General features: G+C 37.2%; 1 protein-coding gene across 1 annotated transcript; it reads left to right on the forward strand.

Moving 5' to 3' along the window:
- Nucleotides 1–19,265: 19,265 nt before the first annotated feature.
- LOC103118192 (oxidation resistance protein 1) lies at nucleotides 19,266–59,228 on the forward strand. The gene is made up of 9 exons (XM_060184668.1): nucleotides 19,266–19,633; nucleotides 32,993–33,073; nucleotides 38,695–38,804; nucleotides 39,717–39,830; nucleotides 43,548–43,700; nucleotides 46,988–47,172; nucleotides 50,328–51,082; nucleotides 54,876–55,044; nucleotides 58,887–59,228. The coding sequence occupies exons 1-9, from the start codon at nucleotides 19,435–19,437 to the stop codon at nucleotides 59,065–59,067; spliced, it is 1,947 nt and encodes a 648-aa protein (XP_060040651.1). The 5' UTR covers nucleotides 19,266–19,434; the 3' UTR covers nucleotides 59,068–59,228.
- The last annotated feature ends 12,861 nt before the right edge of the window (nucleotides 59,229–72,089 follow it).

Consider the following 72,089-nt stretch of genomic DNA (forward strand, 5'->3'; position numbering starts at 1 on the left):
GTTCTAGGGAACTGGGCAGTGGCACACCCAGTTAAGCATATATAGTACCAAGAGCAAGGATCCTCGAAAGGATTAGAGTTAAAGCTTCCTCTCCTCACCTGCAGGGGGACTCCTGCTTCATAAGTGATGAAGCAGACTGCAGGTATCTATTTTTCTCTCTATCTCGACCTCCTCTTTCAATTTCTCTCTGCCCTATCCAATAAAATGGGGAAAAAATGGCTGCCAGGAGCAGTGGATTCTTAGTGCCAACACCAAGCTCCAGCGATAACCCTGGAGGCAAAAAAAAGAAAAGAAAAGAAAAAATAAAGAAAGATTCTAATGAGTCTACTTCTCTGGTCATCAGGGAGAGTAAAAAATAAGCATAAATTATCTAAAAGTCTATACTGGGATTTTAAAAATAGACTAAAATGTAATAATAAACACTTCACCTCAAATTATGCCAACTGCAAATTATTCTTACAGTTCATGAACTACACTGAACTCTTGCCATTACTCCAGTTGTAATGCATCCCAAATCTGATCTTGGGCACCTTGAAAGTTGTGTTAGACATATATCAGTGATAGTCTATGGCCATTCCACCATGAACTTGCCTGATCCCAAAAGCTAAGTAAGGTCAGGCATGGGAGCTTGAGAGAGGTGTCTGTAATGAATAATGTCAGTGAATGTACTTTTATCTGGAAATATACAATGTAAATAGCTAAAGAAAAATCGCTACCCCCACATACACATACACAATCCCACCACACACACACACACACACACACACACACACATACAACCAAGGAGTGGAAGTAGGAACTGAGTTTCCAAAGTATACCATCATATACAGGCCTGACTAGCTACCCTTAGGCCTATGGAATACAGAATTGGCATAGATAGCAGTAATTGATTTCTTGTTGGTACAGGATAACAGTTACACCAATATTCAGTAGGTGTGTTGAACACTAACTTGAAAGTTGCTGGGAATAATATCTGCCATAAGGATACTTAGGATTACATCACCTCCCTTTGGAATATTTTCTCTGGTCATTTGCTATACAAGGTGAGACCTCTCTGAAATATAATGGCTAAAAGAATACACAAGGTCAGCAATCAAGGGAGATGTGTCTGGCCAACTGACCTGAAGATCATTGGAGGAGGAGAAAATATTTTTTAGGTCATCTTAAATACTGGTTCAACAGCGAAAAACAGGGAAAGTCCACACTTGAGTGCTAAGAGATCTATCTACAGATAGGAGAAATGGGAAGATGTGAAAGTGATTGAAGTCTTTTATTCTGGAATCTACACACAATACACACACACACACACACACACACACACACACACAAAATTGATTTTCTAAAGCCTTAAACTGTTTTTAAATACTTCTTGAGAGTATTTAATCTCATTATATGAGGATTAATTATAGCACATGATAAAACATGAACTTATGAAGGCAACTTATCTTCAGAAAGAGTCGCACTTTTGCATTTAGTCATTAAACCTCTCTTGTTTGTTTTATACACCAAAATAATTTTGTGGCCTTAACTTCTTTTTCTTAATTTTTTATTCATGATTTAATAATAATTAACAAGATTGTAATTTAACAGGAGTTCAGTCTATAGAGTTCCCACCACCAGAGTTCCATGTCCCATCCCTTCCATTGGAAGCTTCCCTATTTTTTATCCCTCTGGGAGTATGGACCAAAATTTTGTATGGGGTGCAGAAGGTGGGAGGTCTGGCTTCTGTAATTGCTTCTCTGCTGGATATGGGTGTTGGCAGGCCATACCCCCATCCTGTTTCTGTGTTTCCCTAGTGGGATAGGGTTCTGGAGAGGTGAGGTTCCAGGACATATTGTTGAGGTTGTCATTTGCCCAAGGAAGTTGGAATGACATCATAGTAGCATCTGCAACGTGGCTGAAAGGCAGTAAGATATAAAGCAGGACAAAATGTTTAATAAGCAGGAACCCAAATGGAGAAAATAGAACAGATGAGATTAGGGGTCTTCATGTGGGTAGAAACTAGGAAGTCTATTTTAGTTATGTTCCACAAGGTCCATGAATTTAGTAATTTTTGCCTGAGCCTGACATCTAACTTGCAGGTAGACTAAAAATATTGTGGGAAGATGATGTCTGAGTTGAGAATAGGGCTAGAAATCTGAATTAGGGTAGAAACCTTAACTTTTATGTAGTTTTAAATTGAATTACAAAAGGTAGAACATTTTATGGGTATGAGTCTAGATTCATAATATTTAGTGAACATAAAATGTATATCCAGACTGTTAGTGTTATTCACTTAATTCATTCAACAATAGTTCATTGAATGGCTATCATGTACATAAGCATTGTATGAGTATAATGTGCCTTTATGAACTAAGCCATGTCGTAAAAGTCATAATCCATCTAGTAAGAAATATTTGATCTTAGAGGCTGAATGGTGCACCTAGTTGAGTGCACATCTTACAATGGGCCAAGGTTCAAACCATCGATCCTCACATGCAGGAGGAAAGCTTTGCAAGTGGTGAAGCAGTGCTGTTAAGTGTCTCTCTTTCTCACACCCTCTTTATCTCCCCCCCCAACTTCTTGATTTCTGACTGTATCTACCCAATAAATAAAGATAATTTAAAAATTTGTGAAATGTTTGATCTTAAAAAGAGTATATCCAATAAGTATCAACACAATTTTACTTGAGAGCATATTGCTGGTAATTCTTAATTGCTAGCTGAAAAATAAATCTCTTAGTCTTCTGTTCTGAAAAAAAATTTTTTTATCTTTATCTACTGGATAGAGACAGCCAGAAATTGAGAGGAAGGGGAGATAGGGAAGAGACAGAGAAACACCAGCAGCCCTGCTTCACCACTTGTGAAACTTTCCCCCTGCAGGTAGATATGGAGGCTTTATCTTGGGTCCTTGCACATTGTAATATGTGCACTCAAGTGGGTGTGCTAACACCTGGCCCCCATCTATTACTATGTTCAACTTTCAATCAATGATGCAACCTAAATTCAACCATATGTCTGGAAATAAGACAAGTTATCAAATGAAGTGTTCTGCTATCTGATAACACTTAAGTTGCCCTCATTGGCTATTCCTTATTCTGCATTGATTCTGATTTGATGTTACTCAACTTCATATATATAAAACAGCTAAGAAAATAAATAAGAGGGACATTTTTATGTACAACTCCTTTTTTTAACTAAAATTTGGTGCATTTTTGTTAGACATATTTATGTAGACATACAACCCATAACTATTCTAAATTAACTACTAGCATCACATGGAAATACTGTTTCCAGAACCCTACAAATAGTGAAATTATGGTAATGTCACTATTCTTTGGCAATCAAAGAATACAAAGAGTTACAGGTAACTCTTCAGAAGGTAATTGATTTTATTTTTTATTTGCCTCCAGGGTTATCGCTGGGGTTTGGTGCCTGCACTAGGAATCCACTGCTCCTGCTCCTGGAGGCTATTTTTCCTATTTTGCTGTTGCACAAGCAGAGAGTAATTGAGAAGGAAGGGGAAGACAGAGGGAAGAGAAAGATAGACACCTCTAGACCTGCTTCACCACTTGTGAATCAACCCCCCCCCCACAGGTGGGGAGCCAAGGGCTCGAACAGGGACCATCACGCTAGTCCTTGCACTTAGCGCCGTGTACACTTAACCCGCTGCGCTACCACACAGCCCCAAAAGATTTACTTTCTGACTGAATCTCAGCCTTTAAATTAAAACGTGCCTTTACCACTGGTCACATGAAGAAGACTATATAATGTATATAGGACTAAATAAATGGATAACAAGCCCTAATATTTTAAAATATTTTCTTAAGACTATTGATTCTGGATGGTTTAACATTATATAATTTGTTTATGTAAATATAAATTTCTATGATGATTAACAACATGAAATTCTTAGAAGGACTTGGATGATAATATAAGAATGAAAAAAATTATTTACAGGCTCTTACACTAATATGTTGAAAGAAAATTTAAAATATAAAAAGAAAGTTCTTCAGTAAGTGATGAAAGTGACTATCATTTTTACTAGCTGAGTAGTTTTCACATGCATATATATACATATATATGTATCACAATTATATTTTTTTAAATAAATTCTTTTAAAAATATTTATTTATTATATATAGAGACAGAAATTGAGGAGGGAGAGTTAAAGAGTGAGAGATACAGAGAGACACTTGCAGCCCTGCTTCACCACCCCATGCAGGTGGGGACCAGAGGCTTGAACCCAGATCCTTGCACACTATAATATGTGGGTTTAACAAGATTTACCACCTCCTGGCCCTTGATGCCACAATTTTCTTAGCCACTCATCTGTTGTTGGATATGTTGATTACTTATAAGTCTCGATTAATAAAAACTATGCTGTTATGAACATAGGTGTACACAGAGATCTCTTTGGATGTGTGTGTTTAGTTCCTTAGGATATATCCCCAGGAGAGGAATTGAAGGGTCATAGGGTAGGTCCACTTCTAGCCTTCTGAAAGTTCTCCAGATTGACATGTGCCGTTCTTAATATTTTCCCTATAAGATAGACATTGTTTCTATCATTTATCAAAAACTAAAGGGTGGGGAAGAAAGTGTGATGAATTAAAAAATTATTTTTTAAGGAAAGATAAAATTCATTTTCACAAATTTACAAGTGTTGCTGGTGTGGGATTTATTCTACTAAGCAATCATATTTGGGAATCAAATGCAAGTTCCCCTTCCTTACTCAGAAATCAGCATTATTTCAGTAATGTGGGTTTCGGTGTATTTTCTTAAATCAAGTGACACAGTCTTGTTTCAGCCAAATGATTTTGATTTGGCAGTGGGGACAAAGGAACCCTTCTGCATTGCTGATGGGAATGTAAATTGGTCCAGCCTCTGTGGAGAGCAGTTTGGAGAACTCTCACTGGGTTAGACATGGACCTTCCATATGACCCAGTAATTCCTCTCCTTGGGCTATACCCTAAGGACTCCATAATACCCAACCAAAAAGAAATGTGTACACCTATGTTCATAGCAGCACAATTCATAATAGCTAAAACCTGGAAGCAACCCAGGTGCCCAACAACAGATGAATGGCTGAGAAAGCTCTCATGGGAAGCTTGTTCAGTGTCCTTGAGTTCTCTTTTGCACTGGTCTCACTGATAATTTAAATGAGTTTAGTAACACATAAGTTTATATCTTATTCACATCTAAAGTTTGTTTTCCCATGCCATGAATGGCTCTTCTCTAAGCATAAGTTCAAACACCCGGGTTGCCTTTATCTCATGCATTTGCCATCTTTTGTCATTGACACCAAGGAGTCACTGCTCCGAGTTGACATTTTTTTAAATCTAGAATGAGAGAAACAGACAGACAGAGAGAAAGAGAGACAAAGACAGAGATCACAGCACTGAAGCTTTACCCAATATGATGGAGGGAAGGCTCAAGGTCTGAGGTCTTTAAATAAATGGCTTCTCAGGTTCCCAAGCTCATTTGCCTTCTGGCTGTGAAGAGGAAAGACCGCAGAGTGACTCCAATAAGATCTTCTCATAGGAAGGTTATTCTGTACCCTGTGGTTCTTTTCACCCAGGTCTCACTAAAAGTTTAAAGAGAAGGGAGCTAACCTCTGGCACACCTAGTTGAGGGCATATGTTATAATGTACAAGGAACTGGGTTCAAATCCCTAGTCCCCAAATGAAGGGGGAAAGCTTCACAAGCCATAAAGTAGTGCTGCTGGTATTTTTCTTTCTCTCTTCTTTTCTATCTCTCCCTTACTTGGCAATTTCTCTCTGTCTTTACCAAATTAAATGTATATAATATCTTTCAAGAAAATTTAGGAGATATCACATCTGACAGCATCATCATTATTATCATATATATATTTCAACTAAAGGACCATTATAGTCCCTATGACACCTTTATTATAATCATCAAACAAGTTAATGCTCTAATAACTAAGGTTGACCACACTAGGTCTATTTCCTCCCTCACTTGAGGCTAAACTCCATAACCTAATACCAGTTTGGATATAACAAGTCACACTCAATGCTTTCATTGTATTTATATACTTTCTTTAAGATTGGGAGCTACTCTCCTCCCTAATCCAAATTCCTATTCCTATTCTCAACTCTGACACCATCTTCCCAGACAATATTTTCAGTCTGTCTGCATGTTAGCTATCAAGCTCAAGTGCAAACTAAGTCATGAGCCTCTAGGAAGCATACCTAAAATAGACTTCCTAGTTTCTTTTCATCCCAGGATCCCTAATCTCATCTTCTCTAATCCTACTTTTTGGTCCCTGTTTATTGCACAATTTGTCCTGCTTTATATCTTACTGCCTTTCAACCACCAAGTTGCAGATGCTACTGTGATTCCATTCTAACTTCTCTGGGCAAACAACCTCACTAGTGTGTCCTGGAACCACACCTATTCAGAGCCCTACCCCACTAGGAAGAGATAGAAACAGACTGGGGATATGGATGCACCTGCCAACACCCATGTCCAGCATAGAAACAATTACAGAAGCTGGAACTCCACTTTCTGCACCCCATAAAAATTTTGGGGGATGCAGAGGTCACACAGGCTCCTAAGCTAATTATGGGCCCCAGATCACATCAAATCGATGGGGTTTACAGTCAACAATATTTATACCCCTTTCCCATATTTGGGAGCTACTCTCTTCCCTGATCCAGCTTTCTGCTCCTTTTCCCAGCCATGACATCATCTCCCCAGACAATAACTTGGATCCACCTGCATATCAGATTTCAGGCTCAGGCAAAAAACAAACAAACAAACAAAAACAACACTAGTATAGCTACAGGCCCTTCGAAATATAACCAAAATATGCCTACTAGCTATCTACAAAATGGAGGACCCCTCCAAAAATTCATCTGCACTATTCCAGCCTTTAGGTCCATGATTGTTCAACAATTTGGTTGGCTTTGTATGTCAATTCTCTTTTCAGCCACCAGACTTCAGATGCTAGCAGGATGCAACCAGACTTCCCAGGACAGACAACCCCACCAATGTGCCTTGGAGTTCTGCTTCCCCAGAGGCCTTCCCCACTGGGGAAAGAGAGAGACAGGCTGGGAGTATGGATCGACCTGTCAATGCCCATGTTCAGTGGGGAAGCAATTACAGAAGCCAGACCTTCAACCTTCTGCATCCCACAATGATCTTTGGTCCATACTCCCAGAGGGCTAAAGAATAGGAAAGCTATTGGGAGGGAATGGGATGCAGAGATCTGGTGGTGGGAATTGTATGGAGTTGTACCACTCTTATCCTGTGGTTTTTGTCAGTGTATCCTTTTTATTAATAAAATTTTTAAAAAAAATTTGGTCCATACTTCCAGAGGGGTAGAAATGTTAGGGGGAAATGGCCAGAGAGCTCTGAGTTCCAATTACATCAGGACCCAGAGAGAGAAGTGGAAAAAAGAGGGGTATTTATAAGTAGTGATAAGTATAAGTGTGACTTAGAAAGGAAGAGAAGCAAGACCATAGGAAAAATGGGCAAATATATATAAATGTAGATATATAGCCATAGAAATAATAGCCAGGCCACCTCTGTGGCTTTGGTAAACCTACTGGAGTTTCCAATGGAAGGAATAGGGACACAGAACTCTAGTGGTGGGCATGGTGCAGAATTTCAACCCTGTTATCACATCATTTTGTAAATCAATATCAAAATACTAATTTTAAAAACAGAGAGAAAAATAAACTAATATGATTCAGTAGCTTTAAAAATAAATAAGTAATTTTAGAAGAAATTTAAAGAGAGACCAATTTTTGGCTGACCCAGTAGAGAGAAACATTGAGTGATACTGCACATGAAAGCATCAAGAGTAGCTTCCAGTATAATATCAACAATCTATATCATAAGGCAGCAGATTTTTTTTCCAAAGAATCAATGTGTAAATATTTAGATTTGGGTCATAATGTCTCTGTCACAATCACTGCTACTGTAACCTAAAAACAGCAATAGATAATACATAAATGAACATGATATTGTGTTAAAGTAAAACTGAGTTTATTTTTTAAAAAGACAAGCGGTAGGCCAGCTTTTATCTATAGGGCCTACTTTGCTACACCTTGATCTAGTATAGGCTGAAATCAGAAGGCAATAAAAACTAAATTTGTTCACTGAAGTCCAAACAATGGATCTAATACTGTACATAGGTTTTGACCTCTGATCACAGTAAGAGTCACAAGGTAGGCATTGTTTGAGCTTATTTTGAGATAAGAAATTGGGGTTGAGAAGTGGCACACCCAGTTAAGCACATATAGTCCTAAGCACAAGGATCTGCTCAAGGATCCAGGTTCAAGACCCAGCTCCACACCTGTAGGGAGGCCACTTCGCAAGTGGTGAAGCAGGTCTGCAAGTATTTTATCTTTCTGTCTCCCTCTTTCTCTACCTCTCCTTTCTCGATTTCTCTTTCTATCTTATTCAATAAAATGGGGGAAAAAATGGCCACCAGGAGAAGTGGATTCATTGTGGTGACTCAGAGCCCCAGCAATAACCCTTGAGGCAAAATAATAAAATAAAATAAGATAGAGATAAGTTAAAAAATAAAGTGTAAAAAGGAATAAGTAGTTTAACCTAGCTTTCACATCTAGAAAACTCTTCAGGAAACATCTTTCCACTTCAACAAATGTTTAGGTGAAGTGAAAAGAGTAACAATTACTTGCTGTAATGAAAGACAGAAGGCTTCCTGTGGCAGCAGTTCCAGTGGGAAAACCTTAGTCTTTTAGTTTTGTTTTTATACAAGTTTATGGCCTTGGGAAACTCCCTTAACTTCTCTGACCCTTGGCTGACAAGATGAGACAGATGAGAGGCTCAGCTATTAGATAAACACCAAGGCTTCTTTTAGGTTTAATGGGACTATTATTAATATGTTAAGGACAAGGAGTCAGGTGGTGGCGCAGCAGGATAAGTACATGTGGCACAGAGCACAAGGACCAACTTAAGGATCCTGGTTCGAACCCCCGGCTCCCCACCTGTAGGGGAGTTGCTCCACAAGTGGTGAAGCAGGTCTGCAGATGTCTGTCTTTTTTTACCCTTCTCTGTCTTCCCCTACTCTCTCTCCATTTCTCTCTGTCCTATCCAACAACAACATCAATAACCACAACAATGTTAAACAACAAGGGCAACAAAAGGGAAAATAAATTTTAAAAAATTTTTAAAAGATGTTAAGGACATAATGTAAAAGAGGAAATAATCACTTATTATTTATTGTTCCAAATGCAATTCATTTCAACTTTTTCCTAATATAGTATCACATACAACCAATATATACAATATAAAAATGGTATCCCACGGGAATATATATGTTTTACAAGTCCAAATTTATGCCACTTTCAGATTATTAAAGATGTGTATTGAGGGGGATTAAGCTGACAGGAATTAAACAATTTTTTTAAGTTTAATTGGACCATCATCATAGCCTTTCTTTTCTTTTTTATTTTATTTTTATTTATATGAAGGAAACACTGACAAAAACCGCAGGACTAGAGGGGTACAACTCCACACAATTCCCACCACCAGAACTCTGTATCCCATCCCCTCCCCTGATAGCTTTCCTATTCTTTATCCCTCTGGGAATATGGACCCAGGGTCATTATAGGATGCTGAAGGTGGAAGGTCTGGCTTCTGTAATTGCTTCCCTGCTGAAGATGGGCATTGTCACGTCAATCCATACTCCCAGCCTGTCTCCCTCTTTCCCTAATGGGGCAGGGCTCTGGGGAAGCAGGGTTTTAGGAAACACTGATAGGGTCAGTCGTCTGTCCAGGGAAGTCTGGTTGGCATCATGCTAGAATCTAGAACCTGGTGGTTGAAAAAAGAGTTTAACATATAAAGCCAAACAAAATGCTGACTAATCATGAATCTAAAGGCTGGAAAAGTTCATATGAAGAGTTGGGGAGGGGGTCTCTGTTTTGTAGATAGTTAATAGTCCTATTTTAGTTATATTGAAAGAGCCCATGATTATACTAGTTTTTTTTTTTTTTTTTCCTGAGCCTGAAATCGGATATGCAGGTGGATCCAAGTTATTGTTTGGGGAGATGATGTCATGGCTGGAAAAAGGACCAGAAAGCTGGATCTGGGAAGAGAGTAGCTCCCAAATATGGGAAAGCTGTATAAATATTGTTGACTGTAAACCCCATCGATTTGATCTGATCTGGAGCCAATATTCAGCTTAGGAGCCTATGTGACCTCTGCATCCCTATAGATTTGAGCTTACATTCTGGTCATAAGTAGGAACGGTCCAAGCTGCTCCAATTTCAGGAGCCATCTTCCTCATGTGGTGCATAGAGTATGTTGTACATCATCCCTTTGGAGGATGGAACATTCTCTATTGTTGTTGATCCAAGTTGAGGGCAAGGTCCTATGAGGGCCCACAAAAGGGTCTACTGTGTTGTTCCTGATAGAGATGACCACTAACAATGGAGAGAGGGATTTATTCGAGATATTGGCCCATCATGTCTGTTTGGGAATCTCAAGACTCTCTGACTAGGGCCCCAGCTGATGGGGTGGCCTGTTAGTGACTAAAGAGTCATCATTTAAGTATGCCAATCTCTTGCCCTTATTCAGCTTTTGTAGTCCTTACTTTGATAGGGTTAGCTTTGGAGTGACTGAGGGAAGTGTAATAGGAAGTAGGTGAGGAGGGTATCTAAGTCTTAGTAGACACTATTTCATTCTGAACTTTATGTTGTCTTTTTAGGTCTTTCTACTTGCTTGTTGAATATACTGACTCACTGCAGACTATTATGTACTTTTGCTTTCAGGTATATATTTTGCACTAATTTATGGATACATGTGAACATATGCCCTATCTCATGGGGCCTGATCTATATCTAGGTTTTGGAACTTTGTTAGGAAGTGAACCACCTGAAATGGAATTAGAGAACCCTGTGAGAAAGGAAAGGTCTCATCGGAGTACTGAGGCTGAAGGGTTGACATTCCATGCCTGAAGTCTCTGGACACAGCCTGAAGTGAAGCATGCTGAGGTGGTACTCCTTGCATTGATTAGGTTGGGATCTGCAGATACACTATCATTTGGCATGAATTAAGAGAAGCATGCAGGAAAGTGAGCCCCACCCTAGGGGTTCCAGGAATGGATGAAATATAAGCTCTATAGAGGAAGCTGAAAGTTCCTGCTGTCTTAGGATTTAAGAAGGTAATAGATAGTTATTGCTGCAATCAAATTATTTGGCAATTGGATTAACTTTGAAAATCCCTTTGTTACAATTTGCTGTATCATATACAACATTACCATAATTTATGTCATTTACCATTATTTGTATATAGCTGTGTCTTATAGAGTAATGCCACTGGTTGCTTCAGTTCTCCATGTTCTAAGCTTTTTTAAAAAATTTAATTTAATTTATAAAAGGGAAACACTGACAAAACCATAGGATAAGAGGGGTACAACTCCACACAATTCCCACCAACAGAACTCTGTATCCCATCCCCTCCCTTGATAGCTTTCCTATTCTTAAACCCTCTGGGATTATGGACCCAAGGACATTATGGGATGCAGAAGGTGGAAGGTCTGGCTTCTGTAATTGCTTCCCTGCTGAACATGGGCATTGACAGGTTGATCCATACTCCCACCCTGCCTCTCTTTCCCTAGTGTGGAAGGGCTCTGGGGAAGCAGAACTCCAGGACACATTGGTGGGGTTGTCTGTCTAGGGAAGTCTGGATGGCATCATGCTAGCATCTGGAACCTGGTGGCAGAAAAGACAGTTAACATATAAATCCAAACAAGTTGTTGACTGATCATAAACATAAAGGCTGGAAAAATTCATATGAAGAGTTCACGGGTCTCCGTTTTGGAGACAGTTAGTAGGCATATTATAGTTATCTTCCAAAGTGCCTGTGGCTATACTAGGTTTTTTTTTTTTTTCCCCTGAGCCTGAAATCTAATATGCAGGTGGATCTAAGTTATTGTCTGGGGCGATACTGACATGGCTGGAAAAAAAGACCATAAAGCTGCATCAGGGAAGAGAGTAGCTCCCAAATATGGGAAAGCTGTATATATATTGTTGACTGCAAACCCCATCAATTTGATGTGGTCTGGGGCCCATATTTAGCTTAGGAGCCTAAGCTGTTAAGAGAGTAAGTCTCAGCCTATGGTCTGTGCATTACAATGTTTGAAATTTTTAAAATTTAAAATTTTTTAAAATGTTTAAAATTTTTCCCCTCTCATATTAATTAAATAGTGATTTATATGAGTACAAGTTAATAGGAATGCACATAAACAAACTTCCCACCACGAAAAGACTGTATCCCACCCCACCCTCCCCCCACCCCCCAGTGAAGCCAAACATACACCTTCACCCTCCACCCAGAGATTTTTAATTTGGTGCCCTACTCCAAACTCAGTCAAATCCTGCTTTGAGTTTCGCTTTTTGTTCTTCTTTCTCAGCTTCTGTTGATGAGTGGGATTATCCCATTCTTATCTTTATCTTTCTGACTTAACTCACTTAACAGAATTCCTTCTATCTCCATCCAAGATGGATCAGAGAAGTTGGGTTCATTATTCTTCATAGCTGCATAATATTCCATTGTGTATATATACCACAGCTTTCTCAGCCACTCATCTGTTGTTGGGCACCTAAGTTGCTTCCAGGTTTTAGCTATTATGAATTGTGCTGCTATGAACATAGGTGTACACATTTCTTTTTGGTTGGGTATTATGGAGTCCTTAGGGTATAGCCCAAGGAGAGGAATTACTGGGTCATATGGAAGGTCCATGTCTAACCTAGTGAGAGTTCTCCAGACTGGCTCCACAGAGGTTGGACCAATTTACATTCCCATCAGCAGTGCAGAAGGGTTCCTTTGTCCCCACAGCCTCTCCAGCATTTGTTGCTGCTGTCCTTTTTGATGTACGCCATTCTCACAGGAGTGAGGTGGTATCTCAATGTTGTCTTTATTTGCATTTCTCTGACAGTCAGCGACCTGGAGCAATTTTTCATGTGTTTGTTAGCCTTTTGGATCTCTTCTGTAGTGAATGCTCTGTTCATATCCTCTGCCCATTTTTGGATTGGGTCATTTGATTTTTTGTTGCTAAGTTTGCTGAGCTCTTTGTACATTTTGGTGATTAGTCTCTTGTCTGATGTATGGCATGTGAAGACCTTCTCTCATTCTGTGAGGGGTCTCTGTTTGTGTGATAGTTTCTTCGGCTGTGCAGAAGCTTTTCAATTTGATGTTGTCCCATTGATTTGTTTTTGTTTTAGTTCCTTGCAATTGAGTTTGAATCATCAAAGACGTCCTTGAGGTTTAGGTGGGCAAGTGTTCCACCAATGTTTTCCTCTAAGTATTTGATTGTTTCTGGTCTAACATCCAGGTCCTTGATCCATTTGGAGTTGACTTTTGTTTCTGGTGAGATAAGATTGTTCAGTTTCATTCTTCTGCATGTTTCAATCCAGTTTTCAAATGAGAGTGATAAGAGATAAATGATTCTTTTAGCATAAGCACCTCAACATTTTACTTGCTTTCTTTTTATTTCTTGACTTTTGGTTACATAATGTCAATAAAATTCTCATTCGCATACAGTTAAGATGACAAAATAGTAATAGTCTTGCAGTCTCAGAATATGCTTTAGGATATAAAAATGTCTGGAGAAGCTCAAAAACCAAAATGCATTAGTTTTACTACCAAAAAAAATCACAGTCTGCATATTAATTTGACATATATAATAAAATATAAATTAACCATTTGTGCAGAGCCCTTGGACTAGTCAAGGTAGGCTTAAATTTATGCTATTAGGCCACACAAACACCCCAGACCTTAGTGAATTGCTAAGTGTTTATTTCTTTGCTCACAGTTACCTATCCAATTCAGGTTAAGGCTGAGGAACAGGATCCTGACTCAAATAGTTGCTGAGAATCAGGTTGTTAAAAGTCTTTCCCATTCTCCTAGCTGTACCATCTGGAGCTAGAAGTCCTTTGCTGGCTACATAGCAGGGGCAGAAGCTCTTTTAAACAGACCGGTTTTTACACAGATGAGTGTGAAGCACACTTATTTACTCAGTGCTTGCCAAAAATGGATCTCATGACCCTATTTCAGTCCATAACATGTGATTCACATAATCTAAATATGATGAAGCATTCTGAAGAACTGCAAAGCAGTAGATCTAATAAGACTTCTACAAATCAGTAGGGCTTCTATTAATTAATTGAAAAGTACAGGTTTGGGGTCAGGTGGTAGTAACCCTGATTAAGTGCATTCATTACAGTGTGCTAGGACCCAGGTTAGAGCCCCTGGTCCCCATCTACAGGGGTAAAGCTCTACAAGTGGTGAAGCAAACCTGCAGATGTTTCTGTCTCTTTCCCTCTCTCTGTCTCCTTCTCCTCTGTCAATTTCTCTGTCTCTATCCAATAATGAAAAATTTAAAAAAATAATTAAAAAAAGAGAAAAGTACAGGTTCTTTGAATGCTACCTTACAAAACAGAACCAAAATCTCTTACAGAAAAGAACAAAGATCTCTGGTGTAGTTTAAACATTATATTAAAAAAATGTTTTGCAGCTGATTCTCCTTCCCAACTAAGAAGTTTCCTTATTGGGTGTAATGAAGCTGTTCAAAAATTAGTTCTTAGTGATGGAATTATGACTGTAAGTAAACAGATACTGAGGTGTGTATATTTATTTTTCATTTAGATAGAGAAGGAGAGACTCCACAGTGGGGAAGCTGACCCTAGTGCCATGGCACACACATGTGGCCATGCCCATGGTAAGGCATATGCCATGTTCAAATGATCTGTCTGGCCTTGAATTATATGCATCTATATGGTGAATTAAGTTTTACACATCATATGCTAGTAAAACTATTTAGTAAAGGCAAAATGTTGATGGAGGAAGCAAGTATTATATATAAAGAGGCATTTACATTATTCTATTTATTTATTTAATTGGATGGAGACAGAGTGGAATTGAGAGGAAGGGGGAGAGACACTCACAGCACTGCTTCACCACTTGTGAAACTTCCCACCCTGCAGGTGGGGACCAGGGGCTTGAATTTGAGTCCTTGCACATTGTAAAGTGTGAACTCAACCAAGTGTACCACCTCTTGCACTGAGAAGCATTATTCAAGTAGGATAGAGACTCAGATGAATGGTATAGGTAAGATAAAGGGCAAGAAACCTGGGTGGAAAGAGAGAAAAGTTGCTCTCAAGTGGAATTAAGCTGGCAAGTTAGACACAGCACAAACCAGACTAAGATCAACAGTCAATTTGGAGGAAAGGCCTGTACAAGACTTCCTTCCTTCAGAGGCCAAATATGGAGATGACTTTGTACACTCAAGAGAAAAAGGGAAGAAAGTGAGAGTATTCCTAGCTGGTGGCCAATAAGGTTTTCTATGGCATGAAGAAGACAAAAGTAGCCTGTTTGATGAAACTTCCTAACTTTAAGAGAACAGTGGTGACAATTTAGGCAACAAATGTGAATAATATAAAAGAAATCTGACTATGTGTGTGAAAAGAATTTGAAGATATCACAGCTGAGTTTAAGTGAATAAAAAAGTAAATCATCAAAGTTATATATTTTTCTTTAAAAGTTTTGACTTATTATGAAATCGAAGAAGAAAAAAGAAGGAAAAAAGGATGGGTTAACAGACTATAAACCTGTATGTTAATTGACATACGTTCCTGCTAATATTGGATATAAACTTGCAGATTTAGTCAGGTATAAACAACTCAAACTAAATGTCAAAAAGGAATGAGCATCAAAGAAAACTAATTTCAACCTGTATGATCAGAATTACCTTTAGGTCACTGAAAATTTGATTGCAAAGTCTATTGTATGTTTTAGAGATTTTAAACGTAGATCTAATATAAGTATGGCAATACTTATCAAATGGAATTCTCAGGGGGAAAATAAAACAGTAGTCACATTCTGTAGACAGTATAAGGACGAAGTCTAGAGCAGTATTTTCCTAAACTACATTTTAAACATATGAATGATTGATGGATGATGAATATTCCTGAGTCTTTTATCATAAACAACACATTACACATTGGGAGTACATTCCCTAATTCTGTATGTTTAACCAGGTATAAAATTTGTCCAACTTAAGTAATACTGAGCTGAAAAATGGTAAGTAAAGATGGGGTAAAAAAGTCAATTTAAAAAGGAGCAAGTTTTTTTTTTTTTTTATGAATTTGTCAATAAGCTTAAATTCCTAAAAGATTTTTTCCTCATGGTGGTGGTTATTATTATTATCATTATTATTGCTTTTCAACTTGCTAAGTTATTCAAACTTTTTCTGTAAGTTGGAAATTCTAATAAAGATGTTTTTTTTATTGTTTATGAAAACTAAGAATTATAAAAATAATGACCAAATCTCACAGAAAGCCAAGTCCAGCAGTAAATGAGCCTAAAATCTTTGCTCCTTCTTTGCCTGAAGGAAGATAAGGTTCTACATTAAAATCCTTAATTACTTTCTAGGATAGGACCCCACTTAAGAAATGTCAAATACAGGGGTCAGGCAATAGTGTGTCTGGTTAAGTATCCACATTATAGTGCACAGAGACCCAGGTTCAAGCCCTTAGTCCCCACCTGCAGGGGGAAAGCTTCATAACTGGTGGTACAGGGCTGTAGTTGTTTCTCTGTCTCTCTCCCTCTTTATCTCTCCTCCCCTCTCAATTTCTCTCTGTCTCTATCCAATAATAAATAAACAAATAATATTTTAAAAAAGAAATGTTAAACACAATTACTGGTTTGTAATGTTGTAGGGAACTTTAAAGTGGAACTGTAGAAACTTTTTTGAGGGGGTTAATGCTTTATAGTACAATCATTGACATATGCATATAATTTCATCATGTAATAGGCCCCCAAAGTTTTCTTCTTATCCTCCCTCCCTACAGTCCTTTGCTTTGGTGTAGCACACCATGCCCAGTTCATGTTTCATTTGTGCTCTTCCTCCCCATCCTTACTTTAGTAAATCCTGCTAATAAGCGAGATCACTTTATATTCATCATTTTTTATTGGCTTATCACACTCAACATGATGTCCTTGAGTTTCATCCAAAAGGATGCAAAGGAGACAACCCCATCATTTTTAACAGTTGAGTAGTATTCCATCACACACACACATCACAATTACTGTGCTGCTGTGAACATAGGTATACATAGATATCTTCTGACTGGAGTTTGTTTCTTTTTGGTAAATCCCCAAGAAAGGAATTGCAAGGTCTTAGGGTAGATCCATTCCTAGTGTCCCAATAAGTCTGCAAATTGCTTTCCACAACAACGGTTGGATTATTTTGCATTCTCACCAGCAGAGAAGTGTCCCTTTCTTTCCACATCCTCGCCCACGTTTGTCATTTCTGTCCTTTCTGATGTATGACATTCTCACAGGTATAAAATGGTATCTCATTATTGTCTTCATTTGTGTTTCTCTGATGATCAGTGACTCTGAGCACCTCCTCATATGTCTGTTGGCCCTCTAGATTTCTTCCTCGGGGAAATGCTGTCCATGCCCTGTCCCATTTTCTAATTGGGGTGTGTGTGTGTGTGTGTGTGTGTGTGTGTGTGTGTGTGTGTGTGTGTGTGTGTGTGTTAGCTTAGTGAACTACTTACTCTTCATGTATTCTAGTTATTACTCTTTTGTCTGATATGTGTTGTGTAAAGATCTTCTCCATGCTGTTGGGTGTCTTTCTGTTAGATTAGTGGTACCCTTTGCTGTGCAGAAGCTTTTCAGTTTGATGTAGTCCTATTGTTAGATTTTCACTTGTGTTTTCCTTGCTGCTGGATTTGAACCCTTGAAGGCTTTTTTGAAACATAGGTCATGAAGTGTCCTGCCAATGTTTTCTTGTATTTGATAGTTTCTGGCCTATGTCCATGTCCTTGATCCATGTGGAGGTGACTGTTGTGCAAGATGATAAGTGATGGTTCACTTTCATCTGCTTGCATGTTTCAATTAAATGTTCCCAAGACCATTTGTTAAAGCCTTCTTCTTTTGCCAATGGTTTGGGTACCCTTGTCAAAACTTAGCTGGCTGTAAGTTGGGGATTGATTTCTGGATCTCCAATTTTATTCCACTGGTTTGAGTTCAATTTTGGTTCCAGTATCAGTTAGTTTTGACTACAGTAGCTCTGTAGTATAGCTTGAGGTCAGGTAGTGTAATGTGTGCTCTTACAATGTTTCCTGTATAAGTCCCGTGCTAACCGATTATGCCACTGAAGCTCCTTACAATACTTCCTAGAAGCATGTTAGCTGGGCTGTTTTTTTTTTTCATTTTAATTTTATTAGTGACATATTGATTTACAAAATCATAAGATTATAGCGATATGATTCTGCACTGTTCCCACCATCAGAGTTCTGCGTTCCCATTCCCTCCTTTGGAAATTGCAGAGGTTCTCCCAAGGTTGCAGATGTGTGGTAACTATTATTTCTACAACTAGCTGTCTATATTTGTATATATTTGCCCACCTTTTCCCATGGTCCTGTCTACTCTTACTTTCCAAGTCATACCTAAGCCTATTACTACTTCTGAATGCCTTCCTTCTCTTGTCTCTCTGGGTCCTGATGGAATTGGAATTCAGATCCCTCTGGTCATCTCCCAATCATTTCTCCCCTCCTGGGAGTATGGACCCAAATTCTTTATAGGGTGCAGAAGGTGGGAGTTCTGGCTTCTGTACTTGCTTCTCCACTGGACATGGATATAGGCAGATCGATCCATAATCCTCTCCTGTTTTTATCTTTCCCTAGTGGGATAGGGGTCTAGAGAAGGGAGGCTCAGGACACATTGGGGAGGTCTTCTGTCTCCGCTGGATTCTTATGCTGTGAGCGCAAGTTGGAGGAGCTTCCTCTCCTGCGCCGCGCCACGCCACGCCTCCCCCCAATTACAAAATGCAAAAACTCTCACGTGGGCTATGCCCCTCCCCGTCACACGCAAAACTCAGAAAAAAACTTTGAGAAAGTTTTGGTGCATCTGTCTCCTGCACCAAGAAAGCTAAGGAAGCGCCTCCAGCGGACTCCTCTAAACTTTTGGCCCGGGTCTCGCCCAATGTCCCCTTCCCCACACCACCCAGCAATCCAGCAAGTCCTGATGGGTCCCGGGGGTGGGAGGGGGTCAGGCGGCGGGGCAGGCAGGCTCCATTAGCCTCAGGAGAGTGGGGGTGAAGGCTTTAGGATCGGTCCAGCTGGCTTGCAAACGGCCAAATTTTTGAGCAACTTTTTGTCCTCAAGTGTTTCAACTTCTAATGCTAAACTCTGTTTGGCTAAGTTGTATTATACACCCAGGAAAGTTTCAAAAAGTTTTCGAGCTTGCTGTGCCCCCCCATGCGTAGTTCCCTGATGGTCCGTCCCGGAGCCGCGCACCGGGCGCCCCCTCCCTAAACCCCGTCCCCGCCTCGGGGGAGCGCGCCGAGTCTCCGCCCTCGGCCCCCAGACCCCAGGTCCCCTTGCCCCAGTCCAGGCCGGTGGCCACGGAAACCGCTGGCCTCCTCCGCCTCTGTCCCGCCCGCGGCGGCATGGACTACCTGACCACGTTCACCGGGAAGAGCGGGCGCCTTCTGAGGGGCACGGCCAACCGCCTGTGGGGGCTCGGGGGTGGCGGAGAAGCCCGGCAGGTGCGCTTCCTGGATTACCTGCGGGAGCCGGGCCAAGGGGACCCGGGCTGCGGGGCTCCGTCCCGCCAGTTCCCAATGCCGTCCAGCCCGGAGGGACCCGGTGAGACCTGCCTTCTTCGCCCCCCGCCGAGGACTGGGGTGGGGAACTCTGGGGGGAGGCCCGGGGTGCAGGTGCGCTGGTGTTAGGTGCGCAGGGGGCAGGTGTGCGGGGATGGGGGGTGGGGCGTTGCTCGGGAGCCCCGAAACTTTCACTGTGCCTTCTCTTCTTGCTTGGCCCTTCCTGCTTCTCTCACTTCCAGTCCACTCCCTTAACTCTCTCTCCCTCTCTGTTTTAGATTTTTTGTTTTTTAGATAGAGAGATCGAGACAGAGATAGAGGGAAAGAAACAGTAGACACCTGTCTACTCTTCCTTTCCAAGTCATACCTAAATCTGTTGCTACTTCTGAATGCAAGATCGAGAGAGGAGACAAAGAGAGAAAGAGACAGAGAGACACTTGCAGCCTTGCTTTACCTTACCACTTATGAAGCTTTCTCCTCTGCAGGTGGGGAGCTGAGACTAGAACCCGGGACCTTGAGCACTGTAGTGTGTGGCACCACCACCTCCCCCCCCCCCCATCTGATCTACTACCTTCTCCAGGGTCTGGCCTCTTCACTGTCCATTCCTACTGGGTGGGGAGCAGTAATTCCATGAGGACACTGTTGGTGGTTGCTGCTTTTTGAGGTGTTTTCAAGCAGGACCCTTGGGTGGAATCAATTTGTTGTGAGGCCTTTTGTCACTTTCCCAAGTTAAATAAGGCTTTGGAAAGGCAAATCTTCACCCCCTTGAACCTGTCAATACAATCAATCTCTCTCTCCTCCCCCTCTCTCCCCCCCTCTCCCTCTCTCTCTCTCTCTCTCTTGCTCTCTCTCTCTCTCTGAGTGTGTGTGTGTGTGTGTGTGTGTGTGTGAGAGAGAGAGAGAGAGAGAGGCTTTGAAAGGCTGCATGTCCTGAGACCTCAGAAGCTTGCTCAATTACTGATAACCATCGTTAGCCTTCTTTTATCAGAGCAGCCCCTGGATTAAAAAGAAAAGAAAAGAAAAGAAAAGAAAAGAAAAGACAACTATAATAGCACATACTAAAATCTGAACGATTTGTTTTAGTTGAGATTGTTGAGAAGATAATTTTATAGCAACTTCTCCATTGTCCTGGGGTTTGTGTTAATAAACGGCAGTTACTTAAAATTTGGTTTTTGTTGTCACAGTGCATATTTTGGTGTTAAGAACAAATACATTTCAGCAATAGAAAGTTTATTAGAAAATAGGGAAAGACATCCAAAATAAGGTTTACTCATAATTCTGTATATTGCCATTAACTCTAAAGCAGTGAAACAAGGAGTCTGTCCATTGATCATTTGTATGTGGGCATGTTATCAAGTTTTTGGAGAAATTTGACCTTTAAAATTAGTTTTAGTATGATTCCTTTGAATGACTTTATGTAAAGTGTCCTGAGAATTTGTTTATGGAATCAGAAAAAGAAAAGAAAAAGAAGGAGAGAAGGGAAGGGAAGGAAGAAAGAGAAAACATTTTTTTTTGTCTCTGAAAGATACCAGCAAAATCCTCTTAAAGGTGGAACCAGGAATGAGACCTGAAGTTTTCAAAGTGTGTAAATAAAGGATTTTTGTTTGTTTTGAGTCTTAAGTTGTCTAGTTGAACAGAGTGTAATGCTCTATAATCACAGAAATATGCAGTGTGACTTAACCAGGAAGAAATATGACTGATATTTAATAAATAGGTCCAGAGATATATATGTTTCATTCACTCAGAAACATTGAGCACATGTCCGCACCCTACAGTGTCTTTGAGACTTGTCACTTCAGAATACTATACAAATTCTTCTACTATGCTTCTATGGAAGCATTCTTTAATGTTCATGCTACCCTCCAATCTCTGACTCAGGCCTTGTGATGTCACAGTGTTATCACAGTCAGATGAGCAGGTACAGTGTAGCATTGACTTGCTGAGAGAAGTTGTGTAAGTTACTTAATGTCTTTGGATCCATACTTTATTATTTGTAAATATGTTAATTGGGTGATCACATGAGCGTGGTAAATCTAGACACAAACATTTTGGGGTAAAGCTTTCTCTTATGCCTACACAAACCTGAAGCCATTTCAGGAAATAAAAGTGTCCTAGCAATAGTTTGATCACTGTTTTTGTCATTTTTTATTTGTCAATATTTTTGATAGCTAGTTTTGTCATTTGCATGAGTAAAGCTTCCTAAATTGAATCCTTTCAGAGACAATGGATCTCTTAAAATAATACAAGTTAAAATAAACAGATAGTTCTTAATTATTGGGTTATATAGGAAATCATAATGCATCTTTGCATAGAAAAAAACAGAAAATACTATTGTCCTTTATATATATACATATATATGTGTGTGTATACATATATGTGTGTGTGTGTGTGTGTGTGTGTGTGTGTGTGTATACACACATATTCCCTTTTGCTGGACAATGTCTTGGCCAATTGTATACAGTGCTTCTTCTAAAGATTGGCAAAGAGAATAATGTTGATGTCCCATCAGAAGAGATTAAGAAATGGGAGAGTAGATCTTAACTTTGTTTTGTATAGTTAGTTGAATAGCTAGAGTGATTAAGGAAGTGAAGTAGGGGTAAGAGAAGAAGCTATCTAGGCCAAAGTGATGTTTGCTTAGAGAATTTATGATGCCATCTGTAGGCCATTCTACTATATTATCCAGCCTATTAGGTCTGAGTCGACTCACAGAGGACTATTAATATTAAGCACTTGTATTTTTAAGTCTATAATTGTCCCTAACTTATGAAGGCATGAACTCATGTACACAGTGCCGTAGCCCTAGCCTGTATCTACGATCTGTAACTTTGTTGGAAAAGGTGCCAGCTGAAATGGAACTACGTAGTCCCATGTGTTAGGGAAGATCTCACCAAGCTAAAGAAATTGGGAGGTTGACATCTCAGGTTTGGTGACTCTGGAGACAATCAGAAGCAATTTGATTAGCCGCATGATTTGGCATAGTAGCACTGGTAGCATTGATTTAATAGAGACTGACAGAATCGGTATAACAGGGTAAGAAACCTCAAGGCATACAAGTAAAGTCCCAGAGGTTTCAGGACAAAGAGAAGTAAGAGTGGGGAAATGTTAGGGGAAGATGACTAGAGGGCTCTGAACCCCATTTCCACCAGACCCTGAACATTTGTCACTAGGAATCATTGTTTTTATACCATCCCTGAAAGGGGATAGACTCTGGAAAACACCCAGAGGAAGTTAGACACTGTTTTGTTTATCTGAGAGGGAAGAGGAAAAGGGAAGGACACTCAGAAATAGTAATAGGTGTAGGTGTGACTTGGAAAGGAAGTGAAGGCAGGGCTGTAGAAGTGAATAAAAATGACAGAAGAAGGGACAGAGAGAGAGAGAGGAAGGAAGAGAGAAATCTAGATATATAATCAATCTGTGACATTAGGATAACTATTGCAGTTTCCAAGAGGGGGTTGGGGATATAGAACTTTGCTCGTGGTAATGGTATGAAATTATACCCATGTATCCTATAATTTTGTAAATCATTAATAAAAGAAAAAAGAAAGAAAATACACCGTGACTTTTCAACTGCTCAGCCTTCTTTTAACAATGAGAACTATATTCTTTGCTGCCCCCTTGATGAATTTGGCTATAGATTTGTTCACTGCATTTGGTATTTTAATGATTATCTGCAGTCTATTTGAAGGCTTTATTCTCCCCTTTCTGCTTGTGACTTTATTTTTATAATAGTTGCCTTAAGTTTCCTATTCTCTGGTACCCTTCAGTTTTTGAAAATCTCATGTCTGCGGTAGCAGTCTGTCTTGAACAGATATTTTACTTTTACGTTAATTTCAAGGATGTGTTTTGTTGTTAGTGATAATGCCTCTTCACTGTTTCACCTTTCCATTTATGTTGATAAAATGTCTGTTTCTAAGTGGTGAAGGGTGGATCAGATAAAATTTTTTGGTCAAATGTTTTCTGATTTTATTCTTTCTACGGACGAACCACTTATGGGACTATTAGTGTGATTACTGAGTCCTTTACTCCTCTACTATTTTTTTGTTTGTTTGCTTGTTCACTGAGTCCAACATTATTGTTCCCTCAGGAAGACCATAATTGGGGTTTGTTTATTTTTATTGGATAGAGACATCAATTAAGAGGGAGATGGAAAGGAAGAGAGGGAGGGAGGGAGGGTGAGAGAGAGAGAGAGAGAGAGAGAGAGAGAGAGAGACAAGGAGAGGGAGAGGGAGAGAGACAGAGACCTGCAGCTCTGCTTCACCACCACTCATGAAGTTTTTCCCTTGGAGGTGGGAAACAGGGACTTGAACCCATACCCTTTTGCACTGTAGTGTGTGTGCTTAACCAGCTGTGTCACTGCCTGGCTCCTGGGATTTAATTTTTAATGAGAGAGAGATACAGAGAGGAAGACAGAGAAAGACAAAAGTCCTGCTCAGCTCTGGTTTCTAGTGATGCTGGGGATTGAACCTGGGACCTCAGAGCTTCTGTCATGAAAGTCTTTTGCATTACCATTAATTATGCTGTTTTCCCTGAACTGTGATTTTATTAAAAAAAAAAAAGTTTGGAGGTCAGCAAAATAGTACAATTGGATAGTATATCTGCTGTATTATGTGTTTTACCCTGACCCTACTACACTGGAAGAAAGCTTTGCTGTTGTATTTTTCACTCTTGCCGGCTCTCTGACTCTGTCTCTGTCTTATCTGAAAAAGTTGCCTTGGAGAAGTAAAACGCTGGTGAATACACATATAAGAAACAGTTTTGTTCCTATGCATAGCTTTTGATTGGAGGCATGACCATAAACCTAGAGTAAATTGCATTGTGAAGTGCTTACTTTATGACATCATATCCTAGTCAATAATTATAAATAAATAGATTTAGCACATTTGTAGCACTGATATGGATGATAACTTCTTTTTTTTTTTTTTTGAGTTATGGCACTGTTAGACAAGAAATGAAATGTGAGAAGAATGGAGAATTCTATCATAGATGGTATCTAAGTTAAAAAGTAAAATTATAACAAGTCAACTCTTTAAAGGATAGACTGGTTTGCCATGGAACTTTTTTTAAGAGTTAAAGAGACTCAAATGAGTTTAAAAATGCAGAACCATTGAATGTGTTAGATATGTTTTAGTTTGGAAATTGCAGTTGCAGAAAATTTGGAAAATAGTAGTTTACCTTGAACCTAGGAAATACCCAGTGACTCTAACAGACTTGGAGTACCGATTGTTGCAGTAACTTAAAAGGAAAAAAAAAAAAAAGAAAGAAAGAAAAAAGAAAAAAAGCACCTCATAGTGGTCCCTGATGGAGGATGCTAAGCCTTGCTGTCTACCGGACTTAATTTTATTTCCTAAGTAGGAACATGGAGGTAGGGGAGAAGGATCTCTTGATTAATCTTCTGTGATGCTAACTCTCCAGTACTTTGTGGTCATAATGTTACTTATTTTTTTTAAATAATTTTCTTATTATATTTATTTATTGGCTAGAGACAGCCAGAAATTGAGAGGGGACGAGAGATGGAGAGAAAGAGAGACAGACAGACAGACAGAGAGATGCTTGTAGCTTTACTCTACCACTTGTGAAGCTTTCCCCCTGCAGGTGGGAAACGGGGACGCGAAGGCCCTCATGCACTGTAATGTGTGTGTTCAACCAGGTTTACCACCACCCAGACCCATCATAATATAATTTCTTGATTCCTGTGATTGTCAAACTTGGGGTAGATCTGTTCATTTTCGAATTGCTTTTCTCATAGAATGACTGAACTGTTTGTATTGCTGTGCACATTAAGGTTAGCCGAGAGCAGTGAGTCCCAAGGGAGGACAATAAAAATACTAATGCTGTGGTCTAGAGACCACACTTGCAAAGCAGTTCTTTCATTCTTGGTCAGGTCTTAGCCATGGTAAGGATAGAAACAAATATTGTGATGAAATTGTAAAGATATATTTAGTATTCCTAATTTCTTTATCAGGTTTAGTAATAATGAGTGTTTGTGGTCTATAAAATATCTGTTATGTTTCAGAGAACTAGGCTTATTAGAATGCATGCAAGATGGCTACTTGGGAAATTGTTTTTGTTTTATTTTTGACTTGGTATTTAACTTTCAGGACACAAGAGTTTGGCTAACTTTGGAAACTAATGGGATGTTTAAGAGAACTTAATATCCACTCCATTTAATTACTTTCCAGTAACACATTGACTTGAGTCTATGTTCTTAGAAAAGTTACATCTTAGAAGGAAAGTATTTAGACTATTAGTACACTTGTAAATGCAGTTTAGTGTGTGAAGGAATGCCATCCACACTAATGAGTAGAGTTTAAAAAAAAAAAAAATATATATATATATATAACACTTTAGTTTATTTTCTGAGTTAATCAACTATCATGGGTATCTTAGAAAAACAGTTAAAATTAGGGGCCTGTTGTTGGTGTACCTGCTTGAGTGCACATATCACAATGTGCAAGGACCCGGGTTTGAGTCCGTGGTCCCTACTTGCAGGGGGAAAGCTTTGCGAGTGGTGAAGCAGTGTTGCAGGTGTCTCTCTGTTTCTCTTCCTCTTTCCTCTCAATTTCTGGCTGTCTCTATCCAATAAATAAATAAACATAATAAAAAGAAAAATAGTTAAAATTTAGTACCTTTGTTAACAGAATGCACTTTGTGGTTGAAGGCTTAAGGGAAAACTAAGCTTTAATATTTATACTAAGTCAATCAAGCATTAGTTAAGTAACTGCAAATAGTTTTATCTTTGTGTGAAGCTTTCCTTCTTGGCTATCAGTAAACTCATATTAATAGTTCTTGTTGAGTGAATGAGTCTAACTAGTAGCCAAACAAGTACATATTTTTAGGTCAAATAGGACATGTATTAAAGACCAAACATTTGTTGTTATTTTTCTACTAGTAACTGAAAAGAGGGGAATGTGGTCAGATATAAATCATGTGTTTCTAAGATAAAGATAAAACTGATATTTAGACATGCAGGCCAAAAGAAACTCTGGCTTGCAGAACTAAAGAGAAAAAAAAAATGTTCCTCTTTCCCTCCTTTTCTTTTTATTTGATATGACTGAGAGAAAGTGACAAGAGGCGGGGAAAATGGAGAGGGGAAGAGAAAAGAGCGACACCTGTAGCATTCCTTCACTAGTGAAAGTTTCCTCGCTGCAGGTGGGGATCCAAGACTTGAATCCTGGACCTTGTGCATGTAATATGAGTGCTTAACTGGGTATGCCACTGTCTGACACCTGAGAAAACCTTCCTGTGGAACTCTAGATCGGAAAACGTGTCCTGTTGTTTTTGTTGTAAATACAATGTCTGATTTTAGAAAGCTAATTTTTTACATCTTTCTTTAATGTAGTTAAGTACCTTAATAGCACAACACAGGTTAATAACCGTTCTAGGTGACTAAAGTGATTAATCAAATATCCAGTACTCTGATGTTACATCTTATTTTAACGCTGTCCTAGGGAATGAACTCAGAATCTTGTGCATGTATCAGAATACTACTGAACAGCTTTCTTGCACCATTTTTTTTTAAAAAAATTATTTCTAAAATAGAGACAAACCAAGAGCATGGATACCATAGCACTGCTTATAGAAGGGAACTCCTCTAGTGTCCTCTCAGATGACCCCATGAGGTGCTAGGACTTTAACTCAGAGCCTCCCACAAGCTACCTTGTGTGCTTCATTAATGAGCTGTCTTCTGACCCCTTTGTGGTGTGCTCTGAGGGTAAGTGCTAAATTACAAACCTAAGCCATTTTAGATCATCTGGTCAAGACTTGAGATTTCAGACTTTCTAGCAAAGTGTCACTCAGGAATGTTGTGTGATGATAAAATGCTCTATATGTCTATATCTCATATCATGCCCAGTATGGTAACCACTAAACAAATGTGTCTGTTCTGTCTACTATGGTAGAAACTGGGCATTTGTGAAGGGCGGGGGGATTGGTCTGAAGTAAAAAGAATGAAAATGCCTGCAACAGTGAATTTGTGCCTGTGTAGAGCTCCTGAACTGCCAAGAAATAATCCATCTATACAGATGTAGACATATCTAATATATGTAGTTACATGGTGGAAAATTAAGACTTTCTGAAGAAGGAAAAGAGTTGAAGGCACAATATTCTGCACTCAACCATAAAAATACAAAGTTTCAAAACTTAAGGATTTGATTTGGATGGGAATAATGTGTAGATTCTGCTTTGGGTAATGAAAAAGTAATATTAAGCTCCTTGATATTTTCAGCATACTAAGATAATTGAGATAAGTGTATCTCAGAGAAATCTTAGATATTCATTACCTATCACTTAGTTATTAAACAACTTACTACATGCTAGGCATTAATATTTAGTGTTCAAACCGGGATCCTTGTGCAGGTCCTTACGCTTTGTATTATGTGCGCTTAGCCTAGTGCACCACTGCCTGACCCCCTGGCAATAGATTTATATTGCTTATTTCATGAGAACTAAGGAGAGAGGCCATGATGCTGTAATCAAGCCCAGTACCATACTCAGCATGCACATTAGATTTTGATGTCCAAAAAGTTTCATGATCTTAGTTGTAAAAAGAGGATAGTATTGAGACCCATTTTAAAGGTTTGGTGTACTAAATAATAAAGTACTGAGGACTGTCATGGATATACTAGGCACTTAATAAATGCTGAGTATTACTTTGATTAATTAAATAAAACACAATCTGTGTGTATTTATAAACTGTAATAACTTCGGTGAATAAGAGGAGTAGAACCTTCCTCTCCATATTCCCAAGCTAGATACATATTTGCTGACTACTGTCTTTGACCAAGGTATTATGAAGTTGGCCTAGGTGGCTGGGAAGGTGGTTCAGTGAGTGTTGAATAATAAGAGTTGCAACATAAAGCCCAGATTGAGTACCTAGTACCCTATAAAACCGAGCAATGCTCCTGGTCTTTCTGTTTCTCATAAAGTTAATAAATCTTAGTGTTTGCATAAAGGAATGCCACCAACTTTTGTATATTAATTTTGTAGCCTGACACTTTACTATATTGCCTAATAATTTCCAGGAGCTCCCTATGGAGAGCAGTCTGGAGAACTCTCAGAAGGCTAGTAATGAACCTACCCTATGACCCTGCAATTCCTCTCCTGGGGATATATCCAAAGGAAACAAACACATAAACACACCCATCCAAAAAGATCTGTATACACCTCTGATCATAGCAGCAGAATTTGTAATAGAAGAAAACCTGGAAGCAACCCAAGTGTCCAACAACAGATGAGTGGTTGAGAAAGTTATGGTCTGTATGCACAGTGGGATACTACTCAACTGTTAAGAATGATGAGTTCACCTTTTTCATCTCTTTTGGATGGGGCTTGAAGGAATCATGTTAAGTGAAGAGAAGGATGAATACGGGATGATCTCACTCATAGAAGTTGAGAAATAAGAGCACAAAGGGAAACATACAGTAGAACTTGGACTGGATTTGGTGTATTGTACCAAAGTGAAGAACTCTGGGGAGAATGGTGGGGACTTTAAGGTCCTGGTGCACGATGGTGGAGGAGGACCTAGCTGGGGGTTAGAGCATTATGTGGGAAACTGAGAAATTGTACGCATGGACCAACAACTGTAATTATTATTTACTGTAACCCATTAATCCCCCAATAAAAATAAAGAATGTAAAAATAAATCTTTTAAATAAGTTACTCAGTATGATTGGACTAGGTAACAATTCAGTGTGCAAATGTTGTGATTATATGTTTTCATATCGATAAAAGACTGTTCAGTGTATTTCATTTTGCTCTGTTAATCAATTTTATGAATGAGTGTTTTAATGTTGGTTGTTAAGATTCAGTACTGGGGCCAGGTGGTGGTGCACCTGGTTGAGGGCACATGTTAGAGTGCTCAAGGACCCAGGTTCAGGTCCCCGGTTCCCACCTGCGGGGGGAAAGCTTCACAAGTGGTGAAGCAGGGCTGCAGGTGTTTATCTGTCTCTCTCCCTCTCTTATCTCCCCCTTCCCTCTCAGTTTCTGACTGTCTCTATCCAACAAATAAAGATTTAAAAAATTTAAGAAAAAATGATTCAGTACTATTTTATAACAGATATCAGTTATTACAGAGTCTTACAGTAGAAAATTACAGGGAGCCGGGCAGTAGCACATCGGGTTAAGTGCACGGACTAGTTTAAGGATCCTGGTTTGAGCCCACGGCTCCCCACCTGCAGGGGAGTCCATTCACCAGCAGTGAAGCAGGTCTGCAGGTGTCTACAGGTCTGCAGGTGTCTACCTTTCTCTCCTTCTCTGTTTCCCCCTTCTCTCCATTTCTCTCTGTCCTATCCAACAATAATGACAACAGGAATAACTACAATAATAGAACAACAAGGGAAACCAAAGGAAATAAATAAATAAATATTTTTCAAAAATAAGCAATTGAAAATTACTAAAGTACTTTCAGTTTGTTTCAAGCTTTAAATTGGTAGAAAGCTGGTCTATTAGTTTTTTTTCTCTGAACTGTACTCTAGATCTAAACAACTATTCCAAAATATTTTGTAAATTTTAATTTTTTTAGTACTTCCAATTTGTTTCAAACCTTAAGCTGTGGAAAACTGGTATGTTAATTTATTGTTCGGAGCTGCACTTCATGGTAAGCAGTTACACATTTCATTATGACTAAATGTTTAATGAGCTTGTGGGATATTATGATACAAAGCTGAAGAACTACTATTAGGCAAATGAAAGACTAATGGTACTTCCAAAATCAGTTAAGGAGGGATACACACTTTCTTAGTTAAATGTGATTTGTAGCTTATTTTAGATTGCTTAAGATTAAAGTGCAAAAGTGAGGAAAATTTTTGGCTCTCCCTACTGTTTATTACATAGAAATAAATAGCTATTTTAAACTTTATTTTAAAAGTCTTAGTGTTTTTATTTTATCATATCAAATTTAAACATTTGCTATTTTGGTGGTAGGCTCAAAGTGCACCTATGGCCCTATAATAACCTTATAATCCTGTAAACCATTATTAAATCACAAATAAATTTTTAAAAAATATGTATGCTATTTGATGGAGAACAAAATTGTAGTGATAAATAGAAATAAATACCACTTCTCTCTCTAAAATTCTAGCCAGTTTGTGTTTATATCAGAAATGTAAAGTGCCTCTTTTTCTGCAGCCAAACGTGGTTAAACCTTTAAACTAAGTTGATAGGCTAGAAATTGTATCTCTGCATCATGAAGGCCATTTTTACATGTGACTTATGTGATCATATAATTCATTTTTAAAATCTTTTCATTCCCCCATATTTACTTGTGTCCTTCAAATATCTAGGGTGTAAAATAACAGGTTAATCTGCTTATCTGACTTTTTAATAGATGAGTCATAATTCTTTGTCATATTTTTATGGAAACTTAATAACAATTTATAAGAATTTTTGGTCATTCTGCGATGTTAGATACATTTACAAATTACACTTAACTATTAGCATGTATCTCTTCTGAAGTGATTGTAGAAGTAGACATTAGTCTATATTTACTTACATAGTAAGAGTTTCTATAGTTTCTATAGTTGCTTTAGAACATTAATTCATTCAAATTGAATGTTTGTCCTGTTAAGTCCTATTATTAGGCAATGAGAAAGAATTATGTAACAAAGAGGCCATGCTATGTTTGTAGGTTAGAGTTTAATTTTAGAGAACTTAAAAAGAAATTTTAAAGTGCCAGATTCTATGAAAGACATAACAAGTTGTGATAAATAACAGAAACTTGGGTTAGCCTGGATGATTATGTGGTTTGAGGATAACTTTCTTTTTTTTAAAATAAGTATTGCAGTATTTCCTGAATTTTGGAATTCAGACTTGCTTATTAGTATTACTTATAGCTACTGTTAATATTTTCTTAGAACCATTAATCCAACTGATCTTACTAAGTACATATAAACAATCTAGTCAAAATATAAACTAAGCAAGGAAGAAAGCGGTGAAATATTCTGTAGATTGTATTAAGTAGAACTATTTTTTTAATTATAGTTTAATATTGTAAAAGGTTTCTGATGAAAAGATAATTTTATGTTTTCTATGTTAAGCTCTTTACTGTTTTTTATAAATTGATTTGAATAAATATTAGGTGTTTAGATGAAATAGTATTTCACTTCAGCACAGTAGTATGAAGTATAGATAAAGCCAGTACTAGTGCAAGATGTAAAATCTATGTAGAAAACCAAGAGAAACTCAAAATTTGATGTTAATGATATATTGAAACAAACGTCTTTTTAAGCAAGTGAAAAGTAGTTGCCATTTTTAAAAAAAATATTGATTCCCTTTTGTTACCCTTGTTTTATTGTTGTAATTATTATTATTGTCATCGTTGTTGGCTAGGACAGAGAGAAATGGAGAGAGGAGGGGAAGACAGAGAAGGGGAGAGAAAGATAGATACCTGCAGACCTGCTCACTGCATGTGAAGCGACTCCCCTGCAGGTGGGGAACCGGGGCTTGAACCGGTATCCTTCCGCAGATCCTTGCGCTTTGTGCTACGTGCGCTTAACCAGCTGCTCTACCTCCAGACTCACCGTCGTTGTCATTTTAACTAAAATACCCAAAGTATGTTTATATATGAAAGTATATGTCAGTATATTTTGCTGTATTTAAGGAATTTTTAATCTCAAATAATTGCATAAAGAAGAATATAACTGTAATTATAGTTGAGAATTATCTTTCCATGAAGATAAATGTTACATTTTTCTTTTTCATTCTTTTTATTGTTGTAGTTGTTATTATTATTGATGTTGTCATTGTTAGATAGGACAGAAATGGAGAGAGGAGGGGAAGACAGGGAGAGAAAAGATAAGACACCTGCAGACCTGCTTCACCGCCTGTGAAGCGACTTCCCTGCCAGGTGGGGAGCGGCGGGCTCGAACCGGGACCCTTAACGCAGGTCCTTGCGCTTTGCGCTGCATGCACTTAGCTGTACTACCACCCAACTCCTGTCTTTATCATTTTTTTAGTATTGTCATTTTATTGACTTTACCAAAGCACTGCTTCAGTTCTGGCTTAAGATGGTACTGGGGATTGATTGAACCTGGTCATTTGGTGCCTCTGGGTTGAAAGATTCTTTGCATAATAATTGCTCTATCTCCCCAGCCCTGTGTTACACTTTAAATATTTGATTTGGTGATAATAATAACAAAAATATGACATGTCTTCAAGTATAGTTTATTATGATCAGGTTAGGTGTGTTAGGATTTAGTTGTGTCCGTACCTTAGTTTTACATTTTGTTTCTTTTACCATTTTTCTCCTAGTGCTTATGCTGGTCTATATTAAAGCGAGCAGGGATAGTCAAGATAGTAGTCCGCATTGTTAGTACATGTGTTCCTTGTCCAATGAGTTCAATTAGCATTGACTTTACTCTAAATGGAAGATGAATTTAATAGAATTTCTACGCTTTTTTTTTTTCAGACACTGGCCAAAAGAAGTCCCTTGACAAGAAGGATGGGAGACGAATGTCTTTTCAGAAACCGAAAGGAACTATTGAATATACTGTAAGTAACATGGTTATGCTTTTTTTTTCAACAGCTGACTTATTGTTATAATAATCTTTTTTTGAAAATAAATTGCTGATTTATTTTTATATGAAGGAGAATGCAAGAGAGAGATTGAGAGAGAGAGAGAAATTGAATCACTTTTCGGCTCTGGCATATCCCAACGCTGGGGATCCTAAAAATAGTCTTAACACATTCTATGTACTATAAATAAGACAAGGATTGTCAATTGCTGTGTTTTTAAAAAAAATCTTTATTTCAGCTTGTAAGTAATAGAACAATAAATTTCTACTTGTATCTTAAGATTTTTTTCTTTAAAGAAAAATGTTACTGCAATATAAATATAATTCCAGCAAATTTAATTTAATATAACTGGTGATTTTGGGGGGAGTGAAAATTCGTACGTTGCAGTACGTTTATTAGGCTAGACTATTAAGAAAACATTTATAATTTTAGAAATATGATTGGTGTTATATTCCCAGCAGTTGTTATGATAATGATAATTAGATAAAATACTTCAGACAGGTAGTATTACTTTTCTTGAATAACCTTTTAACATTAGATAGACTGTTTGTACTCACTTATAGATTAAGTTCTTACCTCTGAAAACGGAGCTTATTCTGTGTTCTTTGAAATGGTCCTCAAATCTTGCTGCAGCTTGGTTAATATGGGAAGCCTACAAGCCAACTTTAGTCTGTGGTATGCTGCTTATTTGACTGATTGTTCTTTAGTTATTGTTTCTTTAGTTAAGATAACTAAACTGGACTTAGTTTTGTATTACTTTTCAAATATTCTACTATAAAATTAAGAAAAATGACAGGTTGAGTATTAGATGATTCATGTTAGAATATTTGCCACTGTGAAAGTAATCTCTTAAAATATACTATAAATGTAAACTGATGGTCCTTTAACCTTCTTTGTATAATTGAGAAAATACTTCAAATATTAAAGATATGATATATTCACCAGTGCTTATTAAGGCATAAGATTATAAGCACCAAATGTTAGCTATTTATAAAGAACTGTTTTTAATTTAATGGAATTTGTGTTGTAGTGAAATTAAATTTAATTAAGAACCATTTAAATTTGGAGAAGGATAATTGAAATCTGAAATTCCTTGTTTTCTTTGTTTAAATGACTTTTGAAAATATTTAAGTATTAACTAAAGAGGTTGTAAAATATCCTCTAGCATGTCGTTTTACCCCCTGTGCAAAACCTTAAAATAAACAAACATATTTCTGGTAATAAACTAAGTTACAGGGCTAAGGAAATAGCCATTGTGTTAGAGCACAGGATTTATATGACTGAGGTCACAGATGTTCCAAGTTCAGTCCCTAGAACTAAGGCAAAGCTTGGTGTTTTGGTCTTTGCTGTGCTTTCTCATAAAATAAATAAATAAATAAATAAATAACTTACTAAAAAGTAAATCTAAGTTGTTATTTTATAGCCTGCCTTGCTGTAATTTATAAAATCTTAAACTCCTGTAAAATCTGTATTTTTTGTATTGAGAAAACATTTTTTCTATGTTACTTTTTGTTCTTGATGTTGCTTCACCACCCTGGCCTAACCTTTTTTAAAAAATATTTTTATTTATTATTGGATAGAGACAAAGAGAAATTGAGAGGGGAGTGGGGAGATAGACAATTGAGAGGGAGAGAGACAGAGAGACACCTGCAGCCCTGCTTTGCTATTCATGAAGCTTTCCCCATTCAGGTGGGGACCAGGGACTTGAACCCAGGTCCTTGTGCACTGTAATGTGTACACTTCACCAGGTGTGCCACCACCTGTCTTCCTGGCCTGACTTTTCAGATGAGGGAGGGACAGAGACAGGGAAAGAGATATTACAGCACCAAAATTTCCTCTAGTGCAAGGGGGGCTGGGCTCAAAACTGGGCCATGCTTATGGCAAAACAGAAGCACTCCCCAGGTGAACAGCCCAGACCTTGGAGTTTTCCTAAAATGGCATGTTTTCAAATTTGTATTAGTGATTTACAAGACTATAAAAATAGGTGTATAGTTCCACACCACATCTGTCACCAAAATTCTGTGCCCACCTCAACCGCTATAATTCTTACCAAGTCTTACAGACAGTTTGTAGTTTGTATATATATATATATATATATATATATATATATATATATATATATATATATTTTTTTTTTTTTTTGCGAATTCATGTGTTTCAATTTTGTGTGTTCCACATATGAAGGAAACCATCTGGTAGTTGTCTTTCCCATCCTCACTCACTTCACTACACAAAATCACCTCCAATCCCATTAATTTTGTCTTGAAGAACACAATGTCACCTTCTTTAATTGCAGACTAGTTTTCTAGTGGAAGTCTTGGGTGGGTGGTAGGAAAGGTGTGCAGATAACTTCCATGGGAAGATGAGAAACTGCACCTCTGTACTGTCCTATAAACCATTATCCCCCCCCCAGTAAAATAAAAAGAAAAAAAGTCTACTTATACCACCTTCCTTCTGTGTTCATTTTTCTCATCTATGCAATAACAACAACCTACCATATTGAGATGATTTTCAAAAACTCTCTGTGAAGGGATTTTATTTCATAGCACCATCTATAAGCTTACAAAATACTGTCATATCACAAATCTTATCTTTAAATGGTCAGGTTAAGTGATGAAAAAAAGGTCAATAATCAGTAGTTGTACAACAGGGAAATTACAAGGTCCAAGAGACATCTTATATTAGTAGTCCAAAATACTACTGCAGGGTATTAGATTTAAAATAGTAAAAACAGGACATGAGTGAGATGAAGGTATTAGATTTTCAAGTGGCAGGCAGACAGTGGCGCACCTGGTAAAGCACACATATCACCGTGCACCAAGTCCCAGGTTTGAGCACCCACTCCCTACCTGCAGGAAGGATGCTTCATGAACAGTGAAACAGGTCTGCAGGTATCCCTCTTTCTCTCTCCCTCTGTATCTCCCCCCTCTCTCAATTTCTCTCTGTCCTATCCAATTAAATAGGAAAAAAAAATGGCTGCCAGGAGAAATGGATTCATAGTGCAGGCACTGCACCCCAGTGATAACCTTGAAGGCAAAAAAAAAAAAAATGGAAATGATAAAATTGAGTCTGAGCAAGGATAGAAAAGCACTTTTTCTGTAGGTCTTCTATAATTTGTTCTATGTGAAGTGATCATTATATATACAGTTTATAACAAGTTTATAGAGAGATAGGAACAGACAGCATGTGTGGGAGCTGGTTAGCTAGATACCTGGGTAGGGCATGTGCTTTGCCACATAGGTGGTTCAAATTCAGGTCCTACCACCACATGAGAGGTTCCTCCAGTGCTGTGGTGTATCTTCTCTCTCTCTCTCTCCTTCATTCTCTATCACTAAATGAAAAAATGATGTGGAGCAGTGGGATTGCAAGTGTACAAGTTCTCCCCCTCTCCCACCCAACTGCAAAAACAAAAACCAAAGAAAATTCTGGGCTCCCTTAATACTGTTTCTAATAAGGTCATTACGCTCTGAAGAGTAATAAAATGCAGATGAAATGTGAGAAGAAATAAGGGGCCACTCACGTTTGAAATGAAGAAGAAAACTCAAGTTAGCAAATGATATTAAAAGGTACAGTCATAATAGGAAACATACAGGGCAATGAACTATATGACAACAAAATGAATGCTCTAGGGATCCTGAAGCTTCTCCCTGCAGGGGGAATCTGAATAGTAATGTGTGTGCTCTATACCATCTTCTGACCCTCCTGGCTTATCTCACTTACCATTCCTTCAAGTTCTATCCAAGGTGAAGCAAAGGAGATGATTCCGTTATTTTCGTGTCTGTCTAATATTTCACAGTGTGTATATATCACAACTTTCTAAGCCACTCCTCTGTCATTGGTCATCTAGGTTGTTTCGTAGGTTGAGCTGTTACAAATTGTGCTGCTATGAGCATAAGTGTACATAGATCTCATTATTGCGCTTTATACCCATATCTCAAATTTCTCTGATTTTCAGAATACTTTACAGCCTTCTTCTAAATGTCCTCTCAGTCTCGTATTTTATTAATTTTTTTTTGGAGGGGGATGATGTAAGTTAGATGACTTAAGAGTCTTCAAATCCTAAACTCCTGTATATACTCTGAATTATTTAGGAAGATCTGTCTCTGAACATGTTTTAGTCTTTATTTTGAATTTTTGTCCTTTCTCTCTACTTCTTAAATCTCTTAACCCTTCTTCCCTCTCTTCCTTTGAATCTTTTCTGACATTTTGTGTGACCATTTTTTTATTTTTACTCACTTGCACCTAAATTGTAAATCCTGGCCTGGGGAGACAGCATAATGCAAAAAGACTTTCATGTCTGAGACTCCGAGGTCCCAGATTCAGTCCTTAGCTGGTACCACCATATGCCAGGTCTGAGCAGTGCTCTGGTCTCTTGTTTTTTCTCTCTGTATCTCTATTGTTAAAATAAAATGTACTTCTTTTTAAATTTTTTTATTTATATTTATTTATTTTCCCTTCTGTTGCCCTTTTTATTGTTGTAGTTATTGTTGTTATTGATGTCGTCATTGTTGGATAGGACAGAGAGAAATGGAGAGAGGAGGGGAAGACAGAGAGGGAGAGAAAGAGATCTAAAATCTATATAAGCACAAATGCTAAAATTACTGAGGAAGGGATTACTCAATTTTGATTCCAGTATCTTTAGTAGTTTTACATGTAAATTGCAAAAGAAGTAGACATGACATTATGTATTTACTGCAGGTATATTTTGGTAAAATAAAATGTTAGTGTTTCTAGAAGTTATATTTTAGACACCATTTTAAAGAATATTGTACTTTGGGGGGCCGGGTGGTGGTGCACCTGGTTGAGTGCACATGGTACAGTGCACAAGGATCCAGATTTAAGCCCCTGGTCTCCGCCTTCAGGGGGAAAGCTTTGTGAAGGGGTCCAGCAGTGCTGCAGATGTCTCTCTGTCTCTCTTCCACCCTGTTTCCCCTTTTCTTCTCGATTTCTGACTGTCTCTGTCTAATAAATAAATAACGGTAATAAAAATTTAATATGGGAGTCGGCAGTAGCGCATCAGGTTAAGCGCAGGTGGCGCGAAGCGCAAGGACCGGAGTAAGGATTCCGGTTTGAGCCCCCGGCTCCCCACCTGCAGGGAAGTCACTTCACAGGTGTTTCAAAAGGTCTACAGGTGTCTTTCTCCATCTCTGTCTTCCCCTCCCCTTCTCTGTCTTCCCCTCCTCTCTCCACTTCTTTCTGGCCTATCCAACAATGACATCAATAACAACAATAATAACTACAATAACAATAAAAAACAAGGGTAACAAAAGTTAAAATAAATATTTTTAAAAATTAATATTTTCCAAGTCTTTGTAATATGAAAAATTACTTGTTTGCATTTATCAATTGTATTTTTGTTTTGAAATTGTTTGAAGTAGTGGTCCAAATGTAATGTGATATATTATGATAAAGTGTATGTTTTGCATCATAATTGGGTGAGACCATTACTAGCAAAAGAAAACATTCCTAGTCCCAGAAATAGAACCACCATACATATCAAATATGATGTATCCATAGATTCATTAACTGATTATTAAACCTAATAGTTTAAAATTATTTAACAAATTAAAATGATTTGTTTGTTTGTTTTTATACAGGTTGAATCAAGGGATTCTTTGAATAGTATAGCCCTGAAGTTTGATACAACACCCAATGAACTTGTTCAGTTAAATAAATTATTCTCCCGCTCAGTTGTGACTGGACAGGTAACTTTCTTTTAAATGTCTTGCTGCAGAATAGCAAGCTAGAAGGAGTTATTACAGTCTACTTAACAATATGGAAAATTTGAGAAAAACAGTTTCATGTATACTTTGAACAAAACCTTTTAAATATAGAAAAGTGTTATTTACGTTCATAGGAACTTTTAATAATATGTCTGTGATTGTGAATTGTGTTTTCAAGTGTTACTTGGAAGAGTTTTAAAAAATACTCATAGCAATATCTGCTAAGTAAGTCTAACATTTTTAAAGGTAGCATTTTATATCTCAGACTTTTTCTAGTTTCCTTTGCCATCAGCAGCTGCAGTTAGCTGTTTGTATCTCTTAAGAATATTCTAGTCATTGAAACATTTTTTACTTTGATATTGAAAATGGTATTTACGCACAGATTAATAACAGATATTCACATGTGTGTAATATCAATACATATTTTACTGTATTGATAAGTTTAGGCACATTAAGCTTTATACTGTTTTTTTTTTTAATCAGGTTTTTACTGTTGTGAATTTGCTATAGCGAACACTTTTTGTGTATTCGAAGCTATTGCTATAAAGTCCTTGAGCAAAATTTATAGGGTATTTTAAAGTTTGTTATCTATTGCCTAACTGTTCTTTAGAAGGAATACACATAATATATATTATATATATATATATATATATATATATATATAATTATTCTCCTACTCAAATCTAACAGTTTGTATTATCAAATATTTAAATAGAATTTAAGTATCTTTTTAATTGAATTTAAATAATACTTTGTTACTAGTAATAAGATACTTTAAGAAATTTACTTTTTTCCTATTTGTTGCTAAAGGTAATTGCTCATGGTAATTATAAAAATCCACTTGATTGTTAATTTTCAATTTGGCTCCATCTGTGTGTGAATGTTCTCTTACAGGTTTTATATGTTCCTGACCCAGAATATGTCTCCAGTGTTGAGAGCTCTCCATCTCTTAGTCCCATAAGTCCTCTGTCACCAACATCATCTGAGGCTGAATTTGATAAGACTACCGTAAGTGTCATTACTTTTCAAAGACAGCTATGAAAAACAAAAAGTAGTGTACTTATAGTCATCATTTTTAATCCTATTCCAAAGAAACTTCATATAACAGGATATGTACTCTGTGGGTTGAGCACTCTCATGTATTTTTAATAGGATTACTATTTAAAAACTGTCATATGCTTATTACTGCAAATAGCTGAGCTGTAGAATGTGAGACTTCAGAGAGACTTGTCCGAGGATGCATATCTTCATTTAAGGAGAGCGTTTAACAGTGTACCTCAATGTAGTTTCTGTGACTAACATAGCTACATACTAGAATAAAATGTTGACTGGATTTATAAATAATAGAGTTGTCATAAAGAAGAACTTTATGCAAACTTGCAGTGGTTCTCTTGGTGGATTTGCTTAAGCATTTTTTTTTCTCCACATATTCATCCATCACTTAGAGCAGGATTTAAAAGGAGAGGTGTTTATTATTACAGTTAAGCTCACTAATTTGTGTGTTGCCAACGTTAATTTGCATTTCATCTTCATCTCACATCCTTCATTGGGAAAGCCACTATACTTGGTTTCCTTGCGAGTTAAGGTAGCAGCAGTATGTTCCTCGTAAGAGAAGATTTGAAAATTAAATGAAATGATATATAAGAACACATTTAAATATAATGAGTTTTTATCAGTATTCTTCATTATTGTGATAGGTATCTTTAATTAATAATACAAAAGGATACCAATGGTAGCAGTTGCATATACCTGATTAACATGGCAATATATAGGCGTATTACACAATGTGAATTAATATATCTCAATATGTGACACTTTTTTTTTCTCCTTTTTTCTTTATTGGGGATTAATGGTTTACAGTCAACAGTAAAATACTATAGTTTGTACCTTTGTAGCACTTCTTGGTTTTCCACATAACCCCCTCTTGGTCCTCCTCTGCCATTGTGTTTCAGGAGCTATTTTCTTATTTTTCAACTTTTTTTTTGTTTGTTTTGTTATTAGCTATTTAATAATGATGGGCAAGATAATGGCATAAGAAGGGCACAGTTCTATGTAGTTCCCCTACCAGAGTTTTGTGGCCCATCCCCTTTATTGGAAGCTTCTCTATTCTTTATCCCTCTGGGAGTATGGACCAAATTTCTTTATGGGGTGCATAAGTAGGGAGGTCTGACTTCTGTAATTGCTTCTCAACTGGACATGGGTGTTGTTGACAGTTTGATCCATACCCTCAAAATATACGACACTGTTAAAGCTAATACTTCATTTAAAATCATTTGTATGTTATATGAAAATCTGTATTTCTTTATGCTTGCATAGCTTTTCTACCTCAAACTTTTTGTGCCTTGCCTAGTAAGAATATCACAGCTCTATTTCCCACAAATCCAGTTCTTATGTTCTACTATATTATTCACTAAAACTACATTGAGGTGTTTTGTCAAATTCTTTCCTTAAATGGGGAATATACCTCATTGAATGTAATTTTTCTTTTATTTATTTATTTATTTTTAAAGTAGTTTATTTATTGTATTTTGAGAGAGATGCAGAGAGAGACACAGAGAGAAAAACACCAGAACACAGCACAGTTCTGCCTTATTGTGGTGCGGGGGATTAAACCTGGAACTTTGGAGCCTCAGGCATGACAGTCTCTGCATAACTATTATGCTATCTACCCCTACCCTGAATGTGATTTTTGTATCACTACAAATAATGCAAAACTTAAATATATTAACTTCTAGAGATAATAGTGAGTATAAAGCCATTCATTTGTATCAAAAATGGTGGGGGGAGTTGCAAACTTTATATAAGTAGATAGTAATGACTGAATACTGTCATGCAACTTTAAAATTGAATTTCACTCTATTTTAAAAATATAATCATGGTATATTAAAGTGCAATAGTTTGGCAATATTCTTCATTGGCCTGTCCTTAAAAATTACCTTCTAAAGATCTTCCCCAGTGGTAGGAATTCAGTCCTACATTTTAGTAGTGGCACATGAAACTTAGAAATTAATTCCAATAATTCTGTCATTATGCACATTTTAATCATTGGATTTGATCTATTGGAATAATAAGTTATGTTAAATTTTGATAGATGGAATAATATGTTAAATTTTGATGTACCACTTTTCTTGTATCTCAGAATCTTCAGGAGTGAAGGCATTTCTCTTTATTTTTTTCAAAAGACCAATTGAAGTCGTTAGGTACTAGTTATAAAATTATAGTCCTGAAGAAATTTGCTGCCTTGAAAACTATTCTTACAAGGCAGCATGCATTGTGATTCTACGTAATATGAAGATTAGAAGATATCTAACTTTTTTTTAATCGTCACTGGGACTTCACTACTATAGGTAGGCATTGTTCACACAGAAAGAAAGAGACAGAGAGACAGACACCATAACATCAAAACTTCTTTCAGTGTGGTGGGGCCAGGCTTGAATGTGGGTCCTGCATAGTAAGAAAGTAAGTGCGTTATCCAAGTGAGCTATCCTCCTGGCCCTAACTTCCCTATATTGTACAGGATGTTGAACTTAGGGAACTATGGATTCTAAGAGGCTGTTGAAATCATTTTAGAGTTTTTGTAGGTATTTACAAAATGGCCACCATTACTTCACATAATGACAGTGATCAAATTCACTACTACATCTTACTTTTTGTTTTGACAAAGAGTCACATACTTTTTTTTCACTAAACAGGTTTTGCTAATTCTGTCTGAATATAATTTTATGAGCCTATATTAAGTACTCAACAGCATTGCTTTACCATACGATTGGCTCATGCTGCTAGAAAATTTCAAGTACTGTGATCTGATACTTTGCGGAATCATACTAACCAGCTTTGCGACTTGCGATTTTGAGAGACTCTTACCAGTGAACAGGTTCTGCTGAAACCCTCGGTATCATAGACAAATCTTCTACCTTTTCTCTCCCATCATCACCGGGGTACCTGAGGAATACATGCTAAGCTATTTAGCAGAACCAGTAGTTTAAACCAACAGCAACTGAGAGTGCTTGTATACTCATGGCATGATGAGTGTTTTTTTTTTTTATAATTTTTTTAAACGCTTTGCCAGGGGTCAACTCTGGAGATGAGTATGATTAGCAGTGACTTCCCCAGGTCTATTTCATTCTTATTTTACAGGAGGCGATGTAGGGAAGAGAAATGAGAGATGGAGACAGAGAGATAAGACAGTGTCTACAGCACTACTTTATCATTCATGAAGGCCCTCTCTGCCTTCCATGGTGCTCCCATGTGGTGCAGTGGCTCAAACCTGTGGCTGCGTACACGGGAAGCTGAATGAGCTATCTTCTAGCCTCAAGAGAAATGAATGAGCTATCTTCTAGCCTCAAGTGAAATGCATTTTTTTTAGTATACATCAAATGATTCATGTACATCCTATTAAAATGGTTGGTGTTTTTGTTTGTTTTTCACCAGAGCACTGCTTAGCTCTGGCTTCTGGTGGTGTGGGGGATTGAACCCAGGACTTTGGAGCCTCAGTCATGAAAGTCTCTTTGCATAACAATTATGCTGTCTACCCCCACTGGTTAGATCTTTCAGTTTAAATTTTGTTAGGGACCTTTACTGAATACGAAAACCATGCCACTTTTCCTCTGTTCTCCCTTTATGTGTTATTTTGAGTGAGAAGGAACAACACTTAGTGCTATTTGTTGATCTTTATTGGTTTTATTTTATTTCATTTTCTAAAGTGTGTGCGCTTTTTTTTTTAAGACTCCTGATGTAGTCCACCCAAAAGAAGCAACTCCCTCATCTACTTTTAGTGGTATTCGACCTGCACGAATTGTGTCTTCCACTTCTGAGGAGGAAGAAGCATTTACTGAGAAATTTCTTAAAATTAACTGCAAATATGTGACCAATGGCAAGGTAATGAATAACACTTTAGAGAAAAGCTGAATTATTTTTTCACTGAGTAGTGAAATATGACAGTTTGATACTGACTTTTATGTTTTAGTTTTCAAGCCCCTCATAGCATAAATAATGTTTCTACTTTTTTTTTTTAATAAAAAGGAAACACTGACAAAACCATAGGATAAAAGGGGTACAACTCCACACAGTTCTCACCACCAGACCACTGTATCCCACCCCCTCCCCTGATAGCTTTCCTGCTCTTTAACCCTCTGGGAGTATGGACCCAAGGACATTGTGGGATGAAGAAGGTGGAAGGTCTGGCTTCTGTAATTGCTTCCTCACTGAACATGGACATTGACAGGTTGATCCATACTCCCAGCCTGCCTCTCTCTTTCCATAGTAGGGCGGGGTTCTGAGGAGTCAGAGCTCCAGGACACATTGGTGGAGTTGTCTGTCCAGAGAAGTCTGGTTGGCATCATGCTAGCATCTGGAACCTAGTGGTTGAAAAGAGAGTTGACATATAAAGCCAAACAAGTTGTTGACTAATCTTGAACCTAAAGGCTGGAGTAGTGCAGATGAAGAGTTGGGGGGGTCTCCATTCTGTAGATAGCTAGTAGGCATATTTAAGCTATATTCCAAAGGGCCTGTGGCTATACTAGGTTTTTTTTTTTTTTTTTTTCCCTGAGCCTGAAATCTGATATGCAGGCGGATCCTAGTTATTGTCTGGGGAGATGATGTCACTGCTAGAAAAAGGACCAGAAATTTGGATTAGGGAAGAGAGCTCCCCAAAATGGGAAAGGTATATAAATATTAAGTAGCCTTAGTTTGCAAGATGATAAGTGTTTTTAGACATATAGTTTCACACCTCTCCAAAACATGTTACCCACACTACATCTACCACCAGGGCTGCCCTACTCCAGGCCAGCTTTTGCAGATAAGAGACAGAGATAGAGTGAGAGAGGGAGAGATAACACAGCACTGAAACTTTCTTCCCTATGTTGGCATCTGAGCTGGTGCCTGGACTATCCAGTGCATGGCAAAGCAGGTACACTATCTCAGTGAGCTCTTTTGCCAGCCTGTTAATACTTTTCTGAATAGAAAAAGACAAGAGAGAAAGAGATGGGGTTTGGGATGTGGGGGGACTTACAGTACCAAAGCTTTACCCAGTGCAAGTGGGGGGCAGAGCCTGAACCTGGACTGCATTCAGCTTGGTGCAGCAGGGTCTCTCTCAGGAGAGTTATTTGTGTGCCTTACTCCTTCCTTTTTCTTCTTTCTTTTTTTTTTTTTTTTCTGCCTCCAGTGTTATTGCTGGGGCTCCATGCTGTCACTATGAATCCACTGCTCCTTACAGGCCATTTTTTTTTCCTTTTTATTGGATAGAAAGAAATTGAGAGAGGAGGGGGAGGCTGAGAGGGAGAGAGAAACACCTACAAACCTGCTTTACCACTTGTCCGTCCCTCCTGTAGGTGGAGAGCTGGGCGCTCGAATCGGGATCTTTGAGCAGGTCCTTGTACTTTGCACTGTCTGCTTAACTGGGTGCACCACTGTCTGGCCCCCACACTACTACCTCTTTATTAAAACAATAGCCCTCCAATATTTCTGAGGCTCAAGTGTACTAGATTTTTAGTTCTGTCTTATGAGGGCACTAATGGTTCTTGGCGCTATGGATTTTAGAAATAGTTTCCTTGTCTCTTTTTTGGGGTGCTTTTCTTATACTTGGATAGTTGGCATTCAGATAAGTAGCAGTCAGTTTGGAAGCTTGATCTACTCTTTGTTAGAACTCCAAAGCTTCCTTATTAGGTGTTAAATCTTTCCTCTCTTCTCTCTTCTTGAAACTTTGAAGTTCTCTCTACTCACTATGCCGGTGCAAGTGTACTGTACTACTCACCTTGTTTGTTTCTCCTTACTCAGTTATCATTGCCCAGCATTTCAGTATTTAAAATACTTATTTCATATACGTCTGTATGTGCTTTTAGTAGTTTGAGAATTAATCCTGTCTAGAAACAGAATTTCAAGAACAAGAATTTAAGAATCAAAGCAAAGAGAAAGTTACTGACAGGGTAAGAAATAGCCTGGTTTTCTAGGTATGACGTTTGTTGGGGAATGGCTCTGTCTATTCTAATACGTGGGAAAAGAAAAAAAAAACTAAACAGGAGGAGACACTTATAAGATGTACAGTCAAGTACTTGTACATAAGGAATTCAAAGCTATAAATGAAAGAGAAATCTGTGTTCAAAGTTTATAAAGGCCATGGGAATTAAAATTACTTTAATAATAATATTAAAAAAAACTTACAGAAGGCTCTATAATATGTCCAGAATATGAAATTCATTAAAAATAATGAAACATGATTACTTTTGTGTGAGTTTATGATTCTGACTTAATATTAGTCAAATGATTTTTGAGGAATAACTTGAGTTTTTTCATTTTTTTTTCTCTTTAGCACATAGGTTTTTTTTTTGTGTGTGTGTGTGTTTTACACTTTTCTTACATCTAGAGGTTTTTTAAAGTTTTTTTTTTCTCTTTAGCACACAGGGTTTTTTGTTTGTGTGTGTGTGTGTGTGTGTGTGTGTGTGTGTTTTAACATTTTTCTTACATGTGCATGAAGAAAGTTACAAGTGAGAGAGAAAAGCCAGAGGACTCCTGAGGTACATGCAGCACTGAGTAATCAGCCCAGGAGTCTCAGGCATGCAAGCCCAGTCCACTACCAGCTGAGCTGTGAGGCCAAAATTGACAAAGATCAAGAGATCTTTGTCAATTTTGTGTGGAAACATTACTGCTCTTGGCCCATTGTGCTGATTTATGAACAATGGTATCCACAGAATGCTTCCAAGAGACCCTGCTATATAGAAACATTCATTATGTTGCAACTGGAATATCAGTGCATTCTTTCAGTAGTAGTGCAGGAGGGGGCAGTCCCTGTAAAGTAACATTAGCAGATTGATCAGCAAATGCAAGTGATGGTAAATCACTTTCAGTCTAAGAGCCAGAAATAACATTCCGAGGGACTTTCCAAGTGATGTTTGTAGTTAAACAATTTAGGATTGTACTGCTCACATACACAGTGAATTGTCATAGCATCATTTTCTATCACACTCACCTAGTAATAATATTTGTGGGTCTTCTAAAATGAAAGATACCTAAGATAGTATGCCAGTGAACCAGCTGTTATCATTTAAAACTAATGTTCAGTTGAAAATTATATTTAGTAATGATTAATAAATCATGAAAAATCAGTAAGAAAAGGTAGACTACTTGTGAAGATTTAAACTTTGAAGGCTAATTTTTTTTTTTCATCTTAGGGCACAGTCAGTGGTGTGCTGCTAGTCACACCCAATAACATTATGTTTGATCCACATAAAACTGACCCATTGGTTCAAGAGAATGGCTGTGAGGAGTATGGCATCATGTGTCCCATGGAAGAAGTGATGTCAGCTGCAATGTATAAGGAAATTTTGGATAGCAAAATAAAGGAATCCTTACCCATGTAAGAGTGAATTGTAATTTATTTATATCTGGATAGTTGACTCTGGTCTAATACTCAAATATTTTACTAGTTTTATTATGTAGCTGCTTTATATTTTGTCAACAATGAAAAAAAACATTGAAAAAATTATTCTTAAGGCATCTTGAAAAGTTGGGAATTGTTTCAGATTTGTATTTGTTTATTTGGTCATATAGTCCGATATTTAAAAAAATAACCTATAGTATACAATTCATTGCTGACCAGTCCTTTGTAGGCATTCAGAATTACAAATCATCTCTATATGTAGTTGAATGTACTGTGACAAATAAAAGGCAGCTATCAGATTTCTTTTTTTATGTGCCTAGAGTTGGGTGAGGGATTGAGAGGTCACATGAACAAATAACTGTTATTCCAATGGCTGTAACATAATCCTTAAGACTTCTTATTTATTAGCCTATATACTTCCATCATTCTCAGAAAAATATGAAAGAGAGAAGACCCAGACATTGCATAGATAAAAAGAAAATTTAAGCTTGGAATAGAATGTTTGTATGATATAAACTGCAGGTCTGAGACTATGTACAGGTTAGTCAACCTTTTGAAAATCATGTGCTTGACTGAAGGTGTGACAAGTAATAAAAATAAGGAATGTGAAATTAAGAAACAACAAAGGTAATACAAAGGAAGGGAAGTAGAAAATAGCTATTCAGTGGAAAAGAACTCACCCGCTCCATACACATACTTTAAAAACTGGGTTCACTTTAATTGACACAGGTTTACATCCCAATATTAACCTGAAGCGTTAGTGACAACTGTCCCAAAGTTAACCTCTGTGGGGAAGGTAAACTTTCAAAGAAGTTGGCAAATAATTTCTGTTTCTGAGGCAAGCTGCATGAGTTGTCAGGATGCCTCTCTTCTTCATGCTGTAGGATAAAGTCTTCCATATGCATTCTACCCAACTGATGTTATTTTGACTTGAAAAACTCATCTTTAAAGGTGCAGATTACAAGATATAATATAAATTATTTGTATAGACCATACAAAATTAGTTTCCACAAATCAGGTTATTGAGGTGATTAGAGGATTGAGACAAAGGCTAAAGAATGAGATTAAAAGACAGGTCTATCATGGGTGAGATTCACTTTTTATTGTTCTGCTTTTCCATTTTTTAAGTAATTTTTTTAAGGATTTCATTTTCAAAAATTTTAATTTAATTTATTTTATTGGATAAGATAGTGAGAAATTGAGGTAGAGGAAAGAGAGAGTGTGTGTGTGAGAGAGAGATATACCTGCAGACGTGCTTCAATGCCTGTGAATCCCCCAGCAAGTGGGGTCTGGGGACTTGAACTCATGTCCTTGCATACTGTAATGTATGTACTCAACCAGGTACACTATCACTCAGCCCCATGCATTTCCGTTTATATTATTTTACTTTGGGATTTTTGTGTTGAATGAGATGTAACTATTAGGCAGGGATATAAAACTCTTTCCTTTTACTACTGTTTTCTCAACTAGAAAATCACCTGGGAAAACTATGAATTGGATCAGACATTTCAAAAACATCTTTCTTTAAAATAAATATCTTCCTGTCCTGCCTTATGAACTGATGAAAAACAATATTTACCAAAAGTCAGATGAATGAAGTGGTTTTGCAGATTAATGTCATTACCATTTATGGCTAAAGTGAAGTATAAGGTTTGATTGATTTTTATATGTATGTCATTATTAATTTTAGAGACAGAAATCAAGAGGGAATGAGGAAATAGAGGCAGACAGACAGACACACTTAAAATATATCTTCACCACCTGGGAAGTTTACATCTGCAGTTGGGAACTGGGGGTTTGAACCTGGGTCCTTGCTCACTGTAACATGCACTCAGCCAGGTGCAACACCACCTGGCCCCTTCCTTTTTTTTTTTTTAACTGCTAAGGAGCTTGATTAAGCAGTAGCAATGAATAAATGTCCTTCAGCTTATTAATAGTAAAGACTTTAGCACTTAATTGAATATATAACCTGTTACATTTCTTAGATTTATATCTCCTAAGGGTCTTAATAAATATGTAGTTTCTCAAAACTATTACAGTTTGAGCCTATCACCAGTAGATGGCACTATTGCACACTTCATAGCACAAAATAAATGCTTATTTTTCTTGAGGTAAGCCAGATGCACAGGACATATAATTTGGACTTCAACTAATTTTAAAAAATTATCTACTCTAAACATAAAATTTTAGTCTAATATATATGCATATTCACTATCGAAAATTGGAAGGTCTTGGAAAAAGAGGAATTTTTTGGTTATACCATCCAGAGAAGCAGTTATATGTTTTTTTCTCAACTTAGATCTATCAACCTTTTCTATTCTCCTTGTCTAGAGACCATGCTAATTTTTTTGTATCATTCTAATTTTAGTAGATGTGCTGTCAAAGCAAAGCACATCTTTTCTATCCTCATTCTTCCATAAATGCCAATACTTATTCTCTAAGAAATCTTGTCACTATTCATCACAGCTACTTTTAACCATTATTTTTTTTAAATTGATGACCTGTATTTCATGCCATATATATATATACTTTTTCCAGGACTTAAACTAACCTTTAAACATTAGTGCTTACATCAACAAATAATTTTAGCAGTACAACTCTCTAAAATCTTATCTCTTTTTTCTCACAAGCTCTCTTAGGACTAGCTTGGAGAATTCTTAGCACTTTTGCTTAAGTTTTGTGCAGGTTTTTTTTTTTTTAGCTTTTCATTTTTTCATTTGGGTACCTGGGGTTCGAACTGGGATCCTTATGCCGGTCCTTGTGCTTTGCGCCACCTGCGCTTAACCCACTGAGCTACAGCCCGACTCCCGACTTTAAATTTTTTAATCAGAATTTTATCTAGGCTTATTTCCAAAATAAAAAAAAATACAGCTTCACTAAAAACTTCTCCTCAGGTTGACTACTTCAAAAAAAAAAACCTTAGTTATTGCTTCCCAGATACTAAACACTTAATGCAAAACCATAACATAATTACTTGGTCTACATGATTAGGTCATACTTTTTTGGTGTGCGAGATTAAGAAATATATGCTGTGACTTTTGGGAAAAACTTACAGTGATAATTTACCAGTGTTTATTTTGTGGGAAAGTACTGCTTTTTAAAACTAATGAATTTTAATTTTCTACTGACAGAGAGCTAGATCAGTTATCAGGAAGAGACTTCTGCCATTTAAAGAAGGTAGCAAGAAGTAACAATGAAACAGACTCAAGAATTCGTGAGGCAACTAACGATAGTGCCAGCACTGTTCCTAGGAGCACTGAGGAATCTCTTTCTGAAGAGGTATTCACAGAGTCAGAACTCTCCCCTATACGAGAAGAGCTTATATCTTCAGATGAGGTGCGGCAAGAGAAGTCATCCAATGAGTCCACAGAATCTGTGAAAACTGCCCATCAGAGTGGAGTAGAATGTTTGACAGTCATTTCTGAGTCTCCTAGTACTCTGGAAAACTTAAAATCCTACTCTGGACACTCTACAAATGAAGACGGAACTCTTTCCCATAAAACTGATTTAAATAATCTTTCAGTGACCACAATGGGTAGAGATCAGACTACCAGTCATTCTCAAGACACATCAAACCTCAAAGAGCAAAGTCCAAATGCAAAAACTAAGACTGGTGAGGATGTTCTTCAGGAAAATTCCTTGCACCAAGAAGAGGGTGGAGAAGAAAGTATGCCTTGTGGGGAAGCAATGGAACTGAAACAGAAACAAACCATCAAGAAAGGAAAACAAGAAAAGGATCAAAACCAGGACTCAGAGACAGAGGTGGAAGAGCTGCGAAAACTCTGGAAAACTCATACTATGCAACAAACTAAACAGCAAAGGGAAAATATGCAGCAGGTGTCACAAAAAGAAGTTAAGCATAAAGTCGCATCTACTGACATAGAAGGTAAGTGTTAGCGAGACTTTAAAGTTCATCTGACTGCACATTGCCACTCTCTTACTCTACTTCTGTAGAAGCTACTACACCTCTTAGGCCACTCCGAACAATGATTTAGTCACCTTTGACTCATTTCTCTGAGGACCAGCCGATAGTCTCTGATCTCTTTTCCTTCTCGTCTTTTCCATTTAGATATTCCAGACTCGTTGCATTTCATCTTTAAGTAGTTCAGTTCCTACAAGTACACCCAGTTCTGTAATACCAGTTTTTCTTTTCTTTTCTTTTCTTTTCTTTTCTTTTCTTTTCTTTTCTTTTCTCTTCTTTTCTTTTTTTAAATATTTATTCCCTTTTTGTTGCCTTTGTTGTTTTATTTTTGTAGTTGTTGTTGTTCTTGATGTCGTTGTTGGATAGGACAGAGAAAAATGGAGAGAGGAGGGGAAGACGGGGGAGAGAAAGATAGACACCTGCAGACCTGCTTCACCGCTTGTGAAGCAACTCTCCTGCAGGTGGGGAGCCGGGGCCTTGAACCCGGATCCTTAAGCCAGTCCTTGTGCTTTTGCGCCACTTGCGCTTAACCTGCTGTGCTACCACCCAACTCCCCTTTTCTTTTAATTTTTAGCATGTTACCTCATTCAAATATTTTTTATTGCATATAAAAATGAGAGTAAGAGAGAGAGAGTAAGAGAAGAATAGTGCTACAGTTTATTTCAGTGCAGTGGAAGTCAGTCTCCAACCTGCAGTGGGCTTATTTAAGTGAGCTATTTTGCCAGCCTATAATATGTTGAATCCTAAATGCAGGTTACAGCTATGAAAACTGTAATCCCATCGTTTTAAGAAAATATAGGTGACCATAAATATACTACTTCTAAATGTTTCCTGTATCTAGATATTTCATCATTATTAGAATCGGTGCTTTACTTTAGAAAGTAGCACTCGATATAAATTAACACAGGGAGCTGGGCAGTGGCACATCGGATTGAGCACACACTTCACTGTGTGCAAGGACCCAGGTTTGAACCCCTGCTTTCCACCTGCATTGGGAACACTTCACGATCACTTCATCTTCTAGCGTTTGCCCTTCTTCCGTAGCCAGTCAACAGCGTCAGGTTGAGCCTGATGTAAAGTTTCGAGACCTCCTTTGAATCTGGAGAGGTGGCAGTCGTTGACTATGTGGGTCATAGTCTGTCTGTAGCCGCAAGGGCAGTTCGGGTCGTCTCTGGCTCCCCAGCGATGGAACATAGCGGCGCACCAGTGTAAAGCAAAGCTACAGGTGTCTGTCTTTTCCTCTTTTCCTCTCTCTTCTCTCTCTCTCCCCCTCCCTCCCCAATTTATCTCTGTCCTATCCCATAAATTAAAAAGAAAAAAGAAAAAAAGAAAAGACTCTTGGGAGCAGTGGACTTGTGATGGCATTGAGTTCCAGCGGTAACCCTGATGGCAAAATGTGTGCATGTGTGTGTGCACGTGTGTGTGTGTGTGTGTGTGTGTTTTCTTTGTTACTATGTTACAGATAGGAAGTTTCCTAGACATCTAAGCTTGCATTTTTATATTTTATTGGACTATTGATTCTAGCTTAACTCAGTTTACCTATGAACATTTTTAGAATTCAAAATGTTTTTATTAAAATATACACAAAAAATTACGGGGTTGGGCAGCGTTGCACCTGGTTAAGCACACACATTGCCATATGCAGGGACCTAGGTTCAAGCCCCTGGTTCCCATCTGCAGGAAAGGCTTTGTGAGTGTTGAAACAAGTACTACAGGTGTCTCTCCTGTCTCGCTCCCTTCTCAGTTTCTCTCTTCTGTCAAAGGGACAGAGGAAGAAAAAAATGGCCGGTAGGAGCAGTGGATTTTTCATGCAGGCACCAAGCCCCAGTGATTACTGTGGTGGCAGTAAAATAAAAAGAAATTTTATCAGTTAAACCACTTTCTTTTTTTTTAAATTTTTTAAATTTATTTTAAAAAGGAGACATTAACAAAACCGTAGATACTTTTTTAAAAATTATCTTTATTTTTTATTGGATAGAGATAGTCAGAAATGGAGAGGGCAGGGGAAGGTAGAGAGGGAGAGAATAGAGAGACACCTGCAGCCCTGTTTTCCCCCTGTAGGTGGGGCTGGGGGCTCAAACCTGGGTCCTTGTGCATTATGTGTGCACTCAATCCAGGTGCACCACCACCCGGCCCCAGTTAAACCACTTTCATTTGTAATTAAAATGTTAGACGATTGTCAGTACTATCCATTATGCTATATATATGTCATTATATATAACATGTATCTCTTTAAATATACATTGGCATTTGGGTTTTTTCCTCACCTTTTGACAATTATGAGTGATGCTGATATTGACACTGGCTTGTAAATATTAGTTCTAGTTCCTTCTATCGGTTGTTTTAGCTATATACACCAATTTGGATTTGCTGACCCCTATATAATTCTTTCTTTTTCATTTACTTACTTGTTAACAACTTCACTGTTCCAGCTGACTTTTTCAGACAGAAACATCACAACACACAAACACATATACATTTAAATAGGATCTGGAATTATTTATTACATAGTGTTATATCTTGGTTGTTTTCACCTTATAGTGTCATCAGCATGTTCCCATGTAATAGACCTTATCGATCTTTGGATTGTAACTTGTTGTTTACTATCTCTACTTGTGAAGAAACTCACTAAAAATTTCCACTTACTTAATATCTTTGGATCTGATGGTTGTCTTATACTTTAAACCCTTTGAAAAAGATACAGTCAGGGATTATTGTAGACTATAGGATAGCATGGTTGACTTTTCGTTTTAGTGGGCTTGTTAGATTACAGGGTTTGATGTGGAGAATTTTATTATGACAAAGGAAAAAATAATAGTAATCACATTTAAATAGGTATCCTTAGACTACCACATGCCTTCTGCAACCTTTTTTTTTTGGGGGGGGTATAAAAATTAGTTTTAATTTTAACAGGGATTATTCAGAGTTTCAGATCTTCAGTAATGTTAGAATAATGAGACTATGTAGTAAATGTGAAACTAGAATATAACTAGAAAAAATGTTAAGTTTTCCTGTTTCAAGCAGATACAATTAGTAGAGCTCAGGTAAATTATGTACCTTGTATACTTTTACAAAGAAAAAAAAAAAGGCATCATTGGTAACCAGTCTGCTAGCTCTAAGTGCTTTTTCCCTCCACAAAATACTATCTTTGTAAACTAATTAAAGTTCAGATTCTTGATTCAACTGTATTCACAGACTCTCAGAATAACATATCGGAATCTTCTGCTTGCAAGAGTTAGATATAATGTGGCCTTAGTAAGTTGCCCAAAGATTTGACCAAATGTAATCTAATTGCTGTTTCATTACACCAGTGTATGTATATAAAAACTTCAGAAACTTTTAAAAATAAATTCATGGAAACCATATTAAAGTAAATCTTTAAAAATACTTGTCAAGGTATTTAAAAGTCGCTCTAAAATTCTTTTAGAAAATGTCATTGAATTATATACATATATAATTACTTTTCTATCGGTATTAAGCCACAGTACAGCATTCCTGAAGTTTTCACATTTTGCCCTGATACCTTTCTGCATAATTTCAGTCTGTACATTGGCTGTTAGTTCCTTAGTCTAGCTATACGTATCAATTTTCCAGAGATGGAAAAATGCAAGTTCGCCTTAATTCAACTGAGTTTTATTCAGTTGAGAACTCGTGTCCTGCACTTATTTTGTCAGAGGTGTAGGATAAACATTACTGAACTGATATTTAAGCATCATGTATGAGAACTGAATCAATGATGTTTGCATCTCAATTTCAGGTTCTGCAGTTTTGAAAGAAAAGAGAAGGCACCGGTTACATAAGTTCTTATGTCTCAGAGTGGGGAAACCAATGAGGAAAACATTTGTATCTCATGCTAGTGCAACAATGCAACAGTATGCACAGAGAGATAAGAAACATGAATACTGGTTTGCTGTGCCACAAGAAAGGTAAAAATAAAAACCTTAGAACATTATTGAAATCTTAAGTCAGTATTATTTTGTATGTTATTTTACGTCAGTGCCTAAGTTCTTTTGAAATATACTCTAAGGGCTGAATGATGATTCAACCAGTAGAGCACCCATATTGCCAGGCACCAGAACTGAGGATCAAACTCCCATCCTTACCTGCAGGTGCAGGCTTCACAAGCGGTGGAGCAATGCTGCAGGTATCTCTCAGTCTCTCTTTCTTTTTTAAAAAATATTTATATTAGTGATTTAATAATGATGTGGGATAAGAGGGGTACAATTCCATACAATTCCCACCACCAGAGTTCCATATCCCCTCCCCTCCATTGGAAGTTTCCCTATTCTTTATGCCTCTGGGAATATGGACCAAATATCTTTATGAGGTGCAGAAGGTGGGAGGTCTGGCTCTGTAATTGCTTCTCCACTGGACCTGGACACTTCTCCATCTCACTTTCTTTCCCTCTATCATTCTCTGTCTCAAGCCCTTTATCAGAAGAACAACTATGCTTTATGATTAAAATCAGACACTCAAGTCTATTCTAACTCATTTAATTGCTCTTTACTCTATTTTTAACTTGTTTTTATTGTACTACTTAATGCAAGACAAAGCAAATGTATACGCAGTTTTAGAAGTAAAGAAATTTACTTAAATTTTCTTAGAGCACAGCATAGTAGGTCGCACAGTAGATAAAGCATTAAAACTCTCAGTCACAAGGTCCTGAGTTCACAAGGTCCTGAGTTCAGCCCCAGAAGAGTTGTGCCATGAATATGGCTATCTCTCTTGCATAAATAAGTAAATAAAATGAATCTTAAGAGATGTCTTAGAGCGACCAACTTAATCAAAGTACTGAATGGTGTTATCTCCTCTCTAAAGAAAGATAATGGTATAACTCCCTTTTAATTTTTCTTAACATAACTTATAAATTGCTGCTTATACAGGGAGCTCTAAAGTGATTAGTAAAAAGAAGTGATGGCATTGAAAATATTGACATTTCTAGTTATAACCAGGGCTTGTTCTTTTAAATATATCCAGTGTAATCTAATGAAATTTACCTTCTGTCATTCCCCATTAAAAAATATATATATATACTTGGAATTGCTCTTCTTTAATACTCAGAATTTGTTTCCATTGCATCTCCTTACAGAATATTTTATTTTTTATTATTTTACTTTGCAAAAAATATATATACTTGTGTATGTATGTGTTCAGATTATATTCTTTTAAACTCCTACTGTGTTGTCAAAATAGTAAAGGGTCTAAGATTTACTGTGCTAGTAATCTATCGTGCTTTCCTTCAGTTTCTGGAGACTGGGAGTAAGAAGAATCCCACATCAATGACTAGTTAGAGGGTTAGTATTTGCATGAGTTCTTTGAGCCTCAATTTCCACAGGATTATTTGAGGAAGGTCAAATGGCTACTTGCTAATTCCATCAGTTATGTTACAGAAGTGTTATCATAACTTTAAGGAAATAAAATGTTTTCTGATATACAAAAAAGCATGAATACCCCTTGCTTCAGAGTGTACCACCTCTACCTTTAAAAAAAATATTATCATTTATTTATTGGAAAGATACAGCCAGGAATTGATGGGGGGGGGGTGGATAGGGAGAGAGACATAGAGCTTTTGTGAGCTTTGCCCCGGCAGGTGGGAACCCAGGGCTTGAATCCTGGTTCTTGTGCATTGTAATGTGATCACTTAACCAAGTGCACCACCACCTGGCCCCTAGTATCTCTACTTTCTAAGGCTGTGCTCTGCTATGTTTCCTATGCTAGCATTCTTGAAAAGGTAACACTGAATAAAAGTGCTAAATTCATGGAATTGTACACCTCTTTCCCTATATTTATAATTTTTTATAAATAAAAAAAACCCAAAATGCAAAGATAATGCCCACTGTAACATGTGCTCACTCCTGCTTTGTTGAGCTAGTCCCCAGTCATACAAGTGTCAGTGAGAGAACATGCACATGTGAGGACATTCATTGCAGTGTAGTCTGAGTGAAACTTGGAAATACCCTGAACACCTCACTTCAGGGGAATGAATCATGGGATGGTCATGTATGGAGAACTGTGCTATCTCTGAAAAGAATAAATAGAGCCATGGGCATAATAGTAAAATAATTAATTAATTAATACTAAATCCACCTGTTTCGCAGAATAAGTTAAAAAATTCAAGGAAAATTCACCCATCAACAGTGAACACTATTCAAAATATTAAGTCCAGGAGAATATTTTATTTTCACAATGATTATTGTTAATATGTAATTGGTGAAAGCAATATATGTTACAAACTGACATAATTATTGCACAGGAAAAATAAAATAGGAAATACATAACCTTAATAAATATGGGCCCTCCCCTCAATTTATGTGCATATTGATTAATACTGTTTTTTGAAAGGAGGTTGAATATTGACTCTCTTAGTTTTGCCTCCTCCCTTTTGTTTCCTTGTTATGTGTTGTAAATAAGTTATCCATAAAGAAGTAAGATTAAACAGAGTTGTTATGGTAATCTGCCAATTCCTTAAATTTGTGTTACACTGTATATCAAAATTTGATCACCTTTGATCAAAATTATTTTAGTGATCATTAATGAACACCTTCATTAAAAGTCCTCCAATTTTATGGGATTCATGAATTGGAAATGAAATATGCAAAAGTACTTATTACTCAATCTTTAATCTCTTCACTGTTTCAGTACCAGCTTTATGCAGCCTAGAAGGTCTTATATCTTAGGGACATGTACCAGTATAAATACCCGAATGACTAAAAATATGGCCTTTAAAAAATTATTAAAGTAAGAATAAAGTTCTGTAGTGAATGCAGACATGGGGAAATTTGTAAGATAGCTAGATCATACTGTTCTAGACAGACTGGTAATTGTAAGAGTAATGTGAATGGTAAGAGTAACGTGAATGGTAAGAGTAACGTGAAAGCTGATAGATAAATCTGTTCTCATGGAACTATTAGAGTGTTTTTGTACCTCTTGGAAAGTCTGTATATATGCTCTATAAAGTCTACTCCTTTGAGGAACATAAAATAAAAATTTCCCTCACCCCAAATATATACTTCAGTGTGTGCTTTTGACAGGCTATAATTAGAGGAGGCCAGGTTGTGACAGACACACACATTATAGTCGACAAGGACCTGGGTTTAAGCCACCACTCCCCACCTGCAGGAGGGATACTTCACGAGCAGGGAAGCAGGTCTGCAGGTGTCTTATCTTTCTACTTCTCTGTTTCCCTCTCCCCTCTCAATTTCTATCTGTCCTATCAAGTAAAATAAAAAATAAAATAATAAAAAATGACTGCTGGGAGCAGTGAATTTGTAGTGCTGGCACCAAGCCGTAGCAATAACTCTGGTGGCAATACAAAACAAAACAAACAAACAAAACTCACTGTGATTTGAAGAATTTAAATCTGTGACATTATATGTAAAATTCTTAAAAACGAACTGTTCTGGACAAATCAGATATGCTTGTGATATTGCTGTGAAGACAATGAAAAAAATGACTGTATATATATTTGGTGATAAGTAGCATTTAAATTTCTTATCCATAGTATGTTAGCTGAAACATCAGTAACATCTTAAATCATGAAGAATCAGAGAGAGAGCTTACCGAGTAGAAACATGCATGGAACATCATGAAGTTTCCCCCTTTCAGGTAGGGCCTGGGGCCTTGAAGCCTAATACTTGCACAGGACTGCCCAGCTCCTATTTCTTGTATTTTTAAGTTCAAATTGTTAAAAGTTACCAAAACTAATTTTGTCATTCTTGTTGATTATCACAGTGTACTAGATCTGTAATTAAGATACTTGCTCCAACAGGACAGACCACTTGTATGCCTTCTTCATTCAGTGGAGTCCAGAAATCTATGCAGAAGATACTGGTGAATATACCAGAGAACCTGGGTTTATCGTAGTAAAGAAGATCGAAGAGTCTGAAACAAATGAGGATTCCTCTAGTGAAGCAGCAGCCAGAGAATGGGAGGTAAGGAAGAAAGTATAAAGATTTCACTCACCAGTATACAATGTATGAATTTATATCTCTGTGGTTCTACAAAAAAAGAATAGGTCAACTTTGTACAGAAGGATGCTTTTGTTGAAGGATTTCATTTCACTTCCTATCTATATATGTGTTTTTGAGTGAAGCTGACAGCTTAGGATAATTGTTTTCCCTCCCTTCTTCTCCCTCCTCCTCTTCCTCCTCTTCCTCCTCCTCCTCCTCCTTCTTCTTCTCCTTCTTCTTCTTCTCTCTCTCTCTCTCTCTCTCTCTCTGCTTTAAAACACTAGGAAAAGCAGCCTATCAGCAATGAAATAACTTGTTGAATATATTTTTGAATATATTAAATGCTGTTTTCCTAATACTCATTCATTTCAGGCGTGACTCAATTCAGTATCTCCTGCACATGAGTATAATAGTAATTTAACATCAACACTCTTTCTAGGTCCTTATCCTAGTATTACCCTACATGAATTTGCAATAATAATTTCAGGAAATAAAATATTGCTGATTTTACACAGTAGCAAGTGTTTCACATACTTAAAAGGCCAGACTGATGCTAATCAAACTTTTTTTAACCCCTCTTAAACACATCTTTAAATACCATATATCCTGTTTTATAGAAGTGTCGTTTGTGGAATTAATAGGACAATGATTGATACCTATTTTTTTGCTGTTGCCTGACTTAGTCTCTTCTTGATGCATTACAAAATACAGAGCAGATGCTAAAATGTGATAATTTGTGGGATCAAACATTGTGATCCATTTCGTCTTAGGATCCATAATAGTTCATGTGATTTATTGTGCATGTACCTCCACATGTATAATGATATAAAGTATACATGGCCTGCCTTTTGTTTAAACTGTGAAGCTAATTTTATTGTGTCTGTGGCCATTCTGTGTAGTACATACAGTAATTTAGGGGTTCTTTCAGTACTTTATTACTACATTTATTGCTACATTATTACTCTTTATATTAGTTCTGTTCATAATAGCACCTAAGTAGAAACAGTCTGCATGCCTGTTAATAGGAAAGTATAAATAAATTTTGGATAATCAAACAGTTCAAAGTAATCTAGCAGTAAATTAAAAAAAAATTACAGGCTACTCATGGCTGAATCTCATAGAAAATGTTTAATTAAAAAATCTAATTCAGCCATAAAAATATACTGTTTAATTCAATTTACATGGCATTCAGATGTGGAAAATGTAAAAAGCCCACCAGACTAAGTGTTTCTATGAATTGAGAGGTGATATGGGGCAAACAGCAATTGTGTAAAGTACTGGAGATGTTCTGTGTTTTATTCTAGCATTAGGCATTAATATATGTATAGTGTTCCTTCTGCATTTAAAATTAGTTGTAGTAGGCTTTAAAAACAACTTAAGTGGTAAGTTTTGTGAAAGAATTACCTAGCTAATAGGACAGGATTTAGTGACTGCTAGGTGATGAAGTTTCTGCTATTACTTGGGTGCCAAAACAATATTTTCAATAAAGTATGGGAGTTGAGAATTTTCTCCCTATTGGAGTTGGAGTACTTAGGAAATAATAAGTGATGATTATTGGTCCATGTTTTACTTTGCGTTCCTTCTTCCTGGTGTTGTTGTTTGTTTGTTTTTAAGTTTCACCTGTAAGTGAGATCATGTGGTATATGTCTTTCTCTTTATGGCTTATCTCACTTCAGATGCAAACTAGATTTTGAGAGCCATTTGGTTTAGATGTATTAGGACCTGTCCTGTTCAGCACTGAATCAGCCTTCTTAGAAACACACAGTTGAAAAGAATACCTGGTCAAAATCAAAACTGTCTTATTAAAGGAAGGGTTAAGGATAGATGTTGAGTATGAAACAGACAAAACACAGTCTTTTGCTTGTTTGTAAATCTCATTTAAACCACATTTTGATACAGATAAATTATTTTTATTAGTGATTTAATAAAATAATAGGTGTATAATTCCACACTGTTCCCACCACCAGAGGTCTGTGTCTCTGTTCCCCTCCAACAGAAATTGCAATAGTTATAAGGCTACAGATATGGGATACACACACACTCTCTCTCTCTCTCTCCCTCTCCCTCCCTCTCCCTCTCTCTCTCTCTGTCTCTCTCTCTCCAGATATGGGATACACATACACACACACATGCCCCATTTTAATTGACTTTTGCGGTCCTACCATTACTTCTTTTTTTAAGTATATGCATGTTGATTTTCTTTTTTTTATTAGTGATTTAATATTAATTTACAAAACTTTTAAGATAATAGGGCTATAATTCCACACCTTTCCAACCACCAGCAAGAGTTCTGTGTATCCCTTCCCTCCTTTGGAAACTGCAGTAGTTCTCTCAAGATCACAGATATGAGTTGACTATTCTTTCTATATTTATATAGAATTGCCAATTTTTTTCTGTGATCATACTTTCTCTTCCAAGTCACACCTTCTACTACGGAGTGTCTTCTCTCTCTTTCTCTCTCTCTCGCTCACTTGCGCGCTCTCTCTCTCTCTCTCTCTCTCTCTCTCTCTTTGGGTCCTGTTAGAATTAAGAGTTCAGAGCCCTCTGGTCATTTTCCCCTAACATCTACCCCTCTGGGAGTATGGACACATAAAATATTTTTGGTGTTAGGAAATCTGACTACAAGTAATGCTAGGTTTTCAAAATGCTGTACTGCCAAATTCTGTGGGGGTTTTTTTTGTTTGTTTGCTTGTTTGGGTTTTTTTTTTTTTTTTTTTTTTGTCTTTTTTACTTTTGCCAGTGCTTCACTGCTCCAAGATGACTTTTCCAGATGGATAGAGACAGAGACAAAGAGTAAAAGTAAGAGCTTGATCCTGGGTCACCCACATGACAAACCAATGTACTATGCCAGTGAGCTATTTTGGCTACATCCAAATCCTGTAAATTTCATGTGTTTAAAGAGTGTAGTATGGGAGAGGAGGAGCTTGGATGACCACAATGGAATATGTGTAGATTGATACTCTGCGCATAGGAAGGCCTGTGTGGAGATGATGGCAGTATGCCAGTGAGTCTGTGGAGAGAGCTCTGTGGTGATAGGGCTGGTTGGAGTGGTGCTGTCTGTCCTGTGTGTGAAGGATGGGGAGTTGAGTGTGCCATGTTCTATGAGTATCCAGATTAGAATATGGAGGAGGGAGAGTGGGTGTGGGTGGAGTACAGTATTGTGTTTCTAGGAAGGTGACGTGTGTGCAGGGGACACTGCAACAAGCAGTAGAGGAGCAGAGTTCATTTAAAATGGAAGTCGTTGGGAGTCGGCAGTAGCGCAGCGGGTTAAGTGCAGGTGGCGCAAAGCAGAAGGACTGGAGTAAGGATCCCGGTTCGAGCCCCTGGCTCCCCGCCTGCAGGGGAGTCGCTTCACAGGCGGTGAAGCAGGTCTACAGGTGTCTTATCTTTCTCTCTCCTTCTCTCTCTTGCCCTCTTCTCTCCATTTCTTGCTGTTCTGTATAACAAGACATAGAAAACAACAACAATAATAGCTACAACAACAATAAAAAAACAAAAGGGAAAGGACAACAAAAGGGAAAATAAATATTAAAAAAAAATTAAAAATTTTAAAAAATGGAAGTCATATTCAGGTATATTGTGACAATGATATTCTAATTAAAATTATGCTGTAGACAATTGTATCTTACGTATCTTGCACTATCTAAACAGTTGTCTTTTGGGATTATGCAGTGTACTTTTAGATAGTGAAAAATATGTAGTCAGTGAATTATTAATACATTTAAAATAAATTAGATGTTAGGGATAGACTATAAGACAGGCAAGGGAATGTTTAGGTCATAGAATACTTATGTAGAATTTATTTGTAGTATATTAGGCTAAGTTTTCCATAGCCTTTTAAGGAATTTGACAGTTGAATTCTTGCTTCAACACTGTTCAGATACATCTTATTTCATAAGATTCTTCAATGTAAATAAAGGAAGAGGGTTTTATAATTTTAGCAGACAACAGAATGTTAGTTGAAATCATTTGTGTACTCTGGGAGGAACTCTGGAAGCTCGTTATTGCTTTTGTATGGCTGAGTTATTTTAGTATTTGTACTGTTGTTTGGGAATATGTGCTCTGTATCTTTAAACTCCTGAGCCCTTTCTTTGCACGTTTGGGTTCAGTGCAACCAAACTTAGACATGGGTAGTCCTCTCTTCCTCATCCAGCTCCAGTCTCCACTCAGGACTGTCTTTGCAATGTATACTACGTAGTGATTAGCCCTCTCTCTTGTCAATCAAATCTGTGTCTCCAGCAAACTGTTCTGTCACTATAGTAAGGCTCTAGTGCTGGAGATAAATCTTTGACAGAGGGAGCATGATTTTTCCAACAGTTCTTACGAGATTCAATGTAACTTAAATTGTCCTGGGAAGGAAATGTCTCGTCTCTGGTATGGGAAAAAAGGGAGAAGACATCAGCCAAATAATCACAAATACACTCTGGTAAATCTTAATGAATAATTTTAGTTTCTAGCTTAATCTTCTCTGTTACCTTGAAAAATAAGACAATCTCTGGGAATTTCAGCATAGAGAATATTTATAGAATATAGAACTGTATGATTGCTGAAAGGTACATTTATTTCTGCTAGTCATTTATCTTCAGAAGAGGAAATCAATGAGGGACTATAATTTTGTTTGCAAAATTGGTTTGGTTTTCCTATCATATGTCAACAGGAAACTACAAAATCTTTATTATTACCTCAACTTAAAGAAATTGGGCCTAATTTTATAGGAAAACATATAGAATTTTGTTCTTGCTTTAAAATAAGTTGAGTAGAACAGAGTGGATTAACTTTAATTTTTATTAACTAGATCCTAAACTAGGTACATTTATGGTATTATATATATAAGATGACTCTATTAGAAATTCAAGTCGATTTTTAAGTTAACCCAAAACATTTTTAACAAGTGCTATTTAATATAAAACTTTAAAAGACATTCTAGTAAAAGGAAATGTCTGTCACTTATTTTCAGACTTTTTGCTCTCTCCAGTATAAACGTATGCATTATTTCAGAAAGTTATTACTAATTGTTCCTTCTGTGGTCCTTCAGGATTATTTATTTCTTAGAGTTATTGATTTTACTTTTACTATAATTATAGATGACTTAAATAAAAGTAGATACCTATTTAGGTTCAGAAGTGACTTTGAAAGATGCCCTGGAAAGCATCTTGCTTGCCCTTAAATGTTAAGCAGGTAAAAATATAAAAATGTTTTCAATTGTGATTTTTATTGCAGTAGATAGTACTTTGCCTTTTTGTTTTTTAAGTGGATTCACTGCAGTTTTTTTTTTTTGCATGATATATCAACAGGAGGAACTAAGCACATGACTAAAATTCAAATTGAAGTTTCCATACTTAATAACATACCAAATTAGCTATATATTTCAACCAAGAACAAAACTGAAGCTATTCATATTGTTTGTGTATTTTAAATTTCAGCTTGAGTAAATGTTTACCATTGCAATATAGTTTATTACAAATATAGGCCAGATATATTGTGGCTGTTTTAAATAGGCCGTGACCAATTCCTGTTCAGCATTATAAGAAACTTAAAACAATTTCTGTCAAGTAGTAAAACTTACTTTACATTAGTTTTCAGCTCTGCCCTCACTAATTTTTTTGTATTGTGTCACCATAGAGAAAACACCACCACCAGGGGCCTTCCTCCCCTCCCCCTTCTCCCAATTATTTTTAGAGACAGAGGGAAAGAGAATTAGAGACCACAGCATCCTTCCACCATTTTTGGAACATTCCTGATGCTATCCATGGTGGTCCCATGTAGTACCAGGGTGCAAAATCAAGAAAGACCTCTGGCATTTATATGGCGCTCTACAGGGTGACCAGTATCCTGGCTCCTTATTAGTTTCTTCTAACCTTTAGAATAATGGGGGGAGGGGGGCAGAAATCAGTAGTATTACTTGGCTTTGGCACATTCTTCAAACCACTATGATGCATTTTGGCAAGTTTTCTGAAATGTTGTGCAGACAAACACAGGTCCCAGTTTTCTAAGCTGTTTTCCTTGCTTTAGATTGGGGTTCCTTAGGAGTTGTAAGCTGAAAAAAAGTTTTAAGAAAAGAAGCATTAAAAGGAGAGATACTCTTTAAGATTCTGCCTGAAAGGAGGTTCTCTCTGCTTTAAAACTAAAAATAGGATATGATGCTTCAGGAGAATTGATGTTTTAGAATGAATATACATTTGCATTTTTAACTTTTTGCAGTTCTTTATGTCTTTTGTCAACTATTAAAATGGTATCTTCTTTTTAAAAAATATTTATTGGATAGAGACAAAGAGAAATCGAGAAGGAAAAGGGGGAAGGGGTAGGAAAGGAGAGAAATAAAGACATCGGCTGCACTGCTTGACCACTTGTAAAGCTTTTTCCCTTACAGGTGGGAACCAGGGACTTGAACCTATGTCCTTGCTTGGTGACATGTGCATTCAGCCAGGGTGCCACCATCAGGCCTGGTACCTTCAATAGGTACCATTTACCACCAAAGTGATAAACTGTCTTATAGCTAATATTAATTTGACTCTATATTTCATATAAACCAGGACAAATTTCAGACAAATTTTCCTTAACCAGAGCACTGCTAAACTCTTGATTTATGGTGGTGTGGTGGTGCTGGGGATTGAACCTGGGAACTCAGAGCCTCATAAATGAAAGAAAGTTGTTTTTTGTTTTGCTTTTTTTTTTTAATTCTACTTTACCATTTTATAATGAATCTTTTTTTAAAATTTCAAAACATAATTTTAAAGCTTCCTTGTAAAGCGTAATCATTTGTTTGAAGATATATATATATATCCTCCAGAGCTTGGTGGCTGCACCACGAATCCACTGCTCCTGTGTCTGGGTTCCTCGGGCTGAATGAGCCAGCCCTGCTCCCACTTCCCCACCTGGCTTGTTGGCCACCAGGAGACAGGCGGAGAGTGGAGAACCACAGGCTAGCAGAGGCAGGAGCGAGTTCGCTAAGGGGTCTTATACCATACTGTGGCGGTGGACATTACACAGACCTCCTTAGGGTACCACTGCGGAGAAAGGGACATTTTTATTGACGCAGTTACAAGTTTATAAAGGGGTAGCTGTGCAGGGGAAGTAGCCAAGCTGGCCAATGAGGCCAGTATCCCCTTATAAGGGAAAAGACAGCAAGGCAATGAGAAGGTATGGATGGTGATTGGGGAAATAGAAATATAAGGAAGGTGAAGCCCGCCAGAGGGAGGAGGGGTGGGGTGATGTGGCGAGGCTGATAGGAAGGTTGGAATTCTCCTGCATACTCTGGCAACATCTCACTGAACCACAAGGCTGGCATGCCAAGGGGAATCTGATAGACGAGCTTGGGGGAGGGGTCAACCATCCATGCTCAAACACACATCAGACCCACACTCCTGGAGGCTATTTTTTTCCCTTTTGTTGTCCTTGTTTTATCGTTGTTGTGGCTATACTGTTATTGATGTCATCGTTGTTGGATAGGACAGAGAAATGGAGAGAGGAGGGGAAGGCAGAGAAGGGGAGAGAAAGACACCTGCAGACCTGCTTCACCGCCCATGAAGCAACCCCTCTGAAGGTGGGGAGTCCGAGCTCGAACCCGATCCTTATGCTGGTCCTTGGCTCTTTGCTACATGTGCACTTAACCCGCTGCGCTACCACCCGACCCCCTATACTCATATGTTTGTAGCTGTGCCTGCATATGTGTGTATATACACACAGATACATAGATATCTTTCTATACATAGATATGTTTACCTGTCCTTTCTAGGTGTATTTTGCATTTGAAGCAAAATCGTAATTTGCTTGAAGCATATAAACCTATTTTATTGTTAAGTATTAGGCAGAATCAGATTAAAGTCACAATTCATTAAGCAGCAGCATGTGTGCCTGTAGACCACGAAGCTGGTAGAGTACTCTCTTTGATCATCTGCAGAGTGCTAGGTTTGAAACTTAGCACCATGTAGGAAGGTGTAGGATGACACTGGGTATAGCTTTACATGCCATGGAGTAGTGCTGTGGTGCATATCTCTTCATCTTTATCTCAAACAAAAATAAGGAAAATCTAGGTCCAGGAACAGGGATGTAGCAGCACATGTGTGAGGCCCTAGACACTTTAAATAGCAGTGTGTTTTATTTTCTCTATCCCTTCAACACTCTGATCACTATTTTAATTTAGTCTCTTTTATGGGACAAGATGAAACTTTTTTTAATTTCTTTATTGGCGGATTAATGGTTTACAGTCAACAGTAAAATACAATAGTTTGTACATGCATAACATTTCCACATAACAATACAACCCCCCCTATGTCCTCCTCTGCCATCATGTTCCAGGACCTAAACCCCCCACACCCCAGAGTCAAGATGAGAATTTTTTTTTAAAGACTTCATGAATGAAAATACAGGGGCAAAGCTCTTAGTTGGTTATTCACATCTACCGAAGAATTAGTAGAATTTTAGGAAGAGCTAACTAGCTTCAATATAAAAGATCTCAGCTTATGATAGTAATAGTTATGATAAAAAATAACCATCCCTACTCATACTGTGCATTCTGTTATCAACAGTGATCACTCTAAACACAAAAGTTTACAATTGTGCCTATGTCCATTTTCCAAAGAGAGAAAAACTGAAGTATATAGCGGCCATATTGTGTTTACTAGTGAGATTCAAGGGTGTGGTTTGAAGTCAGGGATTCTGGCTTTAGAATATGTGCATCATTCCTTTCCTTTCTTCTTTAATTACAACATTTTTAGAGCAGTTTTAGGCTTACAGAGATATTTTAAATGTGAAGTCTAGAGTTTCCAAAACCTTGTCATCACTTTGCATTTCCTTGTGAGTAGAGAGACAGCTGACATATTGTCTGTATTGTCTGTTTCTGCAAAAGTCACTATTATAATAATAATGGCCAGAACAGAAATATTGCAGGTTTTCCCTTTTTTTTAAACCATGGACTTCATAGTGTTCTACAAGTTAACATACATTTTTAAAACACAGTTATTTATTAATTGTTCATAAGATGATTGGGATATAGTTTCACATCTCACTTACCACCAAGGTTCTGTGACCCTACCTCATAAAGCCCATCGTGCTCACAAAATCTGAGAGACAGTAAGTTTTTTTTTGCAAGCTTGTGTGCTGTAATTAAAGGTTTTTTTGCAAGCTTGTGTGCTGTAATATAATTACAGCACACAAGCTTGCAAAAAAAAATCTTACTGTCTCAGATTTTGTGATAATTTTTGTAATAAAAATTTTTGTGATAATTTTTATAATAAAAACAGTTCTATGCAATGGCTGCATTCATATTAAAATATATATGTAATATAGATATATGTATGTATATATATATTATATATATATTTAATTTGAATGAAGCCATTGCATAGAACTGTTTTTATTACTGCTGTCTAATTCATTTTGGTTGGTTAGTACTTTGTATTGCAAGGTTATAAGTTAAATTTCCCTAATGATTACAAGCCTATTCAAATTCTGTGTCTTTGTAAATTTTGGTGGTTTGTATTCTTCAAAACTGTGTGTGTGCGTGCGCGCGCGCCCATTTGATTATGGTTGGTTATTGTGTGTAATTCTTTTTATATTTTCTGCATTCAGTTTACTAATTTTGGTGAGTTTTGCATGTATGTTCATGTGAAGTGTTATGAAATGTCATACAATCCATTTTTTAATGTATTTAGTAGAGACATCATGCTACTCTTATAAAGTGAGTTTAGAAATAGTCTCTGCTTCTGTATTTTTGACAGTGATTGTAAAAACCTTAGTATTCATTTCTATTAAATTTTGGTGATAATGTTCATTGTACTATTGTTTTATTATCTTTCTAATTTCCATGAGCTGAGCTGTGATGATGTCTCTTCATTTCTGATAAGATTCTCTTATCTCTGGATTTAACTATACTGGGTTAGGGTTATCAACCTGATCTTTTTTTTTAAAAAAAAAAAGCTTTATTTTCTGTTTCATCTTCATTAATCTCTATTTTTTTAAATTTTTCTGCACATTTCAGATTTAGTATACTTTATCTTCAGTTTCCATGGATTATTAATTTATAAAGATCTTTTTATTTGTTAATGAGAGAGAGAACCAGAGCATCACCCTGACAGAAGTAATGCTAGGAATAAAACTCAGGACCTCATACCTGGGGTCAATACTTTTATCCACTCCTGGGCCACAGACTATTAAATGTATGCATTCTGCAAAATATTATGAATTTCTCTTTAGTTTCTACTTTCAGTACTTCCCAAAACTTGGATTAGGTTTATCTTGATTATTATTATTATTTTTAGTTTAAGATAGTTTTAAAATTTCTAGAAGTTTTGGGGCTGTGTGTCAGTTTGAAGTCTGTTGTTTTAAAGTGTGCTTGGATTCCTGCACTATTTCAATTCTTCATTTCTTGTTGGATTTCATTGGGATATAAGAGCATACAGTTTGTAATTTTATTTGTCTTAGGATGTGTTTCATGGCACTGAATGTGGTATCTTTTAGTGAATATTCCATGTCAACTGGAGAAGAACGTGAAATCTGCTATTGGATGAAGCTTTCTATATAAGTTAATTTGATCCAGTTAGTTGAGGAAACTATAGAAAAGCTATATTTTTGTTGATTTTTCTGCTTTCTAACTTTGTCAATTATTGGGGGCCAGATGGTGGCGCACCTCGTTGAACGCATATTTTACAGTGCTCAAGGGCCTGGGTTCCATCCCTCAGTCCCCACCTATAGGGGGAAAAGTTTGTGAGTGGTGAAGCAGTTCTGCAGGTTTCTCTATGTCTCTCTCCCACCCTGTCTCCTCTCTTCTATCTCGATTTCTGGCTGTCTGTATCCAATAAATACATGAAGATAATAAAACATTTAAATTGTCAATTATTGACAAAAAGAGGTTTCTTTCAAATCAAAAGCAATTTAGTAGTGATTTACAAAAGTTAAGAGGTATAGTTTGACACTACAGCCACTGCCAAAGTTGTGTATTCCCTCTGCCACAACTTTAGTCATACACTACCACCACCACCACCACCACAATTCTCTCAAAGTCTCTGTTGACTTTTTTTTTTTTTTAACCTAAGTACTAACTAGATCTGCCCCTGCTTAGCTTCCAAGGTCAGACAGGATCAGATATATTCAGGGTGGTATGAGCGTAGACTTTTTTCCCCCCTTTGCATATGAGTGAAACGATTGGTAGCTTGCTTTCATTTCCTTCATGACTTCACTAAACATAATCACCTCTAGTGCCATCCATTTTGTCTCAAATCCCAACATCATCTTTTTAAATTTTCAGAGTATTACTCTAGATGGAGTGTATATCCCATAAATTCTTTATCTAGTCTTCTGGTGGCGGCTCCCATGTTATTGTGTTATGTCTATTGTGGATAATGTAACTGTAAACATGGAGGTGTATAAGTCCCTTTGGATTAGTGCCTTCCTCTCTTTTGAATAAATGCTTAATAGCGGTATTTTGGGATCACAAGGTATTTCAGTTTTTATTTAGGAATTTTCCATTATGACTGCACAGTTTGCTTTCCCACCAGCATTGTAAACAGAGTTCCTCTTTCTCCACATCTTCCCCAACACATCATTTCCTTCATTATTCATGTAGGCCATTCTTCTTGGTGTAAAGTAAAATCCCAGTGTGCCTATTTCTCTAAGGACAAGTGACATGAACCATGTGCATCTCTTCGTTAGAGGCCTGTCTAATCAGATTGTTTGCCTGTGTTTTTACTGGGTTGTTCTGTTTTTATTGTCAAGATGTATGAATTACTTACAGGCATTTGGTTTTGATCATTTGTCAGATGTGTGATGTGCAAATGCCGTCTTGCATTTACTGAGTTGCTTGTTTATCCTTGTGGAATTTTCTTTTGATGTGTAGAAGCTTTTAAATTGGATGTAGTCCTATTGATTTAATCTTTATTTAGTTTCAGTTGCCCATGTGGCTCTTTCCAAATAAATCTTTGATGCCGAAGTCCTTAAGTGTTTCATCAGTATTTACGATGTACTTTATACTTTCAGGTACAATATCTAGGTCCTTGATCCACTTGTATTAAATTTTGGTGCATAGTATTAAATGATGGTCCAGTTTCATCTTTGTGCCTATGACTTCAGTTTTCTCAGCACCATCTGTTGAAGAGGTCTTCTTTCCCACCATTGTAGTTATGACCTTTTTCTCATATATTATGTGCCCATATATGTGTGGGTTTATTTCTGGACTCTATCCTATTGGCTCAAGTGTCCATTTTTGTTTCAGTACCACACGGTTTTAATTATTATTGTTTTGTAGTACAAACTGAAGTAAAGGGAGAAGGGAATAGTGCTTTCAATTTTTCTTCTTTTTCTACAGATGTGCTTTGGTTATTCATGTTTTTTTTTTTTTCCTAATAGCTCCACACAAATTTTTGGATAAGTTTCCTTGCAGTATAGTATGTCACTGGCATTTTGATAAGGATTGTGTTGAATCTATAGACTGCTTTTGATAGGATAATTTTTTTGATGATACGTGTTTTTGCAGTCCATAAAAAAGGAATGTTCTTACTTTCTTCTGTGTTGGACTCTCTTTCTTTTTTTTTTTTTTTTTTTTTACAGCTCTGTGTCTTTTAGTAGGTGCCCTATAGTTTTCATTACAAAGTTCATTTACTTTGTTTTTTTTTTTTTAGCAGATTATTCATTTATTTATTTACTGGGTAGGACAGAAAGAACTCGAGATTGAGAAGGAAGAAGGAAATGGAGTGTAGTGATTGCTTTTGCTGGCTATGGAAAAGCAAGGCTTTTCCATGATTTTATTTTCCAATTTAGTGCCTAATTATTCTTTGAAAAGTCCATCATCTTAATGGAACAGTTTTTTAAATCTAATACAGACAGTTAAAATTAATTGTAAACTATACACTTATAAAATAGTTGAACTTCCCATGCTGAAATATCTTAATATTAAATTTAAAGAATAAACCTGAATTTTTAATATCCTTTCATCCTTAGGGTAGCTGGTAAAGAAATGATCATGTAAAACACTGTTAAAAAATAACACTCAGGCCTCTGGCACAAAAGATAACCCCTCAGGTGGGCTG

This window comes from Erinaceus europaeus, unplaced genomic scaffold (assembly GCF_950295315.1).
Source record: "Erinaceus europaeus unplaced genomic scaffold, mEriEur2.1 scaffold_561, whole genome shotgun sequence".
In the NCBI taxonomy this organism is placed as follows: domain Eukaryota; kingdom Metazoa; phylum Chordata; class Mammalia; order Eulipotyphla; family Erinaceidae; genus Erinaceus; species Erinaceus europaeus.

Excerpts from the sequence above, each read along its gene's own strand:
- LOC103118192 (XM_060184668.1), top strand. The coding sequence starts at position 19,435 with ATGGACTACCTGACCACGTTCACCGGGAAGAGCGGGCGCCTTCTGAGG. Across the intron at positions 39,831-43,547 it reads CTGAATTTGATAAGACTACC|ACTCCTGATGTAGTCCACCC; the intron begins GTAAGTGTCATT and ends TTTTTTTTTAAG. Across the intron at positions 55,045-58,886 it reads TTTGCTGTGCCACAAGAAAG|GACAGACCACTTGTATGCCT; the intron begins GTAAAAATAAAA and ends TTGCTCCAACAG.